Here is a 72,089-nt window from a genome sequence, read left to right as displayed (position 1 = left end):
AGTTTGCTGCTGGAGCCATTATCTGATGCTGGAGGCTTGAGGAGAGAAGAATTAGCATACCTATGGTCCTGGGCTGTGTGAGTCATGGCCACGGGAGCTTCAAGTACCAGCTCTTCATGAAAAGAAGTAAGATAAGTAGGGGTTAGCATTCAGCCAAAGTCAGCAGAGTTAGATATTGAAGTCTCAGCATCATTAAATGGGGGAGGAGTAGGCAAAGGGAGAGGCTGATCAGATAATGAAGGCCGTGCGGGAGAGGAAAGTTGAGGAGGTATTAGGATGGCACTTACCAAGTCCCAATCACCCCCAAACAGTGATGGGAACATAATTTCCTGTCCAGACCAGTTCCTGGAATGTTGCACCAACACAATCCCTTACTTTTACATATACAGTTCCTTTTCCAGGAAACCAAGGACAGTATTTTTCCACCACCCTGAATAGAGTGACCATATTTTCCATGGTTACCATGTTTTCCATGGGCACTCGAACCCTTTTCTGTTTTAACTGGAGTTTAATATAGAAGAGATGAGTATAATTTTTATACTCCGTGTAACCCACAGTTAACCCAGACCATACAGAGGCTACTCACCAGTTGTCAGGGAGTCGAACCTGCATTTCTGTGGACCAAACCAATGACGTTTCTGTGCACCTACAAAAGGGAATCGGGTTCCCACATGCACTTGGGAAAAGGAAAAAACCACGTTGGTGCACCAGATATTAGGGGATCCGACCTCCAATAATTCTTTGTGGGTTCTTTTCTATTTTCCCGGGGAGACATCACATGTCGGCAGGTTCCATGATGCCACCTGAGCCATAAAACCAGCAAATTTTTATTAGTGATTTTCAAAAGGGGAAGGAGTATAGGAATAGGGTGTGGGTCACAGAGATCACTTGCTTCACAAGGTAATAAAATATCACAAGGCAAATAGAGGCAGGGTGAGATCACCCAGCACTAGGGCAAAATTAAAAATGCTAATGAAGTTTTGGGCACACATTGTCACTAATAACATCTTGTCAGGAGACAGGGTTTGAGAACAGACAACTGGTCTGACTAAAATTTATTAGGCAGGAATTTTCTCGTCTTAATAAGCCTGCTATGGGAGACTGGGCTTATTTCATCCCTTACCTACAACCGTAAAAGACAGATTTTCCCGGAGCAGTCATTTCAGAGGCCTATCCCTAGGAATGCATTCTTTTTCTCAGAGCTGTTCCTTGTCAAGAAAAAGAATTCAGTGATATTTCTCCTATTTGCTTTTGAAAGAAGAGAAATATGGCTCTGTTCCACCCAGGTCTCAGGCAGCCAGAACTAATGGTTATCTCCCTTGGTCCCTGAACATCGTTGTTACTATGAACTTTTTTCAAGGTGCCCAGATTTTATATTGTTTAAACAATTTGTGCAGTTAACAGAATCATCACAGGGTCATGATGGGATTAAGAGATTAAAGTAAAGAAAGGCATAGGAAATCACAAGAGTATTGATTGGGGAAGTGAGAAATGTCCATGAAATCTTCACAATTTATGTTCAGAGATTGCAGTAAAGACAGGTGTGAGAAATTATAAAAGTATTAATTTGGGAAACTAATAAATGTCCATGAAATCTTCACAATTCATGTTCTTCTGCCATGGCTTCAGCGGGTGCCTCAGTTCTCAGTTCAGGGTCCCTGACTTCCTGCAACTCCCTCTTCAGGTAGAATCTGTGAAGTTACATTTGGGAGCACTTTGAGGCCTATGATGAAAATAAAATATCCCCAGATAAAAACTAGGAAGAAGCTATCAGTCAAACTGCTTTGTCATACGTGGATTCACCTCACAGAGTTAAACCTTTTTTGATTCAACAGATTGGAAATTCTCTTTTTGGAGATTCCGCAAAATGACGTTTGTGAGCCCTTAGAGGCCTATGGTGAAAAACAGAATATCCACAGATAAAAACTAGAAAGAAATTATCAGTGAAACTGCTGTTTGATATGTGGATTCATCTCAGACTTATACCTTTCTTTTGATACAGCAGATTTGAAACACTTTTTTGGAAGAATCTGTGAAGGGACATATGGAAGCCTACAGAGGCCTATGTTAAAAAATTAAATATCTTAATATAAATACTAGGAAGAAGCTATCAGTGAAACCTCTTTGTGATATGTGGATACATCTCACAGAGTTAAACATTTCTTTTGATTCAGCAGCTTGGAAACACTCGTTTTGTAGAACCTGCAGAGAGGTATTTGGGAGCCCATAGAGACCTAAGTTGAAGAACCCAATATAATCCGATAAAAACTTGAAGGAATCTATCTGTGAAACTGTTTTGTGATATGTGAATTCATCTCACTGAGTTAAACCTATCTTTTGATTCAACAGGTTGGAAATACTTTCTTGGTAGAATCTTCCAAGAGACATTTGGGAGCACTTTACGGACTACGGTGAAAAACCGAATATCTCAAAATTAAAAACAAGCTACTTGTGAAACTGCTTTGTGATGTGTGGATTCATCTCACAGAGTTCAACCTTACTTTTCATTTGGCATTTTAAAAACACTCTTTTGGTAGAATCTACGAATGGACACTTTGTAGCGGTTTTTGGGCCTCTGGTGAATAACCGAATATTCCAAGATAAAAACTAGAAGGACTCTGTCTGTAAAACTGCTTTTTGATGTGTGGATTCATCTCACAGAGTTCAACCCTACTTTTCATTCAGCATTTTAAAAACACTCTTTTGGTAGAATCTATGAATGGATATTTTGTAGCGGTTTTTGGGCCTCTGGTGAATAACCAAATATTCCAAGATAAAAACTAGAAGGACTCCGTCTGTAAAACTGCTTTTCAATGTGTGGATTCATCTCACAGAGTTAAACATTTCTTTTGATTCAGTAGCTTGGAAACACTCATTTGGTAGAATCAGTGGAAAGACATTTGGGAGCCCATAGAGGCCTAAGGTGAAAAACTGAATATCCCCAGATAAAAACTAAAAAGAAGTAATCTGTCTAACTGCTTTGGTATGTGTGGATTCATCTCAGTGAGATAAAACTTTGTTTTGATTCAACAGGTTGCAAATGTTTTTGTTTTATAATCTGCATAGTGACATTTGGGAGCCCATTAAAGTACATGGTGAAAAATCAAATATTCCCAGGTAAAAACCAGAAAGAAGCTATCTTTAAAACTGCTTTGTGATGTGTGGATTCATCTCAAAGACTCAAACCCTTCTTTTGACTCAGCATGATGCAAACACTCTTTTGCTAGAATCTATGAAAATAGATTTGTGAGCTCACTATTGTCTATGGTAAAAACACACACACACACACAAATATTTCAAGATAAAAACTAGAAAGAAGGGATCAGTGAATGAACTCTGTGGTGAGTGGATTCATCTCATAGAGTTAAACCTTTCTTTTGATTCAGCAGGTTTGAAACACCTTTTTGTACAATCTGGGAAGGGGCATTTGAGAGACCTTTGAGGCTTATAATGAAAAAAAAATCCCCTGATAAAAACTAGAAGGAAGCTCTTTGTGAAACTGTTTGGGATGTATTTATTCATCTAACAGAGTTAAACATTTCTGTCAATATAGCGTGTTTGAAACATTTTTTAGATGGAATCTGTGAATGGACATTTAAGAGCCCATAGAGGCCTATGGTAAAAAACAGAATATCCCCAGATAAAAAGTAGAAAAAAGCTAAATGTGTAACTGCATTGTGATGTATGGATTCATCTCACAGAGTTAAACATTTCTTTTGACACAACAGGTATGAAAAAGTCTTTAGTTAGCATCTGCAAAGGGACATTTAAGAGCCCATAGAGGCCTATGGTGAAAAACTCAATAACTCCAGATAAAAACTAGAAAGAAGCTACCTGTTTAACTTATTTACAATGTCTAGATTTATCTTACAGAGTTAAACATTTATATTGATTCAGGAAGTTGGAATCACTCTTTTGGTAGAATCTACCAAGGGAAATCTGGGATCCCTTAGAGGCCTATTGTGAAAAACTGAATATACCTTGATAAAAACTAGAAAGAAGCTATCTGTGAAACTGCATTTTAAAGTATGACTTCACATCACAGAGTTAAACATAGCTTTTGATTCATCAGGTTGTAATCACTCATATTGTAGACTCTGTGAAGAGCCTTTTTGGAGCCCATTGAGTCCTATGTTGAACAACCCAATATTTCCAGATAAAAACCAGAAGGAAGCTATCTGTGAAATTGCTTTGTGATGTGCAATTCATCTCACAGGTTTAAACTTTTTTTTTGATCCAGTAGTTGGGAGACACTCATTTTGTGGAATTGGCGATGGGATATTATGGAGCCCTTTGAGGCCTAGGGTGGCAAACAAAATATCCCAAGATAAAAACTAAAAAGGAGCTGTCTTTGAAACTGCTTTGTGAAGTTTCAATTTATCTCACCAAGGTAAACCTTTCTTTTGATTCAGCAGGATGAAAACATTGTTTTCGTAGAATCTCACTAGGGACATATCACAGCCCATTGTGGCCTATGGTGAAAAAAAAAGATATCCTCAGATAAAAACTAGAAAAAAGCTATCAGTGAAACTCCTTTGTTGATGTGTGGATTTATCTCACAGACTTAAACTTTTTCTTTGAATCCTCAGGTTTGAAACACTCATTTTGCAGAATCTGTGAAGGGACATTTTGGAGCCCCTTGAGGCCTATTGTGAAAAACAAAATATTCCCAGATAAAAACTAGAAAGAAACTATCTGTGAAGTGTTCTGTGATGTGTGGATTCATTGAACAGAGTTAAACCTTTCTTTTGATACAACAGGATGGAAACACCCTTTAGATAGAATCTGCGAAGGAACATATATAAGCCCATAGATGCCTATGATGAGAAACCGAATATCTCCACATAAAAACTATCAAGAAGCTATCTGTGAAACTACTTTGTTAAGTGTGGATTCAGCTCAATGGGTTAAACCATTCTTTTGATTCATCAGGTTGGAAACACTAGTTTTGTAGACTGTGTGAAGAGACATTTTGGAACCCATTAACTCCTATGGTGAACAGCCCAATATTTCCAGATAAAAATCAGAAGGAAAATAAATGTGAAACCACATTGTGATGTGCAGCTCATCTCACAGAGTTAAACCTTTCTTTTGATTCAGCAGTTTGAAAACACTCATTTGGTAGAATCTGCAAAGGGATATATGGGAGTGCAGTGAGGCCTATGGTGAAAAAGGAAATATCTTCAGATAAAAACTAGTAAGAAGCTTTCTCAGAAACTGCTTTGTCATGTATGCATTCATCTCACAGAGTTAAACTTTTCTTTTGATTGAGCAGTTTGAAAACACTGTTTCTGTACAATCTGTGAAGGGATATTTGGGAGCTCATTGGGGCTTATGGTGAAAAAGGAAATGTCTGCAGTGAGAAAGTAGAAAGAAGAATTCTGAAAAACTGCTTTGTATTGTGTGCATTCAGATCACAGAGTTAAAACTTGCTTTTGATTGAGCAGTTTGGAAACAATGTTTTGGTAGAATCTGCAAAGGGATATTTAAGCTCACATTGAGGCCTACAGTGAAAAAGGAAATATCTTCAGAGAAAAACTAGAAATAAAGCTTTCTGAGGAACTTCTTTGTGATGTGTGCATTCATCTCACAGAGTTAAAACTTTCTTTTGATAGTGCACTGTGGAAACACTGATTTGGTAGCATCTGCGAAGGAATATTTGGGAGCGTACTGAGGCCAATGGTGAAAAAGGAAATATCTAAAGATAGAAATTAGAAAGAAGCTTTCTCAGAAACCACTTTGTGATGCGTGCATTCTTCTTACAGAGTTAAATCTTCCTTTTGATTAAGCAGTCTGGAAACACTGTTTTGGTAGAATCTGTGAAGGGATTTTTGGGAGCACATTGAGGCCTATGGTGAAAAAGGAAATATCTTCAGATAAAAACTAGAAAGAAACTTTCTGAGAAACTACTTTGTGATGAGTGCACTCATCTCACAGAGTTAAACCTTTCTTTTGATGGAGCAGTTTGGCAACACTGTTTTTTTGTAGAATCTGAGAAGGGATATTTGGAAGTGCTTTAAGGCCTATGGTGAAAAAGGAAAGATCTTCAGATAAAAACTAGAAAGAAGCTTTCTGGGAAACTGCTTCATGATGTGTGAATTTATCTCACACAGCTAAACCTTTCTTTTGATTGAGCTGTTTGGAAACACTGATTTTGTAGAATCTGCAAATTGACATTTGGAGTGCTTTGAGGCCTACAGTGAAAAAGGAAATCTCTTCAAAAAAAATTAAAAAGAAGCTTTCTGAGAAACTGCTTTGTGATGCTTGTGTTCATTTCACAGAGTTAAACTTTTATTTGATTGAGTGGCTTGGCAACAGTTTTTGTAGAATGTGAGAAGGGATATTTGACAGCACATTGAGGCCAATGGTGAAAAAGGAAATATATTCAGATAAATATGAGAAATGAGCTTTCTCAGAAACCACTTCGTGATGTATGCATTCATCTCACAGAGTTACACTTTTCTTTTGATTGAGCAGTTTGAAAACATTGTTTTTGGAGAATCTGTGAAGGGATATTTGGGAGCTCATTGAGGCCTATGGTGAAAAAGGAAATATCTGCAGTGAGAAACTAGAAAGAATTCTGAGAAACTCCTTTTATTGTGTGCATTCAAACCACAGAGTTAAAGCTTTCTTTTGGTTTAGCAGTTTGGAAACACTGTTTTGGTGGAATCTGCAAAGGGATATTTGGGATCACATTGAGGCCTATGGTGAAAAAGGAAATATCTTCAGAGAAAAACTAGAAAAAAGCTTTCTGAGAAACTTCTTTGTGATGTGTGCATTCATCTCACAGAGTTAAAGCTTTCTTTTGACTAAACACTTTGGAAACACTGATTTGGTAGCATCTATGAAGGAGTATTTGGGAGCGCACTGAGGCCAATGGTGAAAAAGGAAATATCTAAAGATAGAAACTAGAAATAAGCTTTCTCAGAAAAGGCTTTGTGATGTGTGCATTCTTCTTTTCCTATTTTATTATTATTATACTTTAAGTTTTAGGGTACATGTGCATAACGTGCAGGTATGTTACATATGTATACATGTGCCATGTTGGTGTGCTGCATACATTAACTCGTCATTTAGCATTAGGTATACCTCCTAACGTTATCCCTCCCCCCTTCCCCCACCCACAACAGTCCACAGTGTGTGATGTTCCCCTTACTCTATCCATGTGTTCTTATTGTTCAATTCCTACCTATGAGTGAGAAAATGCAGTGTTTGGTTTTTTGTCCTTGCAATAGTTTGCTGAGAATGATGGCTTTCAGTTTCATCCATGTCCTTACAAAGGACATGAACTCATCATTTTTTATGGCTGCATAGTATTCCATGGTGTATATGTGTCACATTTTCTTAATCTAGTCTACCATTGTTGGACATTTGGGTTGGTGCCAAGTCTTTGCTATTGTGAATAGTGCTGCAATAAACATATGTGTGCATGTGTCTTTATAGCAGCATGATTTATAATCCTTTGGGCATATACCCAGTAATCGGATGGCGGAGTCAAATGGTATTTCTAGTTCTAGATTCCTGAGGAATCGCCACACTAACTTCCACAATGGTTGAACTAGTTTACACTCCCACCAACAGTGTAAAAGTGTTCCTATTTCTCCACATCCTCTCCAGCACCTGTTGTTTCCTCACTTTTTAATGATAGCCATTCTAACCGGTGTGAGAGGGTATCTCATTGTGGTTTTGATTTGCATTTCTCTGATGGCCAGTGATTATGAGCATTTTCTCATGTGTTTTTTGGCTGCAAAAATGTCTTCTCTTGAGAAGTCTGTCTTCATATACTTCGTCCACTTTTTGATGGGGTTGTTTGTTTTTTTCTTGTAAATTTGTTTGGGTACATTGTAGATTCTGGATATTAGCCCTTTGTCGGATGAGTAGCTTGCAAAAATTTTCTCCCATTCTCTAGGTTGCCTGTTCACTCTGATGGTAGTTTCTTTAGCTGTGCAGAAGCTCTTTAGTTTAATTAGATCCCATTTGTCAACTTTTGTTTTTGTTGCCATTGCTTTTGGTGTTCTAGACATGAAGTCCTTGCACATGCCTATGTCTTGAATGGTAATGCCTAGGTTTTCTTCTAGGGTTTTTATGGTTTTAGGTCTAACGTTTAAGTCTCTAATCAATCTTGAATTAATTTTTGTATAACGTGTAAAGAACGGATCTAGCTTCAGCTCTTTACTTCTCGCGAGCCAGTTTTCCCAGCACCATTTATTAAATAGGGAATCCTTTCCCCATTGCTTGTTTTTCTCAGGTTTGTCAAAGATCAGATAGTTGTAGATATGCAACATTATTTCTGAGGGCTCTGTTCTGTTCCATTGGTCTATATCTCTGTTTTGGTACCAGTACCATGCTGTTTTGGTTACTGTAGCCTTGTAGTATAGTTTGAAGTCAGGTAGCGTGATGCCTCCAGCTTTGTTCCTTTGGCTTAAGATTCACTTGGCAATGTGGGCTCTTTTTTTGGTTCCATATGAACTTTAAAGTAGTTTTTTCCAATTCTGTGAAGAAAGTCATTGGTAGCTTGATGGGGATGGCATTGAATCTGTAAATTATCTTGGGCAGTATGGCCATTTTCATGATACTGATTCTTCCTACCCATGAGCATGGAATGTTCTTCCATTTGTTTGTATCCTCTTTTATTTCACTGAACAGTGGTTTGTAGTTTTCCTTGAAAAGGTCCTTCACATCCCTTGTAAGTTGGATTCCTAGGTATTTTATTCTCTTTGAAGCAATTATGAATGGGAGTTCACTCATGATTTGGCTCTCTGTTTGTCTGTTATTTGTGTATAAGAATGCTTGTGATTTTCGCACATTGATTTTGTAACCTGAGACTTTGCTGAAGTTGCTTATCAGCTTAAGGAGATTTTGGGCTGAGACAGTGGGGTTTTCTAGATATACAATCATGTCATCTGCAAACAGGGACAATTATTTGACTTCCTCTTTTCCTAATTGAATGCCGTGTATTTCCTTGTCCTTCCTGATTGCCCTGGCCAGAACTTCCAACACTATGTTGAATAGGAGTGGTGAGAGAGGGCATCCCTGTCTTTTGCCATATTTCAAAGGGAATGTTTCCAGTTTTTGTCCATTCAGTATGATATTGGCTGTGGGATTGTCATAGATAACTCTTATTATTTTGAGATACGTCCCATCAATACCTAATTTATTGAGAGTTTTTAGCATGAAGCGTTGTTGAATTTTGTCAAAGGCCTTTTCTGCATCTATTGAGATAATCATGTGGTTTTTGTCTTTCATTCTGTTTATATGCTGGATTATGTTTATTGATTTTCGTATGTTGAACCAGCCTTGCATCCCAGGGATGAAGCCCACTTGATCATGTTGGATAAGCTTTTTGATGTGTTGCTGAATTCGGTTTACCAGTATTTTGTTGAGGATTTTTGCATCAATGTTCATCAAGGATATTAGTCTAAAATTCTCTGTTCTTGTTTTGTCTCTGCCCGGCTTTGGTATCAGGATGATGCTGGCTTCATAAAATGAGTTAGGGAAGATTCCTTCTTTTTCTATTTATTGGAATATTTTCAGGAGGAATGGTACCACTTCCTCCTTGTACCTCTGGTAGAATTCGGCTGGGAATCCATCTGGTCCTGGACTTTTTTTGGTTGGAAAGCTATTAATAATTACCTCAATTTCAGATCCTGTTATCAGTCTATTCAGAGATTCAACTTCTTCCTGGTTTAGTTTTGGGAGGATGTATGTGTCAAGGAATTTATCCATTTCTTCTAGATTTTCTACTTTATTTGTGTAGAGATGTTTATAGTTTTCTCTGATGATAATTTGTATTTCTGTGGGATCAGTGGTGATATCCCCTTTATCATTTTTTATTGTGTCTATTTGATTCTTCTCTCTTTTCTTCTTTATTAGTCTTGCTAGTGGTATACCAATTTTCTTGATCTTTTCAAAAACCAACTCTGGGATACATTGATTTTTTGAAGGGCTTTTTGTGTCTCTATTTCCTTCAGTTCTGCTCTGATCTTAGTTATGTCTTGTCTTCTGCTAGCTTTTGAATGTGTTTGCTCTTGCTTTTCTAGTTCTTTTAATTGCGATGTTAGGGTGTCAATTTTGGATCTTTCCTGCTTTCTCTTGTGGGCACTTAGTGCTATAAATTTCCCTCTACACATTGCTTTGAATGCGTCCCAGAGATTCTGGTATGTTATGTCTTTGTTCTCGTTGGTTTCAAAGAACATCTTTATTTCTGCCTTCATTTCATTATGTACCCAGTAGGCATTCAGGGGCACGTTGTTCAGTTTCAATATAGTTGAGCAGTTTTGAGTGATTTTCTTAATCCTGAGTTCTAGTTTGATTGCACTGTGGTCTGAGAGACAGTTTGTTATAATTTCTGTTCTTTTAAATTTGCTGAGGAGTGCTTTACTTCCAACTATGTGGTCAATTTTGGAATAGGTGTGGTGTGCTGCTGAAAACAAAGTACATTCTGTTGATTTGTGGTTGAGAGTTCTGTAGGTGTCTATTAGGTCTGCTTGGTGCAGAGCTGAGTTCAATTCCTGGATATCCTTGTTAACTTTCTGTCTCGTTGATCTGTCTAATGTTGACAGTGGGGTGTTAAAGTCTCCCATTATTATTGTGTGGGAGTCTAAGTCTCTTCGTAGGTCACTCAGGGCTTGCTTTATGAATCTGGGTGCTTCTGTATTGGGTGCATATGTATTTAGGATAGTTAGCTCTTCTTGTTGAATTGATTCCTTTACCATTATGTAATGGTCTTTTTGGCTTTTTTGATCTTTGTTGGTTTAAAGTCTGTTTTATCAGAGACTAGGATTGCAACCCCTGCCTTTTTTTATTTTCCATTTGCTTGGTAGATCTTCCTCCATCCCTTTATTTTGAGCTTATGTGTGTCTCTGCACATGAGATGGGTTTCCTGAATACAGCACACTGATGGGTCTTGACTCTTTATCCAATTTGCCAGTCTGTGCCTTTTAATTGGAGCATTTAGCCCATTTATATTTAAAGTTAATATTGTTATGTGTGAATTTGATCCTGTCATTATGATGTTAGCTGGTTATTTTGCTCGTTAATTGATGCAGTTTCTTCCTAGCCTTGAAGATCTTTACAATTTGGCATGTTTTTGCAGTGGCTGGTACCGGTTGTTCCTTTCCATGTTTAGTGCTTCTATTTGGAGCTCTTTTAGGGCAGGCCTGGTGGTGACAAAGTCTCTCAGCATTTGCTTGTCTGTAAAGTATTTTATTTCTCCTTCACTTATGAAGGTTAGTTTGGTTGGATATAAAATTCTGGGTTGAAAATTCTTTTCTTTAAGAATGTTGAATATTGGCCCCCACTCTCTTCTGACTTGTAGAGTTTCTGGCGAGGGATCTGCTGTTAGTCTGATGGGCTTCCCTTTGTGGGTAACCCAACCTTTCTCTCTGGCTGCCCTTAACATTTTTTCCTTCATTTCAATTTTGGTGAATCTGACAATTATGTGTCTTTAAGTTGCTCTTCTCAACGAGTATCTTTGTGGCCTTCTCTGTATTTCCTGAATCTGAATGTTGGCCTGCCTTGCAAGATTGGGAAAGTTCTCCTGGATAATATCCTGCAGAGTGTTTTCCAACTTGGTTCCATTTTCCCTGTCACTTCCAGGTACACTAATCAGACGTGGGTTTGTTCTTTTCACATAGTCGCATATTTCTTGGAGGCTTTGTTTCTTTTTATTCTTTTTTCTCTAAGCTTCTCTTCACACTTCATTTCATTCATTTCATCTTCCATCACTGATACCCTTCCTTCCAGTTGATCGCATCAGCTACTGAGGCTTATGCATTCGTCACGTAGTTCTCATGCCGTGGTTTTCAGCTCCATCAGGTCCTTTAAGTACTTCTCTTCATTGGTTATTCTAGTTAGCTATTCGTCTAATTTTTTTTTCAAAGATTTTAACTTCTTTGTCATTGGTTCTTACTTCCTCCTTTAGCTCAGAGTAGTTTGATTGTCTGAAGCCTTCTTCTCTCAGCTCATCAAAGTCACTCTCTATCCTGCTTTGTTCCATTGCTGGTGAGGAGCTGCGTTCCTTTGGGGGAGGAGAGGCACTCTGATTTTTAACGTTTCTAGTTTTTCTGGTCTGTTTTTTCCCTATCTTTATGGTATTATCTACCTTTGGTCTTTGATGATAGTGATGTACAGATTTGTTTTTGGTTTGGATGTCCTTTCTGTTTGTTAATTTTCCTTCTAACAGTCAAAACCCTCACCTGCAGGTCCGTTGGAGTTTGCTGGATGTCCGTAAACTGTTTGCATGGGTATCAGCAGTGGTTGCTGCAGAACAGCAGATATTGGTGAAGTGCAAATGCTGCTGCCTGATCGTTCCTCTGGAAGTTTTGTCTCAGAGGAGTACCTGGTCCTGTGTGTTGTCAGTCTGCCCCTACTGGGGGGTGCCTCCTTGTTAGGCCACTCAGGGATCAGGGACCCACTTGAGGAGGCAGTCTGCCCGTTCTCAGATCTCAAGCTGTGTGCTTGGAGAACCACTACTCTCTTTAAAGCTGTCAGACAGGGACATTTAAGTCTGCAGAGGTTATTGCTGTCTTTTGTTAGTCTGTGCCCTGCCCCCAGAGGTGGAGCCTACAGAGGCAAGCGGGCCTCCTTGAGCTGTGGTGGGCTCCACCCAGTTTGACCTTAGAAATCACCCGTCTTCTGTGTCACTCATGCTGGGAGATGTAGACTGGAGCAGTTCCTTTTCAGCCAACTTGGCTCCACAAAGGTGTGCATTCTTCTAAGAGAGTTAAATCTTTCTTTTGATTGAGCAGTCTGGAAACACTGTTTTGGTAGAACCTGCAAAGGGATTTTTGGGAGCGCATTGAGGCCTATGGTGAAAAAACATATATCTTCAGATAAAAACTAGTAAGAAGCATTCTGAGAAACTACTTTGTGATGAGTGGATTCATCACAGAGAGTTAAACCTTTCCTTTGATGGAGCAGTTTTGCAACACTGTTTTTTTGTAGAATCTGAGAAAGGATATTTGGCAGTGCTTTAAGGCCTATGGTGAGAAAGGAAATCGCTTAAGATAAAAACTAGAAACAAGCATTCTGGGAAACTTCTAAATGATGTGTGCACTTATCTCACAGAGTTAAACCTTTCTTTTGATTGAGCTGTCTGGAAACACTGGTTTTGTAGAACCTTTAAATTGACATTTTGGAGCACGTTGAGGGCTATGGTGAAAAAGGAAATATCTTTGGAGAAAAACTTGAAAGAAGCTTTCTGAGAAACTGCTTTGTGATGAGTACACTCATCTCACAGACTTAAAACTTTCTTTTGATTAAGCAGTTTGAAAACATTGTTTTTATAATATTTGCGAAGGTATATTTGGGAGCGCATTGAGACCTATGTTAGAAAACAAAATATCTGCAGTGAGAAAGTATAAGGAAGCTTTCTGAGAGGTTGTTTTGTGATGCGTGTATTCAAATGACAGAGTTAAACCTTTCTTTTGATTGAGCATTTTGGAAACACTGTTTTGGTAGTATCTGTGAAGGAATATTTGGAATCACGTTGATGCTATGGTGAAAAAGGAAATAACTTCAGAGAAAAAGTAGAAAGTTTTCTGAGACACTGCTATGTGATGTGTGCATTCATCTCAAAGCATTAAACCTTTCTTTCGATTGATCAGTTTGGAAACAATGCTTTGGTAGGATCTGTGAAGGGATATTTGGGAGCTCTTTGAGGCCTGTGATGAAAAAGGAAATATATTCAGATAAAAACTAGAAAGAAGCTTTATCAGAAACTGCTTTATTATGTATGCATTCTTCTCATAGAATTAAAACTTTCTTTTGATTGAGAAGTCTGGAAACACTGTTTTGGTAGAATCTGTGAAGGGATATTTGGGAGTGCATTCAGGCCTATGGTGAAAAAGAAATATCTTCAGATAAAAACTAGAAAGAAGCTTTATGAGAAACTGCTTTGAGATGAGTGCATTCATCTCACAGAGTTAAACCTTTCTTTGATTAAGCAGTTTGGACACACTGTTTTTGTAGTATCTCGGAAGGGTTATAGGGGAGCTCATTGAGGCCTATAGTGAAAAAGGAAATATCTTCAGGGAAAAACTAGAAAAAATCTTTCTGAGAAACTGCTATGTGATGTGTGCATTCATCTCACAGAGTTAAACCTTTCTTTTGGTTGAGCAGTTTGGAAACACTGTTTTGGTAGAATCTGTGAAGGGATATTTGGGAGGGCATTGGGGACTATGGTGAAAAAGGAAATATCTTCAGGTAAAAACTAGAAAGATGCTTTCTGGGAAACTACTTAATGATTAGTGCATTCATCTCAGAGAGTTAAATATTTCTTTTCATTGAGCAATTTGGAAACACTGTTTTGGTAGAATATGCGAGGAGATATTTTGGAGTACTTTGAAGTCAATGGTGAAAAAGGAAATATCTTCAGATAAAAAGTAGAAAGACAGATGCTGAGACAGTGCTTTATGATGTGTCCATTCATCATATAGAGTTAAAACTTTCCTTTCATTGAGCAGTTTGGAAACACTGTTTTTGTAGTATCTAGGAAGAGGTATAGGGGAGCTCATTGAGGCATATAGTGAAAAAGGAAATATCTTCAGGGAAAAACTAGAAAAAAGCTTTCTGAGAAACTGCTATGTGATGTGTGCATTCATCTCACAGAGTTAAACCTTTCTTTTGATTGAGCAGTTTGGAAACACTGTTTTGGTAGAATCTATGAAGGTATATTTGGGAGTGCACTGAGGCCCATGGTGCAAAAGGAAGTATCTTCAGATAAAAGCTAGAAAGACGCTTTCTCAGAAACTGCTTTGTGATGTGCACATTCATCATATATAGTTAAAACTGTCTGTTGATTGAGCAGCTTGGAACCACTGTTTTTGTAGAATCTGCGAAGGGATATCTGGGAGTGTGCTGAGGCCTATGGTGAAAAGGAAATATCTTCAGATTAAAAGTGGAAAGAGTCATTTTGAGAAACTGCTTGGTGATGAGTGCATTCATCTCACAGAGTTAAATCTTTTTGATTGCGTGGTTTGGCAATACTGTTTTTGTAGAATCTGTGAAGGGATATTTGGTAATGCTTTGAGGCCTATGGTGAATAAGGAAATATCTTTAGAGAAAAACTAGAAAGAAGGTTTCTCAGAAACTGCTTCGTGATTTGTGCATTCATCTAACAGAATTAAACCTTTCTTTGGATTGAGTATTTTGGAAATACTGTATTGGTAGTATCTGTGAAGGTATACTTGGGAGCGCATTGAGGCCTATGGTGAAAAAGAAAATATCTTCAGATAAAAACTAGAAGTAAGCTCTCTGAGAAACCATATTTTTATGAGTGCATTCATCTCACAGAGTAAAACCTCTCTTTTGCTTGAGCAGTTTAGAAACACTGTTTTTGTAGAATCTGCGAAGGGATATTTTGGAGCGCTTCAAGGCCTGTGGTGAAAATGAAATATCTTCTGATAAAAACAGAAAAGAAGCTTTCTGGAAACTGCTTTGTGATGTGTACATTCCTTGCACAAAGGTAAATAATTATTTTGATTGAGCACTATGGAAACACTGTTTCTGTAAAATCTACCAAGGGAAATTTGGGACTGCATTGAAGCCATAGGTGAAACAGGAAATATCTTTAGATAAAAACTAGAAAGTAGCAGGGCCCGGTGCGGTGGCTCATGCCTGTAATCCCAGTACTTTTGGAGGCCGAGGAGGGTGGATCACGAGGTCAGGAGATCGAGACCATCCTGGCTAACACAGTGAAACCCAGTCTCTACTAAAAATACAAAAAAATTAGCTGGGCATGGTGGTGGGCGCCTGTAGTCCCAGCTACTCAGGAGGCTGAGGAAGAATGGTGTGAACCCGGAAGGCAGAGCTTACAGTGAGCCGAGATTGCACTACTGCACTCCAGCTTGGGAGACAAAGCAAGACTCTGTCTCAAAAAGAAAAAAAAAAAAAACTAGAAAGTAGCATTCTGAGAAACTGCTCCAGATGTGTGAATTCATCACATAGAGTTAAGATTTTATTTTGTTTGAGCAGTCTGGAAACACTGTTTTTGTAGAATCTGCAAAGGGATATTTGGGAGCGCTTTGAGGCCTGTGTTGAAAAAGGTAATAGCTTCAGATAAAAACCAGAAAGAAGCTTTCTGAGAAACTGCTTGGTGATGAGTGCATTCATCTCACAGAGTTAAAACTTTTTTTTTTTATTGAGCAGTTTGGCAACACTGTTTTTGTAGAATCTGTGTAGGGATATTTCAGAGCACTTTGGGGCCTATGGTGAAAAAGGAAATATCTTCAGATAAAAACCAGAAAGAAACCTTGTCAAAACTGCTTTGTGATGTGTGCACTCTTTTCACAGAGTTAAAAATTACTTTGTTGGAGCAGTGTGGAAACAATGTTTTCGTAGAATCTGTGAAGGGATATTTGGGAGTGCATTAGGGCCTATGGAGAAAAAGGAAATTCATTCAGATAAAAACTAGAAAGGAGCTTTCTGAGAAACTGCTTTGTGATCAGTGAATTCATCCCACAGAGTAAAACCTTTTTTTTGATTGAGCAGTTTGGAACCACTGTTTTTGTAGAATCTGGGAAGGGACATTTAGGTGTGCATTGAGGCATATGGTGAAAAAGGAAATATCTTCACATAAATACTAGAAAGAAACTTTCCCAGCAGCTGCTTTGTGATGTGTGCAATCTTCTCACAGAATTAAACTTTTCTTCTGATCAAGCACTTTGGAAACACTGTTTTTGTAGAATCTGTGAAGGGAAATATGGGAGCACATTGAGGCCTATTGTAAAAAATGAAATATATTCAGATAAAAACTAGAAAGAAGCTTTCTGAGAAACTGCTTGGTGATGAGTGCATTCATCTCACAGACTTAAACTTTTTTTTTGATTGAGCAGTTTGACAATGCTGTTTCTGTAGAATCTGTGAAGAGATACTTGGGAGTGCTTCAAGGCTTATGGTGAAAAAGGAAATAAATATCTACAGATAAAAACTAGAAAGAAGCTTCCTGGAAAACTACTTTCTGATGAATGCATTCATCTCACAGGGTTAAACTTTTATTTTGATTGAGCTATTTGGAAACACTATTTTTGTAGCATCCATGAAAGGACATTTTTGAGCACACTGAGGTCTATGGTGAAAAAGGAAATATTTTCAGACAAAAAGTAGAAAGAAGCTTTCTCAGAAACAGCTTTGTGATGTGTGTCTTACTTTCACAGTGTTAAAGCTTTCTTTTGATTGAGCAGTCTGGAAACACTGTTTATGTATAATCTATGAAGGGATATCTGGGAGCGTATTAAGGCCTAAAGTGAAAAAGGAAATATCTTTAGAGAAAAACTAGAAAGAATGTTTCTGAGAAACTGCGTTGTGATGTGTGCGTTCATCTCACAGAGTTAAACCTTTCTTTTGATTGAGAAGTTTGGAAACACTGTTTTCGTAGAATCTTCAAAGGGATATTTGGGAATGCTTTGGGACCTATGGTGAAAAAGGAAATACCTTCAGATAAAAACTAGAAAGAAGCTTTGTGAGAAACTGCTTGGTGATGACTGAATTCTTCTCCCAGACTAAAAACTGTCTTTTGATTGAGCAGTTTGGAAACACTGTTTCTGTAGAATCTACAAAGGGATATTTGGGAGCACTTTCAGGCCTATGCTGAAAATTGAAATACCTTCAGATAAAAACTAGAAAGAAGCTTTCAGAGAAACCGCTTTGTGATGCGCACATTCATCATAAAGAGTTAAAACTTTCTATTGGTTGAGGAGTTTGGAAACACTGCTTTGTAGAATCTGCAAAGGGATATTTGGGAGCACATTGAGGCCTTTGGTGAAAAAGGAAATACCGTCAGATAAAAACTATAAAGAATCATTCTGAGAAACTGCTTGTTGATAAGTGCATTCATCTCACAGAATTAAACGTCTCTTTTGATTGAGCAGTTTGGAAACAATGTTTTTATAAATCTGCAAAGGGATATTTGGGAGGACTCGAGGCCTATGGTGAAAAAAGTAATATTTTCAGATAGAAACTAGAAAGAAGCTTTCTGGAAATTGCTTTGTGATGTGTACATTCGTCTCACAGAGTTAAACCATTATCTTGATTGGGAAAGTTGGAAACACTGTTTCTGTAAAATCTGTCATAGGATACTTGGGAGTGCATTGAGGCTTAAGGTGATAAAGGAAACATCTTCAGATAAATACAAGAAAGAAGCATTCTGAGCTTTGTGATGTGCATACTCATCATATAGAGTTAAAATTTTTTTGATTGAGCAATTTGGAACCCCAGTTTTGTAGAATCTGTGAGGGGATATTTTGGAGCCATTGAGGCCTATGGTGAAAAACGAAATATCTTCATATAAATAATAGAAAAAACTGTTCTCAGAAACTGCTTTGTGATGTGTGCATTCTTCTCAGAGAGTGAAACCTTTCTTTTGATTGAGCAGGTTGGAAACACTGTTTTTGTAGAATCTGTGAAGGGATATTTGGGACAGCATTGAGGCCTACGGTGAAAAACGAAATATCTTCAGGAAAATACTAGAAAGAAGCTTTCTCAAAAACTGCTTGGTGATGTGTGCATTCATCACAGAGAGTTGAACCTTTATTTTATTGAGCAGGTTGGAAAACCTGTTTTGCTAGAAACTATGAAGGGATATTTGGGAGTGCATTGAGGCCTAGGGTGAAAATGGAAATGTCTTCACATAAAAACTAGAAAGAATCTTTCAGAGAAACTGCTTTGTGATGAGTGCATCCTTCTCACAGAGTTAAAACTTGCTTTTGATAGAGCAGTTTGGAAGTACTGTTTTTGTAGAATCTGTGAAGGAATAATTGGGAGCGCTTCAGAGCCTATGGTGAAAAAAGAAATATCTTCAGATAAAAACTAGAAAGAAGCCTTCAGAAACCTGTTTTGTGATGTGTACATTGATCTTACAATGTTAAACCATATTTTGATTGAAGAGTTTGGAAACACTGATTCTGTAAAATCTACCAAGGGATACTGGGAGTGCATTGAGGCCTATGGTGAAAAAGGAAATATCTTCAGATAAAAACTAGAAAGAAGCTTTCTGAGAAACTGCTTTGTGATGTGCAAATTCATAATATAGAGTTAAAACTTTATATTTATTGAGCAGTTTGGAAACACTGTTTTTGTGGAAACTGCGAAGGGATATTTGGGAGCACATTGAGTCCTATTGTAGAAAAGAAAATATCTTCAGATCAAAACTATAGAGAATCATTCTGAGAAACTGCCTGGTGATGAATGCATTCATCTCACAGAGGTAAACCAATTTTTGAAGGCACAGTTTGGCAACTCTGTTTTTGTAGAATCTGCAAAGTTATATTTGGGAGTGCTTCAAGGCCTATGGTGAAAAAGGAAATACCTTCAGACAAAAACTAGAAAGAAGTTTTCTGAGAAACTGCTTTTGATATGTACATTCATCTCACAGAGTTAATCCTTTCTTTTGCTTGAGCTGTTTGGAAACACTGTTTATGTACAATCTGCAAAGGGATATTTGGGAGTGCTTTGAGGCCTATGGTGAAAAATGAAATATCTTTAGATAAAAACTGGAAAGAAGGTTTCTGGAAACTGTTCTATTATGTGTGCACTCATCTCACAGGTTTAAACCTTTCTTTTGAGCAGTTTGGAAACACTGTTTCCATAGAATCTGCAAAGAGATTTGGGAGTGCATTGAGGCCTACCGTGATAAAGGAAATATCTGTAGATAAAAACTAGAAAGAAGCTTTCTCAGAAACTGCTTTGTGATGTGTGCATTCTTCTCACAGAGTTAAACCTTTCCTTTGGTTGAGCAGTCTGGAAACACTGTTTTTGTACAATCTACGAAGGAATATATGGGAGATATTTTAGTCTTATGGTGAAAAATGAAATATCTTCAGAGAAAAAGTAGAAACAAATTTTCTGAGACTCTACTTTCTGATGTGTGCATTCATCTCACAGAGTTAAACCTTCCTTTTGATTGAGCAGTTTGGCAACACTCTTTTTGTAGAATCTGTGGAGGGATATATGTGAGCATTTTGAGGCCTATGTTGAAAAAGGAAATATCTTCAGAAAAAAACTAGAAAGAAGCTTTCTGAGTAACTGCTTTGTGATGAGTTCATTCATCTCAGAGAGTCAAACCTTTCTTTTGATTTAGCAATTTGGAAACACTGTTTTTGTAGAATCTGTGAAAGGATATTTTGGAGCGCATTGAGGCCAATGGTGAAAAGGGAAATATCTTCAGATGAATCTTAGAAAGCATCTTTCTTAGAAACCACTTTGTGATGTGTGCATTCTTCTCACAGACTTATACCTTTCTTTTGATGGAGCATTTTGGAAACACTATTTTTGTAGAATCTGTGAAGGGATATTTGGGAGAGTATTGAGGCCTTAGATGAAAAATGAAATATCTTCAGATAAAAATTACAAAGTAACTTTCTCAGAAACCCTTTGTGATGTGTGCATTTTTCTCACAGAGTTAAATCTTTCTTTTAATTGAGCAGTTTGGAAACACTGTTTTTGTAGATCTCTGAAGGGACATATTGTTGTGCATTGTGGCGTGTGGTGAAAAAGGAAATATCCTCAGAGAAAAACAAGAAAGAAGCTTTCTTACAAACTCTTTTGTGATGTGTGCATTCTTCTCACAGAGTTAAACCCTTCTTTCAATTGAGAAGTCTGGAAACACTGTTTTTGTAGAATCTATGAAAGGATATATAGGAGCGCATTGAGGCCTATAGTGAAAAAGAAAATATCTTCAGAAAAACTAGAAAGAAACTTTTTCAGAAACTGCATTGTGTTGTCTGCATTCTTCTCACAGAGTTAAGCATTTATTTTGATTGAGCAGTCTGGAAACACTGTTTTTGTAGAATCTAGGAAGGGATATATGGGAGTGCATTGAGGCCTGTGGTGAAAAAGGAAATATCTTCAGAGACAAACAGAAACAGGATTTCTGAGAAACTGGTTTGTGATGTGAGCATTCGTCTCACAGAGTTAAAGCTTTCTTTTCATTGAGCTGTTTGGAATCACTCTTTTGGTAGAATCAGCAAAGGGATATTTCAGAGCACATTGAGGCCTATGTTGAAAAAGGAAATATCTTCAGATAAAAACTAGAAAGAAGCTTTCTTAGAAACTGCTTTGTGATGAGTGCATTAATCTCACAAAGTTAAACCTTTCTTTTGACGCAGCAGTTTGGCAACAGTGTTTTTGAAGGATCTGAGAAGGGATATTTAGGAGCAATTTCAGGCCTATAATGAGAAATGAAATAACTTCAGATAAAAACTAGAAAGAAGCTTTCTGAGAAACTGCTTTGTGCTGTGTGCATTCATGTCACAGAGTGAACCTTTCTTTTAATTGAGCAGTTTGGGTACACTGTTTTCGTAGAATCTGTGAAGGGATATTTGAGAGTGCATTGAGGCCTAAGGTAATAAAGGAAATATTTTCAGATAAATACTGGAAAGAAGGTTTCTCAGAAAACAATTTGTGATGTGTGCATTCTACTCACAGAGTTAAACCTTTCTTTTGATTAAGCCATCTGGAAACACATTTTTGTAGACTCTACAAAGGGATATATGGGAGTGCATTCAGGCCTATGGTGAAAAAGGAAATATCTTCAGATAAAAACTAGAAAGAAGCTTTCTGAGAAACTGCTTTGTGTTGAATGCATTCATCTCACAGAGTTAAAACTTTCTTTTGATTAAGCAGTTTGGCAACCCTGTTTTTGTGCCATCTGTGAAAGGACATTTGGGGGTGCTTTAAGGTCTATGGTGAAAAAGGAAATATCTTCAGATAAAAAATATAAAGAATCTTTCTGGTAAACTGCTTGGTAGTGTGTGCATTCAACTCATAGAGTTAAAACTTTCTTTTGATTGAGCAGTTTGGCAACACTGTTTTGTAGAGTCTGAGAAGGGATATTTGGGATGCTTTTAGGCCTATGGTGAAAAAGCAAATATCTTCAGATAAAAAATGGAAAGAACCTTTCTGGGAAACTGCTTTGTGATGTGTGCATTCATCTCACAAAGTTAAAACTGTCTTTTGATTGAGCAGTTTTTAAACACTGTTCATGTATAATCTGCAAAGGAATATTTGGGAGCGCTTTGAGGCCTGTGGTGAAAAAGGAAATACCTGCAGATAAAAACTAGAAAGAAGCTTTCTCAGAAACCGCGTTGTGATGTGTGCATTCTTCTCATAGGGTTAAACTTTTCTTTAGTGTGAGCTGTTTGGAAACCTGTTTTTTTCAAATCTACGAGAGATATATGGGAGCTCATTGAGGACTATGGTGAAACAAAATATATTCAGAGAAAAACTAGAAAGAAGCTTTCTGAAAAAAAATGCTTTGTGATGTGTGCACTCATCTCACATAGTTAAACCTTTCTTTTGATTGCTCTGTTTGGAGACACTGTTTTCGTAGTATCTGTGAAGGGATATTTGGGAGTGCATTGAGGCCTATGGTTAAAAAGGAAACATATTCAGATAAAGACTAGAAAGACCTTTTTGGGAAACTGATTAGTATGAGTGCACTCATCTCACAGAGTGAAGCCTTTATTTTGATTGAGAAGTTTGACAACACTGTTTTCATGGAATCTGAGAAAGGATATTTCGTAGTGCTTTAAGGCCTATGGTGAAAAAGGAAATAACTTCAGATAAAAACTAGAGAGAAGCTTTCTGGGAAACTGCTTTGGGATGTGTGCATACATCTCACAGAGTTAAATCTTTTTGTTTTTTTTTGATTCAATGGCTTGGAAGAACTGTTTTTGTGTAATCTGCAAGGGGATATTCGTGAGTGCATTGAGGCCTGTGGTTAAAAAGGAAATATCTTCAGATAAAAACTAGAAAGAAGCATTCTGAGAAACTGCTTCGAGAAATGTGCATTCATCATACTGAGTTAAAACTTTCTTTTCACTGAGTGGTTTGGAAACGCTGTTTTGTAGAATTTGCAAAGGTATATTTGGGAGCACATTGAGGCCTATGGTCAAAAAGGAAATATCTTTGGATAAAAACTAGAAAGAAGTTTTCTGCAATACTACTTTGTGATGAGTGCATTCATCTCACAGAGTTAAAACTTTCTCTTGATTGGGCAGTTTGGCAACACCGTTTTTGTGGAATCTGCCTAGGGATATTTGGGAGCACTTTGAAGCCTATGGAGAAAAAGGAAATATCTTCATATAAAAACTAGAAAGAAGCTTTTTGAGAAACTGCTTTGTGATGTGTGTATTCATCTCACAGAGTTAAACCTTTCTTTTGATTGAGCAGTTTGTAAACACTGCTGTTGTATAATCTGCAAAGAGACATTTGGGAATGCATTGAGGTCTACGGTGAAAAAGGATATATCTTCAGATACAAACTAGAAAGAAACTTTCTCAGAAACCCCTTTGTGATATGTGCATTCTTCTCACAGAGATAAAACTTTCTATTGATTGAGCAGTCTTGAAACACTTTTTATAGAGTCTACAAAGTGATGTATCATAGCCCACTGAGGCCAATGGTGAAAAAGGAAATATCTTCAGACAAAAACCAGAAAGAAGCTTTCTGAGAAACTGCTTTGTGAAGTGTGCATCCATCTAAGAGAGTTAAACCTTTAGATTGAGCCATTTGGAAATACTGTTTTAGTAGAATCTGTGAAGGGATATTTGGGAGTGCATTGAGGCCTATTGTTTAAAAGGAAATATCTTCAGATAAAAATTAGAAAGAAGCTTTCTGTGAAACTGCTTTGGATGAGTGCATTCATCTCATAGAGTTAAACCTTTCTTTTGATTGAACTGTTTGGAAACACTGTTTATGTGGAATCTGCGAAGGGATATTTGGTAGCACATTGGGGCTTATGGTGAAAAAGGAAATATCTTCAGATAAAAACTTAGAACGAAGCTTTCTGAGAAGCTGCTTTTTGATGAGTGCATTCATCTCACAGAATTAAAACTTTCTTTTGATTGAGCCTTTTGGTAATACTGTTTTGGTAAAATCTGCCAAGGGATATTTGGGAGCGCATGGAGGCCTAGGGTGAAAAAGGAAATATTGTCAGTTAAAAATTAGAAAGAAGCTTTCTGAGAAACTGCTTTGTGATGAGTGCATTCATCTCACAGAGTTAAACCTTTCTTTTGATTGACCAGTTTGACAACACAGCTTTTGTGGAATATGAGAAGGGATATTTGGAAGCACTTAAAGGCCAATGGTGAGCAAGGAAATATTTTCAGATTAATACTAGGAAGAAACTTTCTCAGAAACTGCTTTTTGATTTGTGCATTCATCTCACATAGTTAAACCATTATTTTGATTGAGCAGTTTGGAAACACTGCTTCTGTAAAATCTACCAAGGGATATTTGGGAATGCATTGAGGTCTATGGTAAAAAAAAGAAATATCTTCAGAAAAAAACTAGAAAGAAGCATTCTGGAAAACTGATTTTTGATGTGTGCATTCATCTCAGAGAGTTAAACTGTTCTTTCAATTGAGTACTTTGGAAACACAGCTTCGGTAGAATCTGTGAAGGGATATTTAGGAGCACATTGAGGCCTATGGTGCAAAAGGAAATATCTTCAGACAAAAACTGGCAAAAAGCTTTTTCAGAAACTGGTTTGTGATTTGTGCATTCCTCTCACAGAATTAAATCTTTCTTTTGATTGAGCAGTTTAGAAATGCTGTTTTTGTAGAATCTAGGAAGGGATTTTTATACCGCATTGAGGCCAATGGTGAAAATAGAAATATCTTCAGAGAAAACCTAGAAAGAAGCTTTTGGAGAAACTTCTTTGTGATGAGTGAATTCATCTCAAAGAGTTAAACCTTTCTTTTGACTGAGCAGTTTGGGAACAGTGATTTGGAGAATCTGAGAAGGCATATTTGGGAGTACCTTGATGCCTATGGTGAAAAAGGAAATATCTTCAGGTAAAAACTAGAAAGAAGCTTTCTGGAACCTGCTTTCTTATGTGTACATTCATCTCACAGTGTTAAAACATAATTTTGATTGAGCAGTTGGGAAACACTGTTTCTGCAAAATCTACTAAGAGATATTCGGGAACACATTGAGGCCTATGGTGAAAAAGGAATTATCTTCAGATTAAAACTAGAAAGAAGCATTCTGAGAAACTGCTTTGTGAAGAGTGGATTTATCATATAGAGTTAAAACTTTCTTTTGAATAAGCAGTTTGAAAACACTGTTTTGCAGAATCTGCTAAGGGATATGTGGGAGCATGTTGAGGCCTATGGTGAAAAGGTAAATATCTTCAGATAAAAACTAGAAAGAAGCTTTCTGAGAAAGTGCTTAGTCTTGAGTACATTCATATCAAGGAGTTCAACATTTCTTTCGATTGAACAGTTTGGCAACAATGTTTTCATAGAATCTGTGAAGGGATATTTGTGAGCGTGCTGAGGCCCATGGTGAAAAAGGAAATATCTTCAGATAAAAACTAGAAAGGAGCTTTCTCAAAAATGGCTTTGTTATGTGTGCATTCTTCCCAAAGAGTTAAATCTTTTTTTGATTGAGCCTTCTGGAAACACTGTTTTTGCAGAATCTACAAAGGGATATAAGGGAGCACATTGAGGCCTATGGTGAAAAAGGAAATATCTTCAGATAAAAACTAGAAAGAACCTTCCTGGGAAAATGATTTGTAATGATTGCATTCATCTCCCAGTGTTAAACCTTTCTTTTGATTGAGCAGTTTTGAAACACTGTTTATGTAGAATCTGCGACGGGACATTTTGGAGCAGTTGAGGTCTATGTTGAACAAAGAAATATATTCAGATAAAAACTGGAAAGAAGCTTTCTGAGAAACTGCTTTGTGATGAGTCCATTCATTTCACAGGCTTAAGCCTTTCTTTTGATTGAGCAATTTGGAAACACTGTTTTTATAGAATCTGTGAAGGGATATTTTGGAGCACTTACAATCATATCATGAAAAAGGAAATATCCCTTGATAAAAACTAGAAATATGCATTCTGACAAATTACTTTCTGATGTGTGCATTCATCTCACAGAGTTTTTACTTACCTTTTATTGAGAAGTTTGGCAACAGTGTTTTTGTGGACTGTTCCAAGGGATATATGGAGAGCATTGAGGCCTAGGCGGAAAAGGGAAATATCTTCTCATAAAAACTAGAAGGAGTCTTTCTGAGAAATTGCTTTGTGATGTTTGCATTGGTCTCACAGAGTTCAAGCTCTCTTTTGATTGAGCAGTTTGGAAACACTGTTTTTGGAGAATCTGCTAAGTGATATTTGGGATTAAATTGAAGGCTATGGTGGAAAAGGGAATATCCTCAGGTAAAAACTTGAAAGCACCTTTCTGAGAATCTGCTTTTTGATATGTTCATTCTTCTCACAGAGTTAAAACTTTCTTTTGATAGAGCAGTTTGGAAATAGTGTTTTTGTACAATCTGCTAAAGGATATTTAGGAGCATATTGAGGCCTACAGTGAAAAAGAAATATCCTCAGATAAAAACTACAAAGTAGCTTTCTGAGAAAGTGCTTTGTGATGTGTGGATTCATCTCAAAGAATTAAACTTTTCTTTTCATTGAACAGTTTGGAAGCACTGTTTTTGTAGAATCTGCAAAGGGATATTAGGGAGTATTTTGAGGCCTATGGTGAAATAGGAAATATCTTCAGATGAAAAGTAGAAAGAAACTTCCTGAGAAACTGCTTTGTGAAGAATTCATTCTTAAAAGAGAATTAAACATTTCCTTTGATTGAGCAGTTTGGCAAAACTGTTTTTGTAGAATCTGAGAAGGGATATTTGGGAGCGCTATGAGGCCTTTAGGGAAAAAGGAAATATCTTCAGAAAAAACTAGCCAGAATCTTTCTGAGAATCTCCTTTGTGATGAGTGCATTCATCTCACAGAGTTAAAATTTTCTTTTGCTTGAGCAGTTTGGAAACACTGTTTTTGTAGAATCTGCGAAGTGATATTTTGGAGTGCATTGAGGCCTATGGTGAAAAAGTAAATATCTTCCCATAAAAACTAGAAAGACACTTTCTGAGAAACTGCTTTGTGATGTGTACATTTGACTAACAGAGATATTGCTTTCTTTTGATTGAGCAGTTTGGAAACACTGTTTTTGTAGGATCTGTGAAAGTATACTGGGGAATGCAATGAGGCCTATGGTGATATAGGAAATATCCTCAGACAAAAACTAGAAAGAAGATTTCTGATTAACTGCTTTGTGATGTGTACATTCATCTCACAGAGGTAAAACTTTCTTTGAATTGAGCATCTTGGAAACACTGTTTTTGTACAATCTGTGAAGGGATATGTTGGAGCACACTGAGGCCTTTGGCGAAAAAGGAAATATCTTCACATAAAAACTAGAATGAAGCTTTCTGAGAAACCACTTCGTGATGTCAGCATTTGTCTCACAGTGTTTATGAATTCTTTTGATTAAGCAGATTGGAAAAACGGTTTTTGTAGAATCTGCAAAAGCATATTTGGGAGCACATTGGGGCCTAAGGTGAAAAAGAAATAACCTCAGATAAAAACCAGAAAGATGCTTTCTGAGAAACTGCTTTGTGATGAATGCATTCATCTCACAGAGTTAAACATTTCTTTTGATTGAGAAGTTTGGAAACACTGTTTTTACAGAATCTGTCAATGGATATATGGGAGTGCATTGAAGCCTGTGGTGAAAAAGGAAATATCGTCAGATCAACACCAGAAAGATGCTTTCTGAGAAACTGCTCTGTGATGTGTGCATTCACCTCACAGAGTTAAATCTTTCTTCTGATTGAGCAGTTTGGAAACACTGTTTTTGTAGTATCTATCAAGGGATCTAAGGGAGCGCATTGAAGCCTATGGTGAAAAAGGAAATATCCTCAGATAAAAAATAGAAAGATTTCTGAGAAACAGTTTTGTGATGTGTGCTTTCATCTCGCAGAGTTAATCCTTTCTTTTGATTAAGCAGTTTGGAAACTCTGTTTTTCTAGAATCCGTGAAGGGATATTAGGGAGCGCATTGAGGCCAATGGTGGAGAAGGAAATATTTTTAGATAAAAACTAGAAAGAAGCTTTCTGAGAAACTGCTTTGTGATCTGTGCATTCATCTCACAGGGTAAAACATTTCCTTTGAGCAGTTTGGAAACACTCTTTTTGTAGAATCTGTGAAGGGATATTTGGGTACACATTGAGGCCTATGGTGAAAAAGGAAATATCTTCAAATGAAAACTTGAAAGAAGCTTTCCAAGAATCTGTTTGTGAAGTGTGCATTGATCTCACAGAGTTAAACCTTTCTTTTCAATGAGCAGTGTGGAAACACTGTTTTTGTAGAATCTGTGAAGGGACATTTGGGAGCACATTGAGGAATCTGGTGAAATAGGAAATATCTTCAGATAAAAACTAGAAAGGAGCTTTCTGAGACACTGCTTTGTGATGTGTGCATTCATCTCACAGAGATAAAACTTCCTTTTTATTGAACAGTTTGGAAACGCTGTTTTGCTAGAATCTGCAAAAGTATACTTAGGAACGCAATCAGGCCTGTGGTGAAAAAGGAAATATCCTCAGACAAAACTTAGAAAGAAGCTTTCTGATTAACTGCTCTGTGAGGTGTACATTCATCTCACAGAGTTAAACCTTTTTTTGATTGAGCATCTTAGAAACACTATTTTGGTAGAACCTGTGAAGGGTATTTTGGAGCACATTGAGGACTTGGGTGAAAAAGGAAATATCTTCACATAAAAACTAGAAAGAAGCTTTCTGAGAAACTGCTATGGGTTGTCTGCATTTGTCTCACATAGTTTAAGTATCCTTTTGATTTAGCAGTTTGGAAACAGTTTTTGTAAAATCTGTGAAAGGATATTTGGGAGTGCACTGGTGCCTAAGGTGAAAAAGAAATATCCTCAGATAAAAACCAGAAAGGTGTTTTCTGAGAAACTGCTTTGTGATGTGTGCATTCATCTCACAGGGTTAAACCTGTCTTTTGATTGAGCAGTTTGGAAACACTGCTTTTGTAGAATGTTTCAAGGGATATAAGGGAACACATTGAAGCCTATGGTGAAAAGGGAAATATCTTCACATAAAAACTACAAAGAATATTTCTCAAAACCTGCTTGTAATGTCTGAATTTGTTTAACAAAGGTTAAGCATTCCTTTGATTGAGCAGTTTGCAAGCACACTTTTTGTCGAATCTGTGAGAGGATATTTGGGATCACATTGAGGCCTATGGCAAAAAAGGAAATATCCTCAGGTAAAAACCAGAAAGATGCTTTCTGAGAAACTGTTTTGTGATGTGTGCATTCATCTCACACATTTAAAGTTTTCTTTTGTTTGACCAGTTTGGAAACACTGATTTGGTAGAATCTGTGAAGGGATATTTGGGAGCACATTGAGGCCTATGGTGAAAAAGGAAATATGCTCAGATAAACACTAGAAAGACGCTTTCTGAGAAACAGCCTTGTGAGGTGTGCATTCGTCTCACAGAGATAAACTTTTCCTTTGATTGAGCAGTTTGAAAACACTGTTTTGTTAGAATCTCCACAGGGATATTTGGGAGTGCCTTGACGCCTATGGTGGAAAAAGAAATATCTTCAGATAAAAACCAGAAAAAAGCTTTTTGAGATACTGATGTGTGATGTGTGCATTCATCCCACTGAGTAAATACTTTCTTTTCACTGAGCAGTTTGGAAAGACTGTTTATGCAGGATCCATGAAGGGATATTTGGGAGCATAGAGGCCTACTGTGAAAAAGGAATATCTTCAGATAAATATAGAAAGAAGCTTCATGAGAAACTGCTTAGTGATGGGTACATTCATCTAACAGAATTGAACTTTTTCTTCTGATTGAGCAGTTTGTAAACACCATTTTTGTAGAATCTGTGAAGGGATATTTGGAATGGAATGAGGCCTATGGTGAAAAAGGAAATATCTTCACATAAAAACTAGAAAGATTGCTGAGAAACTGCTTTGTGATGTGTGCATTCATCTCACAGGGTTAATCTTTTCTTCTGATTGAGGAGTTTGGAAACTGTATTTTTCTAGAATCTGAAAAGGGATATTTGGGAGCACAATGAGGCTTATGGTGAAAAAGAAAATATCTTCTGATGAAAACTAGAAAGAACCTTTCTGAGAAACTGCTTTGTGATGTGTGCATTCATCTCACAGAGTTAAATTTTCTTTTTATTGAGTGCTTCGGAAACACTGTTTTTATAAAGTCTGTGAAGGGATTTATGATACCACATTGAGGCCTATGCTGAAAAAGAAATATCTTCACATAAAATCTAGAAAGAAGCTTTCTGAAACACTGCTTTCTGATGTGTGCATCCATCTCACAGAGCTAAACCTTTCTTTTGATTGAGCAGTTTGAAAATACTGTTTTGGTAGAATCTATGAAGGGATATTTGGAAGCATATTTAGACCTATGGTGAAAAAGGAAATATCTTCACATAAAAACCAGAAAGATACTTTCTGAGAAACTGCTTTGTGATGTATGCATTTGTCTCACAGACATAAAGCTTCCTTTTTACTGGGCACCTTGGAACACTGTTTTTGTAGAATCTGTGAAAGGATACTTCAGAATGCAATGAGGCCTAAGGTGAAAAAGGAAATATCCTCAGATAAAAATTAGAAGTAGCTTTCTGATCGACTGCTTTGTGATGTGTCCATTCATCTCATGGAGTTTAATCTTTCCATTGATTGAGCATCTTGGAAACACTGCTTTTGTACTATCTGCCAAGGATTTCTGGGAGCACATTGAGACCTATGGTGAAAAAAGAAGCATCTTCACATAAAAAGTAGAAAGAAGATTTCTGAGAAACTGCTTTGTGATGTGTACATTCATTTCACAGAGTTAAAGATTTCTTTGATTGAGAAGTTTGGAAACACTCTTTTAATATAATCTGTCCATGGATATATGGGAAGCATTGAGCCCTACATTGAAAAAGGAAATATCTTCACATAAAAACTAGAAAGAAGCTTTCTGAGAAACTGCTTTGTGATGTGTGCATTCATCTCTCAGAGTTAAACCTTTCTTCTGATTGAGCAGTTTGGAAGCACTGTTTTTGTAGAACCTGCAAAGGGATATTTGGGAACACATTGAGGCCTATGGTGAAAAAGGAAATATCGTCAATAAAAACTAGAAAGATTTCTAAGAAACAGCTTCATGGTGTGTGCTTTCACGTCACAGAGTTAATCTTTTCCTTTGATTAAGTAGTTTGGAAACTCTGTTTTTCTAGAATATGCAAAGGGATATTTGGGAGCACATTGAGGCCTATGGTGAAAAAGGAAATATCTTCAGATAAATACTACAAAGAAGTGTTCTGAGAAACAGATTTGTGACGTGTACTTTCATCTCACAGAGTTAAACCTTTCTTTTTATTTAGCATTTTGGAAACACTGTTTTTTGTGCAATCTGCAAAGGGATATTTGGGAGTTCCTCAAGGCCTATGTTGAAAAAGGAGGTATTTTCACATAAAAATTAGAAAGAAGCTTTCTGAGAAACTGCTTTCTGATGTGTGCATTCATCTTGCAGAGTTAATCCTTCCTTTTGATTGAGCAGTTTGGAAAGACTGTTTTTGTAGAATCTGTGAAGGATATTTGGGAGTGCTTTGAGGCCTACTTAGAAAAAGGAAACATCTTCAGATAAATCTAGAAAGAAGCTTTCTGAGAAACTGCTTTGTGACGGATGCATTGATCTCACATAGTAAAACCTATGTGCTGATTGAGCAGTATGGAAACACTGTGTAGAATCTGCGAAGGGATATTTGGGAATGGATTGAGGCCTATAGTGAAAAAGGAAATGTTCTTAGATATAACCAGAAAGATTTCTGAGAAACAGCTTTGTGATGTGTGCATTCATCTCACAAAGTTAAACCATTCCTTTGATTGAGCAGTTTTGAAACACTGTTTTTGTAGGATCTGGGAAAGGACATTTTTGAGCACATTGAGGCCTATGGTTGAAAAGGAAATACATTCAGATAAAAAACAGAAAGATTCTTTTGGAGAAACTGGTTTGTGATGTGTGGATTCATCTCACAGAGTTAAAATATTCTTTTGATTGAGCAGTTTGGAAACACTGTTTTTGTAGAATTTGATAAGGGATATTTGGGAGCCCTTTGAGGCCAATGGTGAAAAAGGAAATATTCTCAGATAAAAACTAGAAAGAATCTTTCTGATAAACTGGTTGTGATGTGTGCATTCATCTCACAGAGATACACATTTCTTGTGATTGAGCAGTTTGGAAACACTATTTTTGTAGAATCTGTGAAGGGATATTTGGGAATGCAATGAGGCCTATGGTGAAAAAGGAAATATCTTCACATAAAAACTAGAAAGATTTCTGAGAAACAGCTTTGTTTCTGTGTGCCTTCATCTCACACAGTTAATCCTTTCTTTTGATTGAGCAGTTTGGAAACTGTGTTTTTCTAGAATCTGCAAATGGATATTTGGAAACACAATGAGGACCAAGGTGAAAAAGACAATATCTTCCAATGAAAAGTAGAAAGAAGCTTTCTGAGAAAATTCTTTGTGATGTGTAAATTAATATCTCAGAGTTACATTTTCTGTTGATGGTGCTCTTTGGAAACACTGCTTTTGTAGAATCTGCCAAGGAATTTATGAGAGCACATTGAGGCCTATGGTGAAAAAGGAATTATCCTCAGATAAAATCTAGAAAGAAGCTTTCTGAGACACTGCTTTGTAATTTGTGCATTCAAATCACAGAGTTAAACTTTTCTTTTGATCGAGTAGTTTGGATAAACTGTTTCTGTAGAATCTGTGAAGGGATATTTGGGAGCGCTTTGAGGCTGAGAGTGAAAAAAGGAAATATCTTCACATAAAAACCAGAAAGACACTTTCTGAGAAACTGCTTTGTGATGTGTGCATTTGTCTCACAGAGATAAAGCTTCCTTTTTATTGGGAAGCTTGGAAACACTGTTTTTGTGGAATCTGTGAAAGGATACTTCGGAATGCAATGAGGCCTATGGTGAAAAAGAAAATATCCTCAGATAAAAAATTGAAAGAAGCTTTCTGACTAACTGCTTTTGATGAGTCCATTCATCTCACAGAGTTAAACCTTTCCTTTGATGGTGCATCTTGGAAACATTGTGTTTCTAGAATCTGTGAAGGATATTTTGGAGCACATTCAGGCCTATGGTGGAAGTGGAAACATCTTCACATAAAAACTAGAAAGAATATTTCAGAGAAACTGATTTGTGTTGTGTGCATTCATCTCAGAGAGTTAAATATTTCTTTTGATTGAGCAGTTTGGAAACACTGTTTTAATATAATCTGTCAATGGATATATGGGAGCTCTTTGAGCCCTATGGTGAAAAAGAAAATATCTTCACATAAAAACTAGAAAGAAGCTTTCCCAGAAACTGCTTTGTGATGTGTGCATTCGTCTCTCTGAGTTAAAACTTTCTTCTGATTGAGCAGTTTGGAAACACTGTTTTTGTTGGATCTGCAAAGGGACAATCAGGAAAGCATTGAGGTCTATGGTGAAAAAGGAAATATCATCAGATAAAAACCAGAAAGATTTCTGAGAAACAGTTTTGTGATGTGTGCTTTCATCTCACAGAGTTAATCTTTTGTTTTGATTAAGCAGTTTGGAAACTGTGTATTTCTAGAATCTGTGAAGGGATATTTTGGAGTGCATTGAGGCCTACGGTGAAAAAGGAAATATCTTTACATAAATACTGGAAAGAAGTTTTGTGAGAAAGTGCTCTGTGATGTATTTATTCATCTCACAGAGTTAAACCTTTCTTTTGATTAGGCAGTTTGGAAACACTGTTTTTATAGAATCTGTCAAGGGATATAAGGGAGCACATTGAGGCCAATGGTGAAAAAGGACATATCTTCACATAAATATTAGAAAGATGTGCTCTGAGAAACAGCTTTGTGATGTGTACATTCATCTCACAGAATTAAACCTTTCTTTTTATATAGCAGCTTGGAAAGACTGTTTTTGTACAATCTGCGAAGGGATATTTGGGAGTGCCTTGAGGCCAATGGTGGAAAAGGAAATATCTTCACATAAAAACTAGAAATAAGCTTTTTGTGACACTGCTTTGTGATGTGTGCATGCATCTCACGGAGTTAATCCTTTTTTTTCATGAAGCAGTTTGGAAAGACTGTTTTTGTAGATTCAGCAAAGTGATATTTGGGAGTGCTTTGACGCCTACAGAGAAAAAGGAAATATATTCAGATAAATCTAGAAAGAAGCTTTGTGAGAAACTGCTTTGAGATTAATGCATTCATCTCACAGAGTTAAACATTTCTTTTGATTGAGCAGTTTGGAAACACTGTTTTTGTAGAATCTGGGAAGAGATATTTGGGAACCTACTGAGGCCTATAGTGAAAAAGGAAATATCCTCAGATAAAAACCAGAAAGATATCTCAGAATGAGTTTGCGATGTGTGCTTTCATCTCACAGAGCTAAACCTTTCCTTTGATTGAGCAGTTTGGAAACACTGTTTTTGTAGGATCTGGGAAAGGATGTTTGGGAGCACATTGAGGCCTATGGTGAATAAGGAAATAACTTCAGATAAAAACCAGAAAGAATCTTTTGGAGAAACAGCTTTGAGATGTGTGCATTCATCTCACAGAGTGAAACTATTCTTTTGATTGAGAAGTTTGGAAACAGTGTGTTTGTAAAATCTAAGAAGGGATATTTTTAAGCCCTTTGAGACCTATGGTTAAAAAGGAAATATTCTCAGATAAAAACCAGAAAGAAGCTTTCTGATTAACAGCTTTGTTAATCAGATGTGAGATGTGAGATGTGAGATGTGAGATGATGAGTCCATTCATCTCACGGAATTAATCCTTTCTGTTGATTGAGCATCTTGGAAACACTTTTTTTGTACAATCTGTGAAGGGATATGTGGGAGCACTTTGATGTCTATGGTGAGAAAGGAAATATCTTCACATAAAAACTAGAAAGAAGCTTTCTGAGAAACTGCTTTGTGATGTCTGCATTCGTCTCACAGAGTGTAAACATTCTTTTGATGAAGCAGTTTGGAAACACTGTTTTTGTAGAAACTGTGAAAGGATAATTGGGAGCATACTGGGGCCTATGATGCTAAAAGAAATATCCTCAGATAAAAACCAGAAAGATGCCTTCTAAGGCACTGCTTTGTGACGTGTACATTCATCTCACAGAGCAGCACCCTTCTTTTGATTGAGCAGTTTGGAAACACTGTTTTTGTAGAATCTGTGTAGGGATTTTTCGGAATGCAATGAGGTCTACAGTCAAAAAGGAAATATATTCGCATAAAAACTAGAAAGAAGCTTTCTGATTATCTGCCTTGTGATGTGCGCATTCATCTCAAAGAGTTAAAACTTTACTTTGATTGAGCAGTTTGGAAAATCTCTTTTTGTAGAATATTCAAAGGGATATTTGGGAGTGCATTGAGGCCTATGGTGAAAAATGGAATATCTTCACATAAAAACTAGAAAGACGCTTTCTGAGAAACTACTTTGTTATGCCTGTATTTGTCTCACAGAGTGTAAGGATTCTTTTGATTAAGCAGTTTTGAAACACTGTTTTTGTAGAATCTGTGAAAGGATACTAGGGAATGTAATGAGGCTGATGGTGAAAAAGGAAATATCCTCAGATAAAAACCAGAAAGATGCTTTTTGAGGAACTGCTTTGTGATGTGTGCATTCATCTCATAGAGTGACACCTTTCTTTTGATTGAGCAGTTTGGTAACGCTGTATTTGTAGAATCTGTGACAGGATTTTTTGAAACACAATGAGGCCTATAGTGAAAAAGGAAATATCTTCGCATTAAAACTAGAAGGAAGCTTTCTGATTATCTGCTTTGTAATGAGTGCATTCATCTCACAGAGTTAAAACTTTCCTTTGATTGAGCAGTTTGGAAAATCTGTTTTTGTAGAATATGCCAAGGGATATTTGGGAGTGCATTGAGGCCTATGGTTAAAAAGGAAATATCTTCAAATAAAAACTAGAAAGACACTTTCTGAGAAACTGCTTTTTTATGTCTGCATTTGTCTCACAGTGTGTAAGCATTCTTTTGATTAAGCCGTTTGAAACACTGTTTTTGAAGAATCTGTGAAAGGATATTTGGGAGCTCATTGTGGCCTATGGTGAGAAAGGAAATATCCTCATATAAAAACCAGAAATATGCTTTCTGAGGAACTGCTTTGTGATGTAGGCATTCATCTCACAGAGTGACACCTTTCTTTTTATTGAACAGTTTGGAAACACTATTTTTGTGGAATCTGTGAAGGGATATTTGGGAATGCAATGAGGCCTCTGGTGAAAAAGGAAATAATCTTCACATAAAAACTAGAAAGAAGCCTTCTGATTAACTGCTGTGTGATATGCGCATTCATCTCACAGAGATAAATCTTTCTTTTATTGAGCATCTTGGAAACACTGTTTTTGTTGAATCCGCAAAGGATTATTTGGGAGCCCATTGAGGCTTATGGTGAAAAAGGGAGTATCTTCATTTAAAAACTAGAAAGAAGTTTTCTGAGAAACGGCTTTGTGATGTGTGCATTCATCTCACAGAGTTAAATATTCTTTTGATTGAGCAGTTTGGAAACACTGTTTTTATATAATCTGTCACGGAATATATGGGAGCATATTGAGGCCTATGTTGAAAAAAAAAATATCTTCAGATAAAAACGAGAAAGAAGTTTTGGATTAACAGCTTTGTGATGTGTCCATTCATCTCACCAAATTAAACCTTTCTATTAATTGAGCATCTTGGAAACACTGTTTTTGTAGAATCTGTAAAGGGACATATGGGAGTACTTTGAAGCATATGGTGAAATAGGAAATATCTTCAAATAAGAAATATAATGAAGCTGTCTGAGAAACTGCTTTGTGATGTCTGCATTCATCCCACAGAGTTTAAGCATTCGTTTGATTAAGCAGTTCGGAAACACTGAGTTTGTAGAATCTGTAAAGGGATATTTGGGAGCACTTTGAGGCCTATGGTGAAAAAGGAAATATCTCTAGATGAAAAATAGAAAGAAGCTTTCTGAGAAACTTCTTTGTTATGTGTGCATTCATCTCACAGATTTAAAACATTCTCTTTTTTTTAAATTTTGTTATTATATTTTAAGTTTTAGGGTACATGTGCACAACATGCAGGTTTGTTACATATGTATACATGTGCCATGTTGCTGTGCTGCACCCATTAACTCATCATATAGCATTAGGTATATCTCCTAATGCTATCCCTCCCCCCTCCCCCACCCCACAACAGGCCCCAGTATGTGATGTTCCCATTCCTTTGTCTATGTGTTCTCATTGTTGAATTCCCACCTATGAGTGAGAACATGCGGTGTTTGGTTTTTTGTCCTTGCGATAGTTTGCTGAGAATGATGGCTTTCAGCTTCATCCATGTCCCTACAAAGGACATGAACTCATCATTTTTGACGGCTGCATAGTATTCCATGGCGTACATATGCCACATTTTCTTAATCCAGTCTACCATAGTTGGACATTTGGGTTGGTTCCAAGTCTTTGCTATTGTGAATAGTGCCGCAATAAACATACGTGTGCATGTGTCTTTATAGCAGCATGATTTATAATGCTTTGGGTATATATCCAGTAATGGGGTGGCTGGGTCAAATCGTATTTCTCTTTCTAGATCCCTGAGGAATCGCCACACTGACTTCTACAATGGTTGAACTAGTTTACAGTCCCACCAACAGTGTAAAAGTGTTCCTATTTCTCCACATCCTCTCCAGCACCTGTTGTTTCCTGACTTTTTAATGATTGCCATTCTAACTGGTGTGAGATGGTATCTCATTGTGATTTTGATTTGCATTTCTCTTTTGAATTAGCATTTGGAAACACTGTTTTGTTAGAATCTGCTAAAGGATATTTGGGAACACTTTGAGGCTTATGGTGGAAAAGGATATATCTTCAGATAAAAACCACAGAAAGGCTTTTTGAGACACTGATTTGTGATGTGTGCATTCATCACACAGAGTTAACCATTTCTTTTGATTGATCAGTTTGGAAACACTGATTTTGTGGAATCTGTGAAGGGATATTTAGGAACACATTGAGGCCTATGTGAAAAAGGAAATATCTTCAGATGAAAACTAAAAAGAAGCATTCTGAGAAACTGCTTTGTGATGTGGGCATTCATCTCACAGAGTTAAACCTTTCTTTTGATTGAGCAGTTTGGAAACACTGTTTTTGTACAATCTGTGAAGTGATATTTGGGAGTTGAGGCCCATGGTGAAAAAGTAAATATCTTCAGATGAAACCTATTATGAAGCTTTCCCAGAAACTGCTTTGTGATGTGCGCATTCATCTCACAGAGTTAAACCTTTCTTTCAATAGAGCAGCTTGGAAAACTGTTTTTGTAGAATCTGTGAAGGGATATTTGGGAGCATATTGGTGCTGTGGTGAAAAAGGAAATATCCTCTGATAAAAACTTGAAAGCAACTTTCTGAGAAACTGCTTTATGATGTGTTCATTCCTCTCACAGAGTTAAAAATTTCTTTTGATTGAGCAGCTTGGAAACACTTTTTTTGTAGACTCTGTCAAGGGATATATGGGAGAGCATTGATGCCTAGAGTGAAAAAGGAAATAACTTCACATAAAAACTAGAAAGAAGCTTTCTGAGAACCTGGTTTGTGATGTCTGCATTCGTCTCAGAGTTTAAGCTTTCTTTTGATGGAGCAGTTTGGAAACACTGTTTTTGTACAACCTGCGAAAGGATATTTAGAAGCACTTTGGGCTATGGCGAAAAAGGAAATATCTTCAGATAAAAACCAGAAAGAAGCATTTGGAGACACTGCTTTGTGATGTGTGCATTCCTCTCATAGAGGTAAATCTTTCTTTTGATTGAGGAGTTTGGAAACACTTTTTTTGCAGAATCTGCTAAGGGATATTTGGGAGTGAATTGAAGCCTATGGTTAAAAAGGAAATATCCTCAGATAAAAACTTGAAGGCAGCTTTCTGAGAATCTGCTTTTTGATGTATTCATTTTTCTCACAGAGTTAAAACTTTCTTTTGATTTAGCAGTTTGGAAACACTGTTTCTGTAGAGTCTGTCAGGGTACAGTTTGGAGCTCAATGAGGCCTATGTTGTAAAAGAACAATCTTCAGATAAAAACTAGAAAGAAGCTTTCTGAGAAACTGCTTCTTATACGTGCATTCATATCACGGAGTTAATCCTTTCTTTAGATTGAGCAGCTGGGAAATACCGTTTTTGTAGAATCTGTGAATAGATATCTGGGAGCAAATTGAGGCCTATGGTGAAAAAGGAAATATCCTCTGGTAAAAACTAGAAAGAAGCTTTCTGAGAAACTTCTTTGTGATGTGTGCATTCCTCTCACAGAGCTAAAGCTTTCTTTTGCTTGAGCAGTTTGGAAACACTGTTTTTGTAGAAAATGGGAAGGAATATTTAGGACAGTTTTGAGGCCTATGGTGAAAGAGGAAATGCCTTCAGATAAAAACTAGAAAGAAGCTTTATGAGAAACTGTTTTGTGATGTCTGCATTTGTCTCATAGAGTTTAAGCTTTCTTTTGGTTGAACATTTTAGAGAAAAACATTTTTTGTGGAATCTGCAAAAAGATATTTAAGAGTGCTATGGGGACTATGGTGAAAAAGAAATATCTTCAGATAAAAAGTAGAAAGAAGCTTTCTGAGAAACTGATTTGCCATGTGTGTATTCATCTCACAGAGTTGAGTCTTTCTTTCAGTTGAGCAGTTCGGAAAAACTGTTTTTGCAAATCTGCTAAGGGATTCTTCAGAGCGAATTGAGGCCTATGGTGAAAAAGGATATCTTCACAAAAAAACTAGAAAGAAGCTTTCTGATTAACAGCTTTGTGATAAGTGCATTCATCTCACAGACTTAAAGCTTTCTTTTGATTGAGCAGTTTGGAAACACAATTTTTGTTGTATCTGCAAAGGGATATTTGGGAGCACATGGAGGCCTATGGTGAAAAAGGAGGTATATTAACATAAAAACTAGAAAGAAGCTTTCTGAGAAACTGCTTCATGATGCATGCATTCATCTCACAGAGTTAAACCTTTCTTTTGATTGAGAAGTTTGGAAACACTGTTTTTATAGAATCTGTCAAGGGTTATATGGGAACACATTGAGGCCTGTGGTGAAAAATGAAATATCTTCAAATAAAAACGAGAAAGAAGCTTTCTCAGAAGCTTCTTTGAGTTGTGTGCATTCATCTCACAGAGTTAAAGTTTCTTTTGATTGACCAGTTTGGAAACACCGATTTTATATAATCCCTAAAGGGATGTTTTGGAGTGCATTGAGGCCTATGGTGAAAAATGAAATATCTTCGAATGAAAACCAGAAAGAAGCTTTTGGAGAAACTGCTTTGTGATGTGTGCATTCATCCCACAAAGATAAATTATTTTTTTGATTGAGCATCTTGGAAACACTGTTTTTGTTGAATCTGCAAAGGGATATTTGGGAGCACATCGAGGCCTATGGTGAAAAAGGAAATATCTTCACAAAAAACTAAAAAGAAGTTTCTGAGAAGGTGCTTTGTGATGTGCACATTCATCTCACACAGTTAAAACTTTCTTTTGATTCAGAAGTTTGGAAACAGTGTTTTTGTAGAATCTGTGGAGAGATATTTAAGAATATATTCAGGCCTATGGTGAATAATTAAATGTCTTCAGATAGACCTAGAAAGATATCTGAGAAACAGCTTTGTGGTTTGTGCATTCATCTCACAGAGTTAAAGCTTTCTTTTGATTGAGCTGTTTGGAAACACTGTTTTTTCAGAATCTGGGATGGGATATTTGGGAGCGCATTGAGACCTACAGTGAAAAAGAAAATATATTCACATAAAAACTAGAAAGACATTTTCTGAGAAACTACTTTGTGATGTGTGCATTCATCTCACAGAAATAACGCTTTCTTTTGATTTAGCAGTTTGGAAACTGTTTTGGTAGAATCTGTGAAAGGATACTAGGGAATGTAATGAGGCTGATGGTGAAAAAGGAAATATCCTCAGATAAAAACCAGAAAGATGCTTTCTGAGGAACTGCTTTGTGATGAGTACATTCTTCTCACAGAGTTACACCTTTCTTTTGATTGAGCAGTTTCAAAATACTATTTTTGTTTAATTTGCAAAGGGATATTTGAGATCTCAATGAGGACTACGGTGAAAAAGGAAATATCTCCACATAAAAACTAGAAAGGTTCCTAAGAAAGAGCTTTGTGATGTTTCCTTTTATTTCACAGAGTTATTCATTTCTTTTGATTGAGGAGCTTGGAAATTGTGGTTTTCTAAAATCTGTGAAGGTATATTTGGGAGCATTTTGAGGCCTACGGTGAAAAAGAAAATATCTTCTAATGAAAACTAGTAAGAAGCTCTTGGGGAAACTGCTTTGTGATATGTGCATTCATCTCAAAGAGTTAAACCTTTCTTTTGACTGAGCAGTTTTACAACACTCTTTTTATAGAATCTGTGAAGGGATATTTCAGAATGCATTGTGGCCTATGGTGAAAAAGGACATATCTTCAGAAAAAAACTAAAAAGAAGCATTCTGAGACACCAATTTGTGATATGTGCATTCCAAAAGTTATGAACATCTGCTTCTCTGGGACAGGAATACTGATTTTTTGAAGTCTCCCTGACTGCATATCTGTTTATAGGCTCCCTGCAGGTGGAAGAACATCACAGGCTGTTGGCTCGTTTTGGCAGCCCAACATGGCATTGTCTTTACACAATCCTGCATGCAATTTTGTATTTACAATAATCAGGAGCATTTCTTCTTTTATTCCATAGCAACAGTTTCAGGGGGTCCACCTACATATTTGGAAGCCCATTAAGTCATATGGCAAGAAACAAAATATTCCCAGATGAAAACTAGAAAGAAGCTATCTGTGAAAGTGCTTTGGTTCAATGGATTCATCTCACAGAGTTAAACATGTAGCAGTTTGGAAGTTCTCTTTTGGTAGAAGCAGTGAAGAAACATTTGGGGCAATGGAAGCCTACAATGAAAAACTGAATATCCCCAGATAAAAACTAGAAAGAAGCTCTTTGTGAAACTTCCTAGTGATGTGTGAATTCATCTTACAGAGTTAAACCTTTCTTTTCTTTTTTTTATTTTTATTATTATAATACTTTAAGTTTTAGGGAACGTGTGCACAATGTGCAGGTTTGTGGCATAAGTATACATGTGCCATTTTGGTGTGCTGCACCCATTCACTCATCATTTAGCATTAGGTATATCTCCTAATTCTATCCCTCCACCCTCCCCTGACCCAAAACAGTCCCCAGGGTGTGACGTTCTGCTTCCTGTGTCCATGTGTTCTCATTGTTCAACTCCCAACTATGAGTGAAAAAATGTGGTGTTTGGTTTTTTGTCCTTGTGATAGTTTGCTGAGAATGATGATTTCCAGCTTCACCCATGTCTCTACAAAGGACATGAACTCATCATTTTTTATGGCTGCATAGTATTCCATGGTGTATATGGGCCACATTTTCTTAATCTAGTCTATCATTGTTGGATATTTGGGTTGGTTCCAAGTCTTTGCTATTGTGACTAGTGCTGCAATAAACATGCGTGTGCATGTGTCTTCATAGCAGCAAGATTTATAATCCTTTGGGTATATACCCAGTAATGGGATGGCTGGGTCAAATGGTATTTCTAGTTCTAGATCACTGAGGAATCGCCAAACTGACTTCCATGATGGTTGAACTAGTTTACAGTCCCACCAACAGTGTAAAAGTGTTCCTATTTCTCCACATCCTCTCCAGCACCTGTTGTTTCCTGGCTTTTTAATGGTCACTATTCTAACTGATGTGAGATGGTATCTCATTGTGGTTTGATTTGCATTTCTCTGATGGCCAGTGATGATGAGCATTTTATCATGTGTCTTTTGGCTGCATAAATATCTTCTTTTGAGAAGTGTCTGTTCATGTCCTTCACCCAATTTTTGATGGAGTTGTTTATTTTTTCTTGTAAACTGGTTTGAGTTCATTGTAGATTCTGGATGTTAGCCCTTTGTCAGTTGAGTAGATAGCAAAAATTTTCCCCCATTCTGTAGGTTGCCTGTTCACTCTGATGGTAGTTTCTTTAGCTGTGCAGAAGCTCTTTAGTTTAATTAGATCCCATTTGTCAATTTTGGCTTTTGTTGCCATTGCTTTTGGTGTTTTAGACCTGAAGTCCTTGCCCATGCCTATGTACTGAATGGTATTGTCTAGGTTTTCTTCTAGGGTTTTTATGGTTTTAGGTCTAACATTTAAGTCTTTAATCCATCTTGAATTAATTTTTGTATAAGGTGTTAGGAAGCGATCCAATTTCAGCTTTCTACATATGGCTAGCCTGTTTTCCCAGCACCATTTATTAAATAGGGAATCCTTTCCCCATTTCTTGTTTTTGTCAGGTTGGTCAAAAATCAGACACTTGTAGATATGCGGCATTATTTCTGAGGGCTCTGTTCTGTTCCATTGGTCTATATCTCTGTTTTGGTACCAGTACCATGCTGTTTTGGTTACTGTAGACATGTAATATAGTTTGAAGTCAGGTAGCGTGATCCCTCCAGCTTTGTTCTTTTGGCTTAGGATTGACTTGGCAACACGGGCTCTTTTATTGTTCCATATCAACTTTAAAGTAGTTTTTTCAAGGCAGTGTGCAGAGGAAAATTTATAGCACTAAATGCCCACAAGAGAAAGCAGGAAAGATCTAAAATTCACACCCTAACATCACAATTAAAACAACTAGAGAAGCAAGAGCAAACACATTCAAAAGCTAGCAGAAGGCAAGAAATAACTAAGATCAGAGCAGAACTGAAGGACCTAAAGACACAAAAATCCCTTCAAAAAATCAATGAATCCTGGAGCTGGTTTTTTGAAAAGATCAACAAAATTGATAGACCACTAGCAAGACTAATAAACAAGAAAAGAGGGAAGAATCAAATAGACGCAATAAAAAATGATAAAGGGGATATCACCACCAATCCCACAGAAATACTAACTACATCAGAAAATACTATAAACACCTCTATGCAAATAAACTAAAAAATCTAAAAGAAATGGATAAATTCCTCGACACATACACCCTCCCAAGACTAAACCAGGAAGAAGTTGAATCTCTTAAAAGACCAGTAACAGGCTCTGAAAATGAGGCAATAATTAATAGCTTACTAACCAAAAAAAGTCCAGGACCAGATGGATTCACAGCCGAATTCTACCAGAGGTACAAGGAGGAGCTGGTATCATTCCTCCTGAAACTATTCCAATCAATAGAAAAAGAGGGAATCCTCCCTAACTCATTTTATGAGGCCAGCTTCATCCTGATACCAAAGCCTGGCAGAGACATACATAAAAAAGAGAATTTTAGACAAATATCCCTGATGAACATCGATGCAAAAATCCTCATAAAATACTGGCAAACCAAATCCAGCAGCACATGGAAAAGCTTATCCAACATGATCAGTTGGGCTTCATCCCTGGAATGCAAGGCTGGTTCAACATATGCAAATCAATAAACATAATCCAGCATATAAACAGAACCAATGACAAAAACCATATGATTATCTCAGTAGATGCAGAAAAGGCCTTTGACAAAATTCAACAAAAAACTCTCCATAAATTAGGTATTGATGGGACGTATCTCAAAATAATGAGAGCTATCTATGGCAAACCCAAAGCCAATATCATACTGAATGGGCAAAAACTGGAAGCATTCCCTTTGAAAACTGGCACAAGACAGGGATGCCTTCTCTCACCACTCCTGTTCAACATAGTGTTGGAAGTTCTGGCCAGGGCAATCAGGCAGGAGAAGGAAATAAAGGGTATTCAATTAGGAAAAGAGGAAGTCAAATTGTCCCTGTTTGCAGATGACATGATTGTAAATCTAGAAAATCCAATTGTCTCAGCCCAAAACCTCCTTAAGCTGATAGGCAACTTCAGTGAAGTCTCAGGATACAAAATCAATGTACAAGAATCACAAGCATTCTTATACATCAATAACAGACAAACAGAGAGCCAAATCATGAGTGAACTCCCATTCACAATTGCTTCAAAAAGAATAAAATACCTAGGAATCCAACCTACTTGGGACATGAAAGACCTCTTCAAGGAGAACAACAAACCACTGCTCAATGAAATAAAAGAGGATACAAACAAATGGAAGAACATTCTGTGCTCATGGGTAGGAAGAATCAATATCGTGAAAATGGCCATACTGCCCAAGGTAATTTATAGATTCAATGCCATCCCCATCAAGCTACCACTGACTTTCTTCACAGAATTCGAAAAAACTACTTTAAAGTTCATATGGAACCAAAAAAGAGCCTGCATTGCCAAGTCAATCCTAAGCCAAAAGAACAAAGCTGGAGGCATCACGCTACCTGACTTCAAACTATACTACAAGGCTACAGTAACCAAACAGCATGGTACTGGTACCAAAACAGAGATATAGACAAATGGAACAGAACAGAGCCCTCAGAAATAACGCCACATATCTACGACTGTCTGATCTTTGACAAACCTGACAAAAACAAGAAATGGGGAAAGGATTCCCTATTTAATAAATGGTGCTGGGAAAACTGGCTAGCCATATGTAGAAAGCTGAAACTGGATCCCTTCCTTATACCTTATACAAAAATTAATTCAAGATGGATTACAGACTTAAACGTTAAACCTAAAACCATAAAAGCCCTAGAAGAAAACCTAAGCAATACCATTCAGGACATAGGCATGGGCAAGGACTTCATGTCTAAAACACCAAAAGCAATGGCAACAAAAGCCAAAATTGACAAATGGGATCTAATTAAACTAAAGAGCTTCTGCACAGCTAAAGAAACTACCATCAGAGTGAACAGGCAACCTACAGAATGGGAGAAAATTTTTGCAATCTACTCAACTGACAAAGGGCTAACATCCAGAATCTACAATGAACTCAAACCAGTTTACAAGAAAAAACAAACAACCCCATCAAAAATTGGATGAAGGATATGAACAGACACTTCTCAAAAGAAGATATTTATGCAGCCAAAAGACACATGATAAAATGCTCATCATCACTGGCCATCAGAGAAACGCAATCAAAACCACAATGAGATACCATTTCACACCAGTTAGAATAGCAATCATTAAAAAGTCAGGAAACAACAAGTACTGGAGAGGATGTGGAGAAATAGGAACACTTTTACACCATTGGTGGGAATGTAAACTAGTTGAACCATCATGGAAGTCAGTTTGGCGATTCCTCAGTGATCTAGAACTAGAAATACCATTTGACCCAGCCATCCCATTACTAGATATAAACCCAAAGGATTATAAATCATGCTGCTATAAAGACACATGCACACGCATATTTATTGCAGCACTAGTCACAATAGCAAAGACTTGGAACCAACTCAAATATCCAACAATGATAGACTAGATTAAGAAAATGTGGCCCATATACACCATGGAATACTAGGCAGCCATAAAAAATGATGAGTTCATGTCCTTTGTAGAGACATGGGTGAAGCTGGAAACCATCATTCTCAGCAAACTATCTCAAGGACAAAAAACCAAACACCGCATTTTTTCACTCATAGTTGGGAGTTGAACAATGAGAACACATGGACACAACAAGGGGAACATCACACTCCGGGGCCTGTTGTGGGGTGGGGGTAGGGGGGAGGGATAGCATTTGGATATATACCTAATGTTAAATGAGGAGTTACTGGGTGCAGCACACCAACATGGCTCATGCATACATATGTAACTAACCTGCACATTGTGCACATGTACCCTAAAACTTAAAGTATAAAGAAAAAATCCTAGGCCTCATTTTTGTATGAAGGTCATAGAGAATTACCTCTGTCTCACATTTAATAGAAAGCCATTGGATGTTACAGGGAGTGTCAACACAGAGCCCAAGGCACAGGTGAGGTTGTGTTTCTTGTTATTTTCTCAATTGAATGAAGCCCATTATTGAGGTCCTGAATCTTACTGGTTGATGTAGTCTACATTTGAGATTGTGGCTATCATATGTAAACATGTAAACACAGTTGGGATGGTGACTCATTTTAAGGTCAACTCATAGGAAGGTGAAGATTCTTCATTCTGGACTCAGCTAATTGGAGAGACATTGAACCTCATACTTGGGCTAAAGAGCACAGGAATGATCATGATTCACATCAGCACAAATGTCTCAGAGCAGATTGAGAATCTCATGCATAAGGTATAAAGCCCTAGGGTGATACATAAGTGAGATTTTGACACTCACTCAGTCAACAGAAAAAATTGTCATCTGTTGCAGGAAGTCAGGGACCCCAAACAGAGGGACTGGCTGGAGCCACGGCAGAAGAACATAAATTGTGAATATTTCATAGACTTTTATCAGTTCCTAAAATTCATAGTTTTATTATTTCTTATGTCTGTCTTTACTGCAATCTCTGAACATAAATTGTGAAGATTTCATGGACATTTATCACTTCTCTAATAATACTCTCATAATTTCTTATGTCTGTCTTTACTTTAATCTCTTTATCCTGTTATCTTTGTAAGCTGGGAATTTATGTCACCTCAGGATCACTATTGTCCAAATTGATTGTAAAACATATGTGTTTGAACAATATGAAATCAGAGCACCTTAAAAAAGAACAGAATAACAGTGATTTTCAGGGAACAAGAGAAGATAACCATAAGGTCTAAGTGCCTGCAGGGTTGGGCAGAATAGAGCCATATTTTTCTTCTTGCAAAGAGCCTATAAATGGACGTGAGAGTAGAAGAAATATCAGTAAATTCTTCTCCTAGCAAGGAATATTGAATATTAAGGCCCTAGGAAAAGAATTGCATTCCTGGGGGGAGGTCTATAAGTGGCCACTCTGGGGGTGTCTGTCTTATGCGGTTGAGATAAGGACTGAAATATGCCCCGGTCTCCTGCAGTACCCTCAGGCTTAGTAGGATTGAGAAATTCCAGCTGGTAAATTTTGGTCAGACAGGCTCTCTGCTCTCAAACCCTGTTTCCTGTTAAGATGTTTATCAAGACAATATGTACACAGCGGGACATAGACCCTCATCAGTAATTCTAATTTTGCCTTTGCCTTGTGATCTTTGTTGCCCTTTGAAGCATGTGATCTTTGTGACCTAATCCCTGTTCATGCACCCCCTCCCCTTTTAAAATCCCTAGTAAAAACTTGCTGGTTTTGCATCTCAGGGAACATCATGAACCTACCTATATGTGATGTTACCCCTGGAGGCCAAGCTGTAAAATTTATCTCTTTGTACTCTTTCTCTTTATTTCTCAGACAGGCTGACGCTTAGGGAAAATAGAAAAACCTACGTTAAAATAGTGGGGGCTGGTTCCTCCAATAGTCATCTTCCCACAGCAACACAGCCCATTGTTAAGGCTCTGGATTTCACCACCAAAAGCAGTCAAACGTTGGAAAATTGAGTCTCATATGTGAATCTGATCCACAGGTAGGTTAATGACTCTAAGACCAATATTCAGCACATCTGTGAGGTTGTAACTGACTCAGATAAAACAGCACACAGGAAGGATTGTGCCTCTTATGCACAGATCCAGTTTATAGTTGAGATGAACTCATGTACTAAGACCCAACTTACATAAGGCATTAACTCACGTACTCAGAAACAGGACATGCACTGGATTGTAAACATCATTATATGACCTTCCTACAAGTGTAAATGTGATATATGCCTCTGGCCAGCACCTGAGTGATTGAACTTTCTAGCCTGGGCCCAGCCCACATACAGGATTGTGACTTATTGTTGGACCCAGCACCTAGGTGACATGGCTTTATTATCCTGCCTTGGTGCTGCCCAGAAGGGACATTGTTGAGACTCACTTCTCCTGCCTGGTTCCTGCTCACAGTGGGAATTGTGACCTATGACCTACTCTGTCCCTCTTCTACCTGTGCTAGACCTATTAATCGATAGGAATCCAATCTGGTAAGTCAATAATCAAAAGCTGTAACTTAATTTTCCCACTTTGTTCGTTGTTAGTTTTTTACATAGAAACACACTCAGCATGATAGCAGTAAGAGCAGAAGTCATAAGGTCTAACAATTATTGAGCAATAGCTGCCAGCATCCTAATTTTTTTTAAGCATCACTTTTTTCATTCATTATAATTCTATGACAGAGGGGTGTAGAAGTAATTATTATCCTCAGGATTTACATGAGAAAATAGGGACCCAGATAGTGGGCCAGCTATTACAATGCAAACTGTTAAGTTTGTCTTCAGGGCTGTGCTTCTGACCCCTGACAGACTACCTACCATAGAGACATGATTCGTTCACCAAAAAAATACTAACTGAAAACCTCCTGTGTGCAGAGTTCTTCCTGTTAGGCATATCAAGGGAAAAGATGGGCACACCAAGGAAAAAGTATAAATGTGCCAGGACAGGGTTCTGGTTTCCAGAAATAAATCACAGCTTACCTATTCAACAGCTAATTTTAGCTAATATTTGACAATGTAAGTTAGAACTTCCCTCCTGTGATGGTCAGGAATGGAGATTCCTGTTCTGTGGACTGAGGGGCTTGCAGAGGTCATGTTAGTGCATGAACTGACTGATTTGGATTTGTGTGCCCTTAAAGAGGGGGGGTTCAACAAGACACTAAAGCAGAATGCTGGCAGACTGAGACCCAGTGAAAAAGTAGAGTGAAACCCTGAACAAAACCTGCCAAGTATCAAATTTTTACCATGTTCTCATTGGAAAGAATAGTATGTGAAAAAGTGGTGGTCTTTCACATGGTGGGAAATATTCCCACAGGTGAAAAAGAATGGGCATGGACTCTGTGATTCTGCTGGTCTTCTGTGTGGTGGGTAGTGGGAGACTTTCTTATCTCTTGAAACCTTTTGTGTGGACACCCACTTTTAACCTCACTGAAAGTGCTGAGCCCTGTTCAAAGACTCATATGAAACCTACTTTTGAAGAGATTTGAAACTGTAAACTCATAAGTGTTTGGGAAATTTAGTTTTGCTTTGGGTAGGCCCAACACTGTGAAAACAGGTCTATTGGTTTGTTATAATAGGTTATTGTCACTTACATAATATAGAAACTCAAGGTTTTGCCTCAGAATTTGCATTGGGTTGATCCTAAGAAGTTCATAACATATGATAGGAGCCAAGTAAGGGCAACAATTGAATTGACTTGACTACTAATTTAATCTAAAGATTTGTCCAAGATCAACTGTGATAGCCTCTGGGAGGTATTATTTCTTTGTTGTTTTGCTTTTTAAGCAGGAGGAGCTACATGTACTGGAGGACAGTGAGAGAAAAACCTTCTGTCTTTTTTGAATGTTTGAGATGGGGTCATCAGCATGCCTAGATTCTTTTATGAGGGTGCCTGAGCAAGTTATGAAATTGGCAAATCTTGCCTTGTGATAGGCACTTGAGGTTCTGTTTCCAGTTTTTTCCTATCTGTGGATAAGGACTATTTCAAAACTAGGAATAAACAGAGAATTGAAGTCATGCATGCTACCAGCTCAATTTTAACTGACTTATCTTCTGTATTTACTACTAGTATTATTATTATCATTGTTATTTTTCTCATGACATTGGGAGAGTTTCAACAAAACAATATTGGAAAGCAATCTGGATTAGTAGACCAGCATTCTGGCTCCTTTCTTTTCTCATCTCTTCAATATCACTTTCAGCAAGCTTGCATTGGGAACCATTTTTTGACACCTACACCTGGTACCAGGCTCTAGAACTACAAAGATAGATGTAATATGGTTCTGGTTCTAAAATTCACCAGTGCCTCACAACCAGCAAGAACACGTGGAGAACTGGCAAGTGAGAAGTTGCAGTGGAAAGAAAAGGTGATACCCTCAAATGTGCAGGTTTTCCATGTGTAGAAGAAGAACGTGGGAAAGAAGAAATGTAAATTTGGGCAAAAAAGCAGTTTAAGTACAGGACTTGAAGTATTAAAATATGAGGCTTATTTGAGCACAGGGTAGGACAAGAAGTAGAGTGTGACAAGAGAATATAGTTTAGCGGGGTGGTGTAGCGTTGATATGATAACAGGAGTTCGCCTTAGGAAAATGGATGTTGGCTCAGCTGTGTAGGCTGTTATGAGCCATCAAACGTTTTGGAGCTGGGCTGTAATGTGAGCAGCTCTGTGTTTTGGAGAGAACACTGCTAAGCTTTTAGAAAGTTTAAGCTGGAAAAAAGACAATGAGTTCAGCTAGGTGATGTGACTCTCCTCTTTTTCATTACCAAAATCCACAGGGGCATTGTGACATACAGGTAGGCCTTGCCCCCAGGTGATATGAGTCTCCTGTTCTGCCTTGGTGATGTTTGTAGGAAGCATTGTGACACATTGCTGGACTCAACACAAAGGTGATGTCACTTTTAGCCTTAGTCCTGCCTTCTAAAGGCACTATTAAAAATTGCTTGGACTATTACCAAGGTGATTTGAGTTTCTTGCTTGGACCCTCCCCACAGTAGGCATTGTGACATATCACCTAGAAAATGTGACTCCTCATCTCTGCCTGCACCCTGACAACAGAAAGAATTGTGACATATCATTTGATCCAGAAACCAGATAATGTGTTTCTTTTGCCTGGACCTTTGTCAGAAAAAGCATCGTTACATATCTCTGGGTCTCTTAGCTAGGTGATGTGACTCACTCTCCTGCCTGGGGCCTTCACTCAGAGGGTATTGTGATATATTGTTGGACCAAGCATTTAGGTGATGCAACTTTCTCAACATCTTGGACTCTGTCCAATAAGGAATTTTTATGTGTTGATGTGCCCTGCACCTTGGTGATGTGACTCTCCTCTCCTGCCTGGGCCCTGCATACATTGTGTGTTGTGACATATTGCATGTTGTCACGCCTAGGTGATAACTACTATCTCACATAAGCCCTGCTCACAAAGGCATTTTAATATATTTTTTATGTCTATTACCTATGTGATGTGTCTCTCCTCTTCTGCCTGGGTCTTACAAAAAATGAGGGGTTGTGACATACTACTGGACACAGATTCTAGGTAACATGACACTCCTCTTTTGCCTGGCCCCTGGATATTTAAGGCTTTATGACATATTTTTGCACTAAACATCTAGAAAATAAAAGGTTCCTGCCTGGGTCCTGCCCATAGGAGACCTGTGACATATCTCTACATCTATCACTTAGGAAATGTGACTCTCCTCTTCTGCTGGCACCTTGTGCACAGGGAAGATGGGGATATATTACTGAGCCCAGTGAGCATGTGATGAAACTCTCCTCTCCTGCCTGGCCCCCACGTATATTGTGCATTGTAAAATATGGCTGGGTCCAACACCTAGGTGATATGACTCTCCTGCATAGGTCCTACCCACAAGGTTATTAAGATGTGTCTTTTTCTTCATCACCTAGGTATTTCAAATTTCCTCTTCTGCCTGGGCCATGCCAAAAGCACTGTGACACATTACTGGAGCCAGCACTAGGTAATGTGCCTTTGCTGACTCAGCCTAGCCACAGAGACATTATGACATATCGTTAGGCCCGGCAACAAGGTGAAGGGACTCTGATGCCTTAGTCCTGCTTTCAGGATGGGATTATAACATATCATAACTAAAAACACAGGTGCTGTGACTCTGTTGCCTGTTGCCTACTCTCATGAAAAATTATGACATAACCCTAGCCCAGCAACAACATGGTGTGACTCTCTTTCCTGGTCACTGCCCTCAGAGAAGGTTGTAAATATCTCTGACACAGCACCCAGATGGTGTGATTCTCCTGCTCACTCCCTCCTTACCCAGTTGTGGGGTTGTCACATATATCTTAATTCAGTTTACAGGTGTCATAATTACTCTCATAACTTGAGTCAGCCAATATGAGAATACTGTCTGTCTTAGGAAAACGTGTCAAATCCTAGGTCTCATTTTTCTATGAAAGTCATAGAGAAATACCACTGTCTCACATTTCATAGAAAGTCCTTGGGTGGTACAGAGAGTGTCAACACAGGGCTCAAGACATAGGAGAGGTTGTATTTCTCATCATTTTCTCACTTAAACAAAGCCCATTATTGAGGTCCTGAATCTTACATGCAGACACAGTCCACAGTTGAGATTGTGACTATCATATGTAAACATGTAAGCACAGTTGGGATGATGACTCATTTTAATCTCAGCTCATAGGAAGGTGAAGATTCTTCATTCTGGACTCGGCTAATTGGAGAGATGTTGATTCTCATGCTTGGACTTAAGGCCACAGGTACAATCATGATCCATACCAGCATAAATGTCTCAGAGAAGATTGAGAATCTCATGCATCAGGTATAAAGCCCTAGGGCGATACATAGGTGAGATTGTGACACTCACCAAGTCGACAGAAAAGATTGTCATCTTCCCACATGAACACAGCCCATTGTTAAGGCTCTGGATTTCACAACCCAAAGCTGTCAAACATTGGAAAATTGACTTTTATATGTGAATCTGGTCCACAAGGTTGGTGACTCTAAGACCAATATTCAGCTCACCTGTGAGGCTGTAACTTCACTCAGATAAAACAGCACACAGGAAGGATTGTGCCTCTCATGCACAGATACAGTTTATTGTTGAGATTAACTCAGGTACTTACATCTAAGATACATGAGGTGTTAACTCACATACTTAGAAACAGGACATGTGCTGGATTGTAAATATCATTTTATGACCTTCCTGCAGGTGTAAATGTGATATATGCCTCTGGCCAGCACCTGAGTGATTTGACCTATAGTCTGGGCCCAGCCCACGTACAGGATTGTGACTTATTGTTGGATCCAGCACCTAGGTTATGTGACTCTATTATCCTGCCTTGGCACTGCCTAAAGGGGACATTTTTGGGACTCACTTCCCTGCCTGGTTCCTGCTCACAGGGGGTATTGTTACCTATGACTAACGCAACACCTGGCTGACGTGACTCTTCTTCTTTGTATGTTCTTCCCTCAGGGGAGATTGTGAGATATTACTGGGCCCAAAAGCCCAGGTGATGTGTCTCTCCTTCATGTTCCTTGCTAACAGAGAACATTGTAATTTACTGCTGGCTCAGCATCAAGGTGAGGTGACTTTGCTGTCCGTGACCTGCTTTCAGGAGGGGATTGTAATATATCTCTAGCCCAGGTGAGATTGTGACACTCTTATGCACACAAAGCTCTTAGTAAAGATTTTCATTCTTGCATTTGTGAATTCAGTTTACTGCTGAGGTTCTGAATCTCACATTAGGAGGAAGTTATAAGTTGGATAATTGACTCATACTACGATGTAATTCACAGGTGGGTTGGTGTATTTCAGACTAAGATTCAACTCACCTATGAGGCTATTACTCCATGAATAAGATACGGTCCACAGAAGGGATTGAAGTTCTCATGAACAAATTCAGTCCACTGTTGATATTGTGAATTTTGTACTCAGACCCAACATAGAAGAGGTGTTTGCTCTCATACCCAAATAGGGACATGTGTAGGATTTTTAGTCTTATCCTTGAACCTACCTGCAGCTCTGATTGTGACATACACTTCTTCCAAGCACCTGAGTAAGGATGTCACAATAAAGACATATACCCTATGTGTTAGGTCCAGGAAGGTCACATGGAATTGTTACATACTTCTGCACCTAGCACCTAGGGTATATGTTTTTTATTCTTCTGTCTTGGCATTGCCCAAATTGCATCTTGTGACATATTTCTAGGTCTAAAACCCAGGTGATGTGAGTCTCCTGCCTAGATTCTGCCTACAGGGGGAATTGTGACATATTTCTGGACCCATCATCTATTTGATGTTACTCTCCTCTCTTACTTCATATTTGCCAACAGGTGACATTGTGACATATCTCTGGCCCCACCAACTAGATAATGTGACTCTCCTTTTCTTCCTGGGCTCTGGTCACAGAAGGGAGAGTAAATTATCCCTGGACACAGCCCAGAGGAGATGTGATTCTTCTGCCTGGTTCCTGCCCATGAGGACAAGAGATAAATACATTGTGATGTATCTCTGTGACCATCAACCAGATTATGTGACTCACCTTTATTTCTAGAGACCTGTCCACAGTGTGAGTTATGACATATCACTTGGCACATCATCTACATTATGTGACCCTCCTCTCATGCCTGGGCCCTGCTCACTGAGGTTGTTGTAACATATGGCTGGCCCCAGCCCCTAGGTTACTTTTCTCTTCTCTTCTTCCTGAGCCTTACCCACAGTAGGCCTTTTGACATATTCTTGGAACCCTCCTGAGGCGATGTGATTCTTCTGCCTGGGCCCTTTTTCAGGGTGTGTTATGCCATATTTTTGGGTCCAGCAACAAGGATTACCTCTACTGTTTGGGCTTTGCCCTAAAAGAGATTGCAATGTATTGCTGGGCACAACACCTAGGTGATGTGACTGTCCTCTCCTTTCTGGGCTCTGCACACATTCTGTATTGCAAAATATTCGGCACCTATGTGTGTGACTCTCCTTCCATGTTTGAGCTCTTGCCACTAGAGTGATTGGGACACATAGATCAGCCCACCTATTAGGTTATATAACTTCCCTCTTCATTTTGTTCTTTACCCACACAGAGATTGGGACATATTTCTAGACCTCTCACATAGATGATGTTACCCTTTTACCTGGGTCATCCTCTTAGGGGTCATTGCAAGATATTGCTGGACCTAAAGCCTAGGAGGTGTGACTCTCCTCTGCTACTTAGCCTTTGCTCAATAAAAAATTTTAATGTTTCCATGGGTCCAAGACCTAACTGATGTGACTATCATTTCTTGCCTAAGCCTGGAATACATTCTGTGTTATGACATATGGCTGGGTCCAACATCTAGATGTTATGACTCTCTTGAATGGGCCCTGCCAACAGAAGGCATTATGACATATCTGTGGCTGCATCAATTATGTGATGTGACTCTGCTGTTTTATGTGGACTTTGAAGAGATAGTGACATAGAAGAGATAGTGACATATTTCTGGGCCAAACAGCTAGGTGTTGTAACTCTCCTCTTCCCTGTGCCAGACCCACAGAAGGAATAATGAATTATCACTGGGCCCAGCACACAAGCAATGTCATTCTTTTGCCTGGTTGTTGCTCACAAGGGCCACTGTGACATATTTCTGGGCCCATGACCTATGTGATTTGATTCTCGTTTTCTGTCTTGGACCTGTCCACGGTAGAAATTGTGACATACTGCTTGCTGCAGTACCTACATAATATTACTCTCCACTCTTGCCTGAGCCCTGCCCACTGGTGAGACTGTGACAGATAAATGAGCACTGACCCTACATTATGTGATGCATCTCTTTTTTTCTAGCCCTACCCACCAGGGTCATTGCCCCATATTTCTTGTCACCTCACCAAGATGATGTGACACTTCTGCCTAGGCCTTTCTGGAAGTATTGTGAAAAATTGTTGTACCTGGCACCTAAGTAATGTGACTCTTCTCTACTTCTTGGGCTCTGCTCAAGGAGCCATTGCGATGTATACCTGGACGCAGCACCTAGGGGATGTTACTCTCTTCTCCTGCATGGGCCCAGCATTCATTGTGTATAGTAATATATGGCTGCACCCAACAAGTAGGTGATGTGACCCTTCTTCATGAGCCCTGAAGACAGGGGTATTAGATGATACTCTTTGTTCAGTACCTAGGAGATGTGACACATTTTTGTTGCCTGGGACCTGCCAGAGAAGACTGTGACACATCACTTGACCCAGCATCAAGGTGAGGTGAGTCTCTCTCTCTCTTTTTTTTTTTTTTTTTGCCTGGTCCCCACATGTTTTGAGTATCATGACATATCGCTGGGCCCAATACCTAGAAAATGGAAGGCTCCTGCCTGGGGCCGTCCACAGTGGACCTGGTGACATATCTCTGATGTGGCTGTCTTCTTGTGCCTGCACACTGCCTACAGGAAAGACTGTGACATATTGCTGGCCTAAGCAAACAGATGATGAGTCTCTTGTAATTGGGCCTTGCCCACAGAAAGAATTTTGACACAAAGCTGGGCCCATTAAAGAGGTGATGTGACTCTGCAGCCTGCACCCTGCTTTCAGGAGGGGATTGTAACATATTCCTGGCTGAATACCCAGGTGATGTGACTCTTCTGCCTGGTCCCTTGTGTCAGGGAATATTGTGATATATTCCTGGCCCAGAACACAGGTGATGTGACCCTCATGTTTGCTTCCTACCTACAGGTAAGACTGTGACATATATCTTGGTCCAGCCAGCAGTTGGAATGGCGACTCTCATACCACACACCAGCCAATAGAAAAGTTACTGTCTGTTTTAGCTGGGATTAGAGAAATGGGCAAGATCCCATGTCTCTTCTTTGTATGAAGGTATAGAAAATTGCCACTTTCTCACACACTATATAAAGCCCTAGTGTGGAACAAAATGCCATCACAGACCCCAGCATCCAAATGAGTTTGTGTTTCTCAGCCTACTATCCATCAGGATTTTCACCCTTCCACGTGGACAGAGCCTGCAGGTGAGATCCTGAATCTCACAGGTTGACATAGTCCACAGCTGGAATTGTTTCTGTCATATGCTACAGTTGATGGTAACTCATTTCTAAACCTAGTTCATTGGTAGGTAAGGAAACTTTTATTTGGACCCACCCAATTGGAGAGAAGTTGACTCTCAAAGAGGTTTGGTAAAAATTATAACCATGGCTCCCACCAGCAGGGAGGCCTCTGATCATATTGAGACTCTCATGCATAAAGACCTCAGGTGCTACAAAGAGTTTCCTGACAAGGCACAGCCCAGGTGAGATTTTAACACTTGTATGCACATCCAGTTGACAATAAAGATTGTCATACTGCCACATGAACACGGCCAACTTTTGAGGTTCTGAATGTCACATTTGGAGATAATCGAAACTTGAAAAAGTTGTTCTTACAAGTAGATCCAGTCCACAAGTGGGTTGCTGACTCTCAGACCAAGATTCAGCACACCTGTGAGGCTGCGACTCTACTAAGGAGGCATAGTGCACAGAAGAAAGTGAGCTTCTCATGCAAAGACCTAGTCCATTAAGATTGTGACTTGGCCAGGTGTGGTGGCTCATGCCTGTAATCCTAACACTTTGGGAGGCTGAGGCGGGTAGATCACCTGAGGTCAGGAGTTTGAGACCAGCATGACCAATATGGCAAAACCCCCTCTCTACTAAAAATACAAAGATTAACCTGGTGTGGTGGCGTGCACCTGTAGTCCCAGCTACTCAGGAGGCTGATACAGGAGAATCGCATGAACCTGGGAGGTGGAGGTTGCCGAAAGCTGAGATCATGCCACTGCACTCCAGCCTGGGCAACAGAGAGACATCCCATCTCAAAAAAAAAAAAAAAAGAAAAGAAAAAAAAAAGAGATTGTGACTCATGTACTTAGACCCAACATAGAGATGTTGACTCCCATACTTAGAAATGGGTCATGCGCAAGAATTTTAATCTTATCCCTGTATCGTTCTGCATGTGAGATTGTGTGACGTACACCTCTGTCCAGCAACTAAGTGCTTTGACCCTTCTGCCTGTGCCCATCACACAGATGGAATTTTGACATATTGCTAAACCCAGTACCTTCATGATGAGACTCTAGTCCACTGCCTTGGCACTGCCCACAGACAGCATTTTGACATATCACTGTCACTAGGCCTTATATTCAGTTAATGTGAGTCTACCCTTCTCTTTTGTCACTGTGCACAGAAGGCATTGTGACATATCACTGGGCCCCACACCCAGGTTATGTGATTCTCCTGCCTGTACACTGCCCAAATGGCCCATTGTGATATATTACTGTGTCCAAAACCCAGGTGATGTAACTCTCCTGCCTGATCCCTGCCTACAGGAGGCACTGTGACATCTCTGCACCCATTACCCACATGATATGACTCACTTCTGCCTGATCTCTGCTCATGGGAAATATTGTGACTCAACATTGGGCCCAGCATTGAGTTGATGTGACTCTTCTATTCGTTTTAGGTTCTGTCTGCAGGAGAGGTTGTGACATGTCTCTGGACCCAACAGTAAGGTGATGTTACACTGTTGCCTTGGTCCTTACTTCAGAAAGCTTTGTGATATTTTGCTGGGCTCAGCACTAAGATGATGTGAGTCTCTTGTCTGGACCCTGCCCACAGGGAGCATTGTGACATATCTCTAAGTTAATGAACTACTTGATGTGACTCTTCTCACTTACTTGGGCTTTGCCATTAGAAGAGATTGTGACATGTCTCTGATACCAGCACCTAGGTGTTGTGACTCTCCTTGTTTGCCTGTGTTATGCCCACAGAAGTTAGAGTGAATTATCACTAGGCCCTACACACAGGTGATGTGATTCTACTGCCTGCTCATTGCCCACAGGGGTCACTGCAACATATCTCTGGCACCACTATCTAGATTGTGACATATTCTTTCACCCAACATTTATGTGATGTGATTCTCCTCTCATGCCCGGACTCTTACACCCGTTTTAATTTTGACATAGAGCTGGTCTCATCTGTCTAGGTTACGTGACAGGTTGTGTGACTCTCTTCTTTTTTCCTAAGCCCTACCTACAAGGAGCATTGGTACATAGCTCTGGGCCCTTCGCCAAAAATAATGAATTCTTATTCTTTGGCCCTTTCCTCAGTGAGTATTGTGACATATTGATGGACTCAGCACCTAGGTGAGGTAACTCTCTTCTATTTTGTGGGCTCTGACCAAGGAGGTATTGTGATGTATCACTTAGCCCAGCACATAGGTAAATGTTATTCTTTTCTCCTGCCTGAGCTCAGCATAAATTGTGTATTGTGACATGTGGCCTATCTTAACAACTATGAGATGCAACTTTTCTGCATGATCCCTGCCCACAGGGGTATTATACCATATTTTTTAACATATAACTTGGCCCAGCACCTATGTGATGTGACTCCTTTCTCCCAGGCCCCAAATATTTGGTGTATTGCAAAATAATGCAGGGTCCAACACCTAGAAAATAAGAGGCTCCTGCCTAGACCCTCCCCATAGGGGGCCTTGTGACATATATCTGCATACACTACCTAGGAAATGTGACTTCTTTTCTGCCTGGACCCTCCTAACAGAAAAGATTATGACATATCACTGGACCCCACAACAAGGTGATGAGGCCCTTTTGACTGGGTCTTGAATACATAGATCATTGTGACATATTACTGAGCCCTTAGAGAAGATTGCCACATACAACTGGCCCCAAATCCAGGTAATGTTACTCTCCTGCTTACTCCTAATCCATAGGAGGGATTGTGACATATATCTTGGCCCAGCTTACAGGTGTGATGATCATTCTCATACCTTGAACTAGCCAATAAGAAAGATAATGTCTGTAATAGCTAGGCTTAGGGAAAAAGGTAAGATCCTGGGTGTCTTCTTTGTATAAAGGTCACAGAGGTTTACCTCTCTCTTGCATATTGTATAAAGCCCTCAAGTGGTACAGAGAGTATCATCACAGGTCCAAGGACACAGGAACTATTGTATTTCTGGTATGCACACCCTGCCAATCCTTAAGATAGTCATCCTCACCCATGGACGCAACCCACTGGTGAGATCCTGAATCTCACATGAAGACACAGTCTATAGATGGAATTGTGTCAGTCATATGTGAACATCTGGCCACATATGGGATAGTGACCCCTTTCTAAACCCAGCTTATAGGCAGATGAGTCCTTTTCTATTTAGACCCAGCCAACTGGGGAGGTGTTAACTCTCACACCTGAGCTTAGAGTGACACGTACAATCATGTGTTCATATCGGCATAAAGGTCTTAATGCAGTTTGCAACTCTCTTGCATATCATATTGTATTAGTTCATTTTCACACTGCTATAAAGAACTCCTCAAGACCAGGTAATTTATGTAGAAAAGAGGTTTAATTAGCTCACAGTTCCACATGGCTGGGGAGGCCTCAGGAAACTTGCTATCATGGCAGAAGGGGAAGCAGAGACCTTCTTCACAAGGTGGCAGGAGAGAGAAAGTGAATGAAGGAGGAACTTCCAACACTTATAAAACCATCAGATCTCCTGAGAACTCACTCACTATCATGAAAACAGCATGGGGGAAACTGCCCCATGATATAATTACCTTCCTCCCCTGACACGTGGAGATTACAATTGTAGATGAGATTTGGGTGAGGACATAGAGCCAAACTATGTATCTCATAAATTCTTTGGGTGGTACAGATAGGTACTAACAGAGCCCAGCTCAAAGGTGAGATTGTAACACTAGTAAGCAGACAGTCAAGAGTAAAGATTGTTGTCCTCTCACATGAATGTGGCCCACTGTTGAGGATTTAAATCTTATATCTAGAGGCAGTCAAGAGTTGCAATGTTGACTCTCATACATGGATTTGTTATGCATGGATTTGGTGACCCTCAAACCAAAATTTAGCACACATGGCTGGTTATGACTTATCTAAGGGGCATAATGCCCAAAAAACATTGAGAAGCTGCTGCACAGATCCAGTTCACAGTTGAGATTTTGACTCATGTACTTCACCAAACATACAAGACATGTTGACTCTCAGACCTAGAAACAGGACATGTGAGGGATTGGTAATCTCATCCCTGAATTTTTTTGAAGGTGTGATTTTGACATATGCCCCTGTCAAATACCTGATTTGACTCTCCTGCCTGGGCTCACTTCACAAATAGAATCATGATATATTGCTGGACCCAGCACCTAGATGAGATGACTCTATTCTCAAGCCTTGGTGCTTCTTACAAAAGGCATAGTGACATATCGCTGGGACTTGCACTCAGGTGACGTAAGTTTTCTCTCCTACCTTGGTGCTGCCCACAAGGGGCATTGTGAAATATTGCTCATTTTAACACCCAGGTGATGTGACTTTTCTGCCTGGGCCCAGCCTAAAGTGGGGATTGTGGCATCTCTCTGCACTCCTCACCCAGGTAATGTACTCTCATCTCTTGCCTGGTTTCTGCTCACAGGAGGGATGGTGACATATCCCTGAGCTCAACACCTAGCTAATGTGACACTTCTCTTCTTCCTAGGTTCTGCCCACAGGGGAGACTGTTACATATATACTGGACCCAGCTCCAAGATGTTACTTATTTGCCTTGACCCTGCCTTCAGAAGGCATTGTGACCTATAGCGGGGCCCAGGACCAAGGTGATGTGACATTCTTGCCTTGACTCTGTCAAGAGAGAGCATTGTGACATATCTCTGGGTCCATAAAATATTTTATGTGTCTTTCTTTTCTTACCACGGTTTTGCTTATAGAAGAGATTGTTACATATCTCTGTGCCCAGCATCTAAATGATATGACTCTCCTCTCCTACCTGGGCCATGCCCACAGATGAAAAAGTGACTTATCCCTGGGCCCAGCACACAGGGAATCTTATTTATTTCTCCTAGTCTCTTTCTACAGGGGACATTGCGAAGTATCTCTTAGCCCATCAATTAATTGATGCAAATCTCTTCTCTTACCTGGGATTTGCCCAAAGGGGATGTTGTAACATATCTCATGGTCCAGCAAGTAGGAGATGACACTCTCCTCTGATTGTTACATATTGCTTTGCTCAGCACCTACTTTATGTGACCCTCCTCTCATGCATCGTCCCTGCCCCTTGGGGTGATTGTGACATATAGCTGGCTGTAGCTCCTAGGTTATGTAACTTTCCTCTTCTTCCTGAGCCTTACCCACAGAAGGCATTGTGCCATACCTCTAGGGCTCTTACCTAGGTGATGTGGCTCTCCTGCTTTGGTCTTCATCTCAGAAAGTATTGTGATGTATTGCTGGACCTAGAACTTAGGTGATGTTTGGGCTCTGACCAAGAAGAGATTGCAATGTATCACTGGGCCAAGCACTCTTCTCTCTCCTAGGCACTACATACATTGTGTATGGAGACATATGGCTTGATCCCAAACCAAAATAATGCAACTGTTTTGCATTGGCAACGTCCACAGGTGTATTACCACATATCTTTTCCTTTAGCTCTGAAATTGAGCTCTGAAATAATCTGGATCTGTGTGCTCATCTCTCCTATTGAATTTAAACTTTAATCCAAAAGCCATGAAAATAGTCATAATTACTAAACACCACAAAGTGATGGCTTTTTTCATCTTCTTCTCCTTTTCTCTTCCTCCTTTCCATCTCCTCCTTTCCTCTTCCTCTTCTGCTCCTCCTCTCATCCTTGTCCTCTCCTCCTCCTCTCTTACTCCTCTCCCCTCCCCCTTTTTCTCCTCTGTCTCCTCCTCTTCCTCCTCTCCTCATTTTCTCCTCTTTCTCTCTTCATCCTCCTCTCCTTTTCTTCCTCTCATCTTTCTCTCCTCCTCCTCCTCTCCTCTTCCTCCTCTACTCCTCCTCTCCTCCTCCTTCTCCTTTCCCCCTCTTCCTTTTCTTTTCCTCCTCCTCCTTCTCTCCTTCTCCTACTTGTCTTCTTCTCCTCCTTCTCCCCTCCTCCTTCTCCCATCCTCCTTCTCCTCTCCTCCTCCTCCTCCACAGTTCCTCCCCCTTCTCCTCTTCTCCTCCTCTCCTCTTCTCCATTGCCTCTTCCTCCTCCTGTCATCCTCCTCCTTCTCCACTGGTTCTCCTCTATTTCTCCTCCTCCTCTCATTTTATCCTTTATCTCCTGCTCCTCTGCTTCTCCTCTATTTCTCCTCCTCCTCTCATTTTATCCTTTATCTCCTGCTCCTCTGCTTCTCCTCCTACTCTTTTTCTCCTCTCCCTCCTTCTACTTTATTTCTCCTTCATCTCCTCTCCTTGTCCTTCTCCTCTCCTGCTCTCATCCTCCTCCTCCTTCTCCTCTTCCCCTCCTCCTTTTTCTCATCTCCTACTCTGTTCCTCCTTCTCATCTCCTGCTCTTGTCTTTCTCCTCCTTCTCTTCTCCTCCTCCTTTTTCTCATCTCCTACTCTGTTCCTCCCCATCTCCTCCTCTTTTCCTCCTGATTCTGCTCCTCTCCTTTTCCCCCTAAACCTTTCCTCCTACTACCAATCTTTTACTTTGCCTCCTCTCCTACTCCTTCTCTGACTCCTCTCCTCCTCAACTCCTCCTTCTTCTCCTCTCCTCCTCTTCTTTCTTTCCTTTTCTTCCTCCTCATCTCCTCCTCCTTCTCCTCTTCCTCCTCTCCTTTTCTCCTCCTACTCTTCCTTCTCCTCTCCTCTTCCTCCTTCCTCCTCCTTCTCTTCCTCTCTTCATCTCCTCTTCCTCCTCCACTCCTTTTCCTCTCTTCCTCCTGCTCTCCTCCTTCTCCTTGTCTCCTCTTCCTCTTCCTCCTCCACTCCTCCTCCTTCTCCTCTCCTACTCTTTTTCCTCCTCCTCCTTCTCCTGTTCTCCTCCTACTCCTTTTTCTACTCTCCTTCTCCTTTTTCTCCTCTCCTAATCCCCCCATTCTCCTCCCCTTTTCTCCTTCTCTCCTCCTCCTCACCTCCTTCTACTTCTCCTCATTTTCTCTTCCTCTTTCTCCTCTCCTCGTCTACCTTCTCCTCCTCCTTTCCTTCTTTTTCCTCCTGCATCTCCTCTTCCTTTCCTTCTTTTCCTCCTCTCTGTCTCCTCTTCTCCTGTTCCTCCTCCTTCTCCTCTCATCCTCCCCTCCTTCTTCTTTTCCCTCCTCCTACTTCTCTCCTATTCTTCCTCCATTCCTTCTCTCCTCCTCCTTCTCTGCTCCTCCTCTCCTCCTTCTCCTCCTCTTCCTCCTTCTCTCCTCCTCCACCTTCTCCTCTTCTACTCCTCTTTTTTCCTCTCACCTTTCTTCTCCTCTTCCTCTCCTCCTTTTCTTCTCCTTCTCATCTCCTGCTCTTCCTCCTCTTCTCTTCTCCTCATCTTCTCCTTCTTTTCCTTTCCTCTTCTCCTCCATCTCTTTTCCTGCTTCTCCTTTTCCTCTCCTCCTCCTTCTCGTCTTCTTCTCCCCCTCCCCTCCTCCTCCCCTTTTCCTGTCTCTTCTTCTCCTTCTCTCCTTCTTCCCTCTTTACTTCCTCCTCTGCTCCTCCTCGTCCTGTCTTCCTCCTTTTCTCACTCTTCTCCTCCTTCTCTTCTCCTACCCTTCTCCTTTTTATCCTCCTCCTCTTCTCTGCTCCTCCTCTCCTCTTTCTTCTTTCCTCCTCTCCTCTTTCTTCTTTCCTCTTCCTCCTCCTCTCGTCCTTCTCATCTCTTCCTCTCCTCCTTCGCTTCCTTATTCATTTTCTCTTCATACTTCTCCCATCCTCCTGCTCCTCTTCCTCTCCTACTCCTCTTCCTCCTTCCCTCCTTTTTCTCTCCACCTCTCCTCTTAGTCCTCCTCTTTTCCTCCTCCTCATTATCTTTTCCTTCTCCTCTCGTTGTCCCAGCTTCCTTTTCCTCGTCTCTTCTCCTGGTCCCATTGTCCCCTTCTGATGTTTTTTTTTCTCCACTTCCTCTATTCTTACTATCTTTTTCTCATTTTCTCCTCCTCTCCTCTTGTTCTTCTCATTTTCTCCTCCCATTTTCTCTCCTCCTTTTCCTCTTCTCCTTTTCTTCTCCCCTTCTTTTTTCCTCTTCCTCTATCTCCACTCCTCCACTGCTACTCCTCCTCTTACAGAGCCACTGGTCATGCCAATCAGCATCCAGCACACATAGTGGCAGCTTCTGCAGCGCTGCACTAGCAAAACCTAATGTGTATCTATATTAGCTTGTGGAGGATAGGAATCGGGCCCAACCCCCGTGGCTGAGTTTATTTATATAGTTGTTTATTTATTTATTTTTTGATAAAGGGTCTTGCTCCGTCACCTAGGCTGAAGTGCAGTGGCACAAGATTATGACTCACTGTAGTCTCAAGAGATCCTCTCACCTCAGCCTCCCGAGTAGCTGGGAATACAGGCGTGGCCCATCACACCTGACTAAATGTTTTTTGTAGTGACGGCGTCTGACCACGTTGCCCAGGCTGATTTGAAATTTCTGGGCTCGAATGCTCCACCTGCCTTGGCCTCCCGGAATAGCGGGGTGAATTCATTTGCTACAGCACCACCAGGACTCAGAAGGTGCAAGCCTTGAATGCCAGAAACATCTTCCCAACGCTGCCCACCACTTTCTGCCCTCTGTCTCCCGGCATCCTTCCCCTGTGGAATGAGGAACTTTCCTTCTGTGGTCCTTCCAGGCCCTTTCTGGCAGGGAATCCTGGAAACTAGGGCTCCTGCTTTCCCCTGCAGCCGCAAAGCATTGGGGGTGCCAGCCGTGAGGTGGCCTCCTGGGGTGCTCTCGCCAAGGTATTTGGTGGAAGCCCCTGTCGCACCCTGCTCTGCGGATTTGATCTTCCTGGGCAGAGGACACTGGCGTCGAGGGGGCAGCGGGCATCCCCGCACCCTGGCCTTTTCCTGGCTGGCGGTTGTGTTGTGGCCGACTACCACCTAAGGCACACAGGAAAGAAGGGTGTCAGGGACTTGCCATGGGGGCGCCGATCGTTCCTCGCCCTTCCATTGGACAGGTGCGTGTTTTACAGGGATCCATCAGTGTGGAGTTCACCTTCCTTGTGCGAGTCGGGGGCTCGGTGCCAGGTGCCTCGTGAGTCCTGGAAAAAGGCGGAGGACCTTCTCCCGCTGAAAAAATTTGTAGCAGTTCCGGGGCTTCCCTTCCTCCTCCCACACCGGCCCTCATCCTACTGTGGTTTCCTCTGCCCCCAGCACCAGCCTCTGCCTGGGACCCCTCTCCCCATCCCACTCATGTCTGTTAGGAAACTGCGACCCTAATGTTTACTAAGGAGTAGGGGATGTCATTCCAGTTGCCGACGCCCTCCTTGCGAAGCGGCGCGTTTTCTGGGCCGAGGGCACATCGAGGATGTGACCCATTCCCTGGCCCAGAGTGAGGATGGGGCACAGCGGCCGATTCCACTGCCTGGCGGGACCACTTCCTTTCCAGGCAGGGCGGAGATATGCAGGGCGTGGGGACCCTGCTCGGTGCAGAACGTGCTGGCCATTGGGCCACTTTGCACGGGCCCCATGCCCTGGCCACTCTCCTCAGTGCTGAATCCATGAAAGATTATAACGAGGAGGAAAGAATTTTTACCTGCTCAGCGGATTTGTCCTCCCTCTCTCCTTACTGGTTAGGAGATCCAGGCCAGCAGTTCACACTCCGTTACAAAACTCTACAGAGCTTCCGAGCTAGCAGCAGCACACATTCGGGGAACATTGAAGGGATTGTCTTCTTCTTTTGTGGGTGGTTATGTTAGTGGTTGTGGAGAGAGAGAGAAGGGTGAATAAAAAATATAAAGATTTGGTTCCAAGTCTTTGCTATTGTGAATAGAGCTGCAATAAACATACATGTGCATGTGTCTTTATAGCAGCATGATTTATAATCCTTTGGGTATATATCCCGTAATGGAATGGCTGGGTCAAATGGTATTTCTAGTTCTAGACCCCTGAGGAATTGCCACACTGACTTCCACAATGGTTGAACTAGTTTACAGTCCCACCAACAGTGTAAAAGTGTTCCTATTTCTCCACATCCTCTCCAGCACCTGTTGTTTCCTGACTTTTTAATGATCGCCATTCTAACTAGTGTGAGATGGTATCTCATTATGGTTTCGATTTGCATTTCTCTAATGACCAGTGATGAGGAGCAGTTTTTCATGTGTTTTTTGGCTGCATAAATGTCTTCTTTTGAGAAGTGTCTGTTCACATCCTTTGCCCACTTTTTGATGGGGTTGTTCTTTTTTACTTGTAAATTTGTTTGAGTTCATTGTAGATTCTGGATATTAGCTCTTTATCAGATGAGTAGATTGCAAAAATTTTCTCCCATTCTGTAGGTTGCCTGTTCACTCTGATGGTAGTTTCTTTAGCTGTGCAGAAGCTCTTTAATTTAATTAGATCCCATTTCTCAATTTTGGCTTTTGTTGCCATTGCTTTTGGTGTTTTAGACATGAAGTCCTTGCCCATGCCTATGTCCTGAATGGTATTGCCTAGGTTTTCTTCTAGGGCTTTTATGGTTTTAGGTCTAACGTTTAAGTCTTTAATCCACCTTGAATTAATTTTTGTATAAGGTGTAAGGAAGGGATCAAGTTTCAGCTTTCTACATATGGCTAGCTTGTTTTCCTAGCATCATTTATTAAATAGGGAATCCTTTCCCCATTTCTTGTTTTTGTCAGGTTTGTCAAAGATCAGATGGTTGTGGATATGTGGCATTATTTCTGAGGTCTCTGTTCTGTTCCATTGGTCTATATCTCTGTTTTGATACCAGTACCATGCTGTTTTGGTTACTGTAGCCTTGTAGTATAGTTTGAAGTCAGGTAGCGTGATGACTCCAGCTTTGTTCTTTTGGCTTAGGATTGACTTGGCAATGCAGGTTCTTCCCAAATGTCCAACAATGATAGACTGGATTAAGAAAATGTGGCACATATACACCATGGAATACTATGCAGCCATAAAAAATTATGAGTTCATGTCCTTTGTAGGGACATGGATGAAGCTGGAAACCATCATTCTCAGCAAACTATTGCAAGGACAAAAAACCAAACACCACATATTCTCACTCATAGATGGGAATTGAACAGTGAGAACACTTGGACACAGGAAGGGGAACATCACACACCAGGGACTGTGGTGGAGAGGGGGGAAGGGGGAGGGATAGCATTAGGAGATATACCTAATGCTAAATGACGAGTTAATGAGTGCAGCACACCAACATGGCACATATATACATATGTAACAAACCTGCACACTGTGCAGTGTACCCTGAAACTTAAAGTATAATAATAATAAAATTAAAAAAATAAGCCACCTTTTCAAAAAAATATATAAAGATTTGTTACGTTTATATATAAATATATAAAGATTTGGAAAAACCTGTCTGGGATTTTCATTAATAAAAAATTTAAACTTCATTCTTGTTTAAGAGTTTAGATTTAAGCTTAGCCCTTTCAAAGTCAATGGAAACAAAATTTGCCTGTTAGGTAAGAATGCTGAAAATAGTGAGACATTTCTGTCTGAAGGAAACAAAATTATTTCTGCAAGGCAATATTGCCAGTCCATCCCCAAATATTTGAGGGTTTTCTCCTTTTTTAGATATGTAGTGGTCTCTGCACCTGTGCATAATGATTCTGAAGTATATTTAAGAGAAGTGGAAGGTGAGAAAAAGTGAATTGCAAAAAGTAGAATGTTATTTTGTTTTCATTTTTGTACATCCGTGAAAAGTATTCTGTAGATTTGATGCTTTTTCAAGTAGGCAGGTATAGTTTCTAAGCCATATTTTAATCAGGGAGTCTGTTAGAGACTAAAATCTTGGCTAAAACCTCTTTGGAAACACACACACAAAAAAACGCTTAGTTCTGTGCTACCTTCAAGAGACCACAGAACTTTTGCAGGAATGGGTATGAATTCCTTCAAAAAGAACTTGTGCTCCATTTCAGGTAAATGAAGCTGCACTGTCTTATCATTCTTAAAAATATTGCTGGCCGGGCACGGTGGCTCACGCCTGTAATCCCAGCACTTTGGGAGGCCGAGGCTGGCGGATCATGAGGTCAGGAGATCGAGACCATCCTGGCTAACACAGTGAAACCCCGTCTCTACTAAAAAACACACACGCAAAAAATTAGCCGGGCGTTGTGGCGGGCGCCTGTAGTCCCAGCTACTAGGGAGGCTGAGGCAGGAGAATGGCGTGAACCCAGGAGGCGGAGCTTGCAGTGAGCCCATCTAGCATCACTGTACTCCAGCCTGGGTGACAGAGAGAGACTCTGAAAAAAAAAAAAAATTGCTAAACTGGCTGCATATTAGGATATCTTGTTTTTAAAGGATTTGCTGGATGTGTGAGACTTTTAAGATATGCTACTGATGCTTATGGATATATGGAATATCATTCTCTGGGGTTTTGTACATGCCACTTTATTTCTCATCAGAAATTCAAACTCTAAGCCCTTAGCGTGGCAAACAAGTATTTGTTATGTGATGGTAAACATTCATCTCACTAAGCTGGTACAGGTGGTACATTCATACCTAACTTGTAACAAGTTAGGGGGTCCAGGTGATTGTTTGATGAATGGGTCTTTTGTTTTATGTTACTTCAGGCAGACTCCGGAGGTCTTATTAACATCTGACACAACTACAGCATGTTAAAGGAGAAAAAATAAACCTTACTTTATTATTCCTGCATTAGATCAATAGCTGTTTATTGGCTACCTGTTGTGTGCCAGGCACTGTACAACATAGGTGCCCTGGTAATAAATGGATGGTAATAAATGTAGTTGCCAGCCAGGCATGGTGGCTTGTGCCTGTAATCCCAGCATTTTGGGAGGCTGAGATGAGTGGATTACCTGAGGCCAGGAGTTTGAGACCAGCCTGGCCAACATGGTGAAACTCCATCTCTAGTAAAAATACAAAATTAACCGGGCATAGTGGTTCATGCCTGTAATCACAGCTACTGGGGAGGCTGAGGCAGGAGAATTGCTTGAACCTGGAAGTTGAAAATTGCAGTGAGCCAGGATCATGCCATTGCACTCAATAAATAAATGAATAAATGTAATTGCCCTACATCGGGGCCCCCAACACCCAGGGCACAGACAGATACCAGTCTGTGGCCTGTTATAAACCAGGCTGCACAACAGGAGATGAACAGTGAGTGAGCGAAGCTTCATCAGTATTCACAGCCACTCCCCATTGTTCATATTACAGATCAGTGGCAGCATTAGATTATCCTAGGAGTGCAGACCCTATTGTGAACTGCACATGTGAGGGATGTAGGTTGCACACTATTTATGAGAATCTAATGCCTAAGGATTTGTTACTGTCTCTCATCACCACCAGATGGGAACATCTAGTTGCAGGAGAACAATCCCAGGGCTCTCACTGATTCTACATTATGGTGAGTTGCATAATTATTTCATTATACATTACAATGTAATAATAGAAAGAAAGTGCACAACAAATGTAGTGTGCTTGAATTATTCCAAAAGAAAACCGTCCCACCACATATGTGAAAAACCTGTCTTCTGCAAAACCAGACCCTAGTGCCAAAAAGGTTGGGGACAACTGCCCTACATTATACAGTGCCTGCGTACTCCAGGTAGCCAAAAAAATTTCTTAGTGGGGTTAATTAGAGCTTTTAAAAGCTGTATTTGTCTTTCTCTAGCTGGCTTTGTACTTTCTCTTTTTTCCCTTTCCTCAGAGACAATGGGATAAGATTACATAAAATGTGTGATATTTCCGGTGGTTTAATTACTTAAAAATGTTCCTTATTTATTTTGATGTATCTTCTTGGACTAAGTTATTTTCACCCTGCTTTTTTGAAACCATTCAGCAAAGATTCCATGTTTATACTCAGAGTAACACTATTAGGGTTGGGTGGGTATGTTGACCTATTTGATAGCTGCTTTATGATATGCCCAGAGCTGGAAATAAATTAACCTCAGGATCCACAATGCATAACTACCCCTAGCTCCATGGAAAAACTGCTTTATAGAGTCAACTTGATCTAAAAAAAATGTAGCTTTAAATGTATACTGCTTATTTACCTCTGTGTGTGTGTTGTTATTTTTAATAAAGAAGATCTTTTTTTCAAAATTTTATTGAATTTGAAGGTATAAAGGAATTTAAAATGAAACTTTAGCCTTTGGTGGCATTGTCATTGCTGACTACGATGATAGGCATCTTTTCAGTAGATTTTCTACCTCATGGGATAGTTGTAAGGATAAAATACATGTTCCAGAAACTCAAAACCTACATATGTAATCAAGTGTTATATTTTGAGATTAGGAAGCTTCGTGGGCATCCACTGTGGATTTCCTTTCCGGAATTTTGAATGTCTTGTGTTGGGGAAGGATGCTACCGGCCTTTAGTGCACAGACATTAGAAATGCTGCTCCGCATATTACAATGCACAGAACAGCCACAGATGTCAGCAGAGCTGAAGTCAAGGAAGCCTGCTTGGAAGGTATAGTAGTGGCCTTTAAAACATCCACAAGCATACTGGGTGCATGACTTGTATTGCATGTGCTATTTTTAGAAATCTGAAATTCCATAAAGTAGGTAAGCTTTTATTTGCCTCTAAGATGCCATGGTTGGCAACGTGAAAGTTTTACAAGAAGCTTGGGATTGAGGAAAACATTAAGTGGTGTTCAATGTATTTGAAAACTCCATAGTAAATAAGAGCTCTAGAACTCATCAGCTTCTACAACAAATGAGATGCATTGGTTCTGTAAAGCTATTTTGGTAGATGGCTCAGTTTTCCCAATCACCTCCTCAGTTATTAAGGAAACTCGCTCTGATGCTGTCATCTGCCAGTCTCCCTCATGTTTTAAGTTATGTGGAGTATATCTTTTTAAAAAATTGTTTGACAGACAGGCATGGTGACTCATGCCTGTAATCCCTGCACTTTGGGAGACCAAGACAGGTAGAGCACCTGAGGTCAGGAGTTCAAGACCAGCCTGGCCAACATGATGAAACCTCGTCTTTACTAAAAATACAAAAAATTAGCTGGCCGTGGTGGCATGCGCCTG

The 72,089-nt window shown here is 39.4% G+C and overlaps 1 long non-coding RNA gene across 1 annotated transcript; it reads right to left on the bottom strand.

Moving 5' to 3' along the window:
* Nucleotides 1–65,338: 65,338 nt before the first annotated feature.
* Nucleotides 65,339–66,913, bottom strand: LOC124904678 (uncharacterized). The gene is made up of 2 exons (XR_007067210.1): nt 66,672–66,913; nt 65,339–66,016 (listed from the first exon to the last, which is right to left on the bottom strand). It is a non-coding gene; the product is annotated as an uncharacterized LOC124904678 (long non-coding RNA).
* Nucleotides 66,914–72,089: the final 5,176 nt, after the last annotated feature.

The sequence above is a fragment of the Homo sapiens genome, chromosome 19 (genome assembly GCF_000001405.40).
Source record: "Homo sapiens chromosome 19, GRCh38.p14 Primary Assembly".
NCBI classification, from domain to species: Eukaryota; Metazoa; Chordata; class Mammalia; order Primates; family Hominidae; genus Homo; species Homo sapiens.
The sequence above is the reverse complement of the archived record's forward strand: the minus strand, read 5'-3'. Positions and strand labels throughout refer to the sequence as shown.